Source organism: Hyperolius riggenbachi, chromosome 1 (genome assembly GCF_040937935.1).
Source record: "Hyperolius riggenbachi isolate aHypRig1 chromosome 1, aHypRig1.pri, whole genome shotgun sequence".
Classification (NCBI taxonomy): domain Eukaryota; kingdom Metazoa; phylum Chordata; class Amphibia; order Anura; family Hyperoliidae; genus Hyperolius; species Hyperolius riggenbachi.
In genome coordinates this window covers 20333667-20405755 of record NC_090646.1, presented here as the reverse complement: position 1 = coordinate 20405755, position 72089 = coordinate 20333667, and the positions used below count along the sequence as shown (strand labels likewise).

The window sequence follows — 72089 nt, the reverse complement described above, 5'->3', positions numbered from 1 at the left end:
GTGGCAGCAGAAGGTAATTCTGTGTACCCTGGCAGTGGGAAACACAGACAGACAGCAGCAGCAGCAGCAGGAATGGAGGAGTAATGTGAGCAACTATTGTTTGATGTAATAGCTGGTGGCAGAGTGGCAGCAGAAGGAAATTCTGTGTACCCTGGCAGTGGGAAACACAGACAGACAGCAGCAGCAGCAGGAGGAATGGAGGAGTAGTGTGAGTGTGGCAGCAGGCCAGGCAGGCAGCGTGACATAATAGCCCTGGTACCTAGCGGTGATACCAGGGCTGTAAATAAACACAGCAGGAGGTCCCAGACAGCGGTCGTGCAGCCCACATCGTGTCCAATACACAACTGGGACAACACAGTTTTCAACCCGGGCACCTCAGAAAAATTAAACCTTTTTTTTTTTTTTTTTGGTTTATTTGTTTTGTTTTTACAACAAATTACACAGACAGATATAGCTATTGTTTGACGTAATAGCTGGTGGCAGAGTGGCAGCAGAAGGTAATTCTGTGTACCCTGGCAGTGGGAAACACAGACAGACAGCAGCAGCAGTAGGAGGAATGGAGGAGTAGTGTGAGTGTGGCAGCAGGCCAGGCAGGCAGCGTGACATAATAGCCCTGGTACCTAGCGGTGATACCAGGGCTGTAAATAAACACAGCAGGAGGTCCCAGACAGCGGTCGTGCAGCCCACATCGTGTCCAATTCACAACTGGGACAACACAGTTTTCAACCCGGGCACCTCAGAAAAATTAAACCTTTTTTTTTTTTGGTTTATTTGTTTTGTTTTTACAACAAATTACACAGACAGATATAGCTATTGTTTGATGTAATAGCTGGTGGCAGAGTGGCAGCAGAAGGTAATTCTGTGTACCCTGGCAGTGGGAAACACAGACAGACAGCAGCAGCAGCAGGAGGAATGGAGGAGTAATGTGAGCAACTATTGTTTGACGTAATAGCTGGTGGCAGAGTGGCAGCAGAAGGAAATTCTGTGTACCCTGGCAGTGGGAAACACAGACAGACAGCAGCAGAAGCAGGAGGAATGGAGGAGTAGTGTGAGTGTGGCAGCAGGCCAGGCAGGCAGCGTGACATAATAGCCCTGGTACCTAGCGGTGATACCAGGGCTGCAAATAAACACAGCAGGAGGTCCCAGACAGCGGTCGTGCAGCCCACATCGTGTCCAATACACAACTGGGACAACACAGTTTTCAACCCGGGCACCTCAGAAAAATTAAACCTTTTTTTTTTTTTTGGTTTATTTGCTTTGTTTTTTTATAGAAAATTACACAGACAGATATAGCTATTGTTTGACATAATAGCTGGTGGCAGAGTGGCAGCAGAAGGTAAATCTGTGTACCCTGGCAGTGGGAAACACAGACAGACAGCAGAAGGGCAGTACACAGCAGCCCACCGTAGGTGTAAAATGTGTGGCTGCAGGCGACATAATAGTCAAAGTGAACCAGGCTGGCTTAGTGAGCAGGAGCCAGGAGGTGGTAAAGGGTGGTAAGGCACATTAACGATAGTTCTTCAGTTCATGTCCCCCTCTCGCCGACAACAGGGGCCAGGAACTCGCCTTCCACCCACGCCTGGTTCATCTTGAGAAACGTCAGTCTGTCCACAGACTTGTGAGACAGACGTGAGCGTTTCTCGGTGACCACGCCACCAGCTGCACTGAAGCAGCGCTCGGACAGCATGCTGGAAGGGGGACAGGACAGCACTTCCAGGGCGTACTGCGCCAGCTCGCTCCAGATCTCCAGGCGCTTGACCCAATACTCCATGGGATCAACAGGGGCATCGCTGTCAAGCCCGCTGTAGGACCCCATGTAGTCAGCCACCATTCGGGTCAGGCGCTGGCTGTGACCGGAGGAGGATGCTGCTGCATGCACCTCCTCTCTAGTCACTGCTGCCGGAGCCTCTACAGTCCTGTAGAGCTCGTTGCTGAGAGACAGCAGGTCTGTGGGGCACTTGCTGCTGGATGCAGGCACCTGCTGCTGCCTCTGTGCTGGCTGGACAGTGGGGGTGGAAGGCTGGGGGAAGGCTTCCTCCAAGCGCTCAACAAGGGCCTGCTGCAAGCTCCTTATTTGTTGCGCTGGGTCTCCTCCTGCAGGCGGCAGGAACTGGCTCAACTTCCCCTTGAGGCGTGGGTCCAACATCATGCTGATCCAGATGTCCTCCCTCTACTTCATCTGGATCACCCTGGGGTCCTTGCGCAGGCACGTCAGCATGTGCACTGCCATTGGGAAGAGGCGGGCAACGTGTGCTGGCACATCGGCGGCAGTGCTGTCCTCATCCTCCTCCTCTCCCTCCTCAGCCTCATCCTCTCTCCACCCCCGCACCAACTCAGCTGCACTGTGCTGATCCCCCTCATCAGCAGCCAGGTCAGGGACCTCCACCAAGTCCTCCTCCTCCTCCCCCTCAGAGGTGGACTGTGCAGCTGCATGACGCTCCTGCTGGTCCAAGGCTGCCGCTCCCTGTTCCAGCAAAGCATCGAGGGCCCTGTTCAGCAGACAAACCAGGGGCACCCACTCGCAGACCATAGCATGGTCCCTGCTCACCATGTTAGTGGCCTGCAGAAAGGGAGCCAGCACTAAGCACACCTGCTGCATGTGCCTCCAGTCATCATCGGGGACGATGGACGGGATGTTGCTGGTCCTGTCCCTTCTCTGAGCGGCGGACACAGTGGCCAGGGCAAGGTACTGGTTGACAGCATGCTTCTGTTCAACCAGACGCTCCAACATCGCCAGGGTGGAGTTCCAGCGAGTCGGAACGTCAAGGATCAGCCGATGGCGTGGCAGCTCCAGCTCCTTTTGCATGTCTTCCAGGCTCGCACAGGCTGCAGCCGAGCGCCGGAAGTGACGCACAACGTTCCTTGCCGTTTCCAGCAGTTCGCCTATCCCCTGGTAGGTGCGCAAGAACTTCTGCACCACCAGGTTCAGCACGTGGGCAAGACAGGGGATGTGGGTCAGGTTTCCCCTGTCGATTGCGGCAACCAGATTGGCCCCATTGTCGGCCACCACCTCTCCGACTCTGAGGCCTCTGGGGGTCAGCCAAATCCTCTCCTGCTCCTGGAGTTTGGCCAACACATGGGTTGCCGTCAGTTTGGTCTTCCCAAGGCTGACCAAGTGCAGCAGCGCTTGGCAGTGGCGGGCCTTCACGCTGCTGCTGAGGCGGGGGGTTTGGCCAGGTGTGCCGGAGGATGGCAGAGGATCGGAGGAACCTGCTGCAGTTCCCCTGACCCTGCGGGGTGGCACCACCCACTGTGTTGCTGCTGCTGCTGTGCCCGCTGCTGCTCTCCCATCGTCACCCCCTTCCACCAAGCTGACCCAGTGGACAGTGAAGGACAGGTAGCGGCCTGTCCCGAAGCGGCTGCTCCAGGAGTCCATGGTGACGTGGACCCTTTCACCAACCGCGTGCTCCAGCCCTCGCTTCACATTGGCCATTACAAAGCGGTGCAGTGCAGGAATGGCCTTGCGGGCGAAGAAGTGTCTGCTGGGGAGCTGCCAGTCTGGGGCTGCACAAGCAAGCAGCGCACGCATGTCGCTCCCCTCCTGCACGAGCGTGTACGGCAGGAGTTGGGAGCACATGGCCCGTGCCAGCAAGCCGTTCAGCTGCCGCACGCGACGGCTGCTGGGAGGCAGAGCCCTAACCACCCCCTGGAAGGACTCGCTCAAAAGGCTCTGGCGTGGCCTTTTGCTGGCACGGGAATCAGCAGACACAGCAGAGGAGGCCACTGAGGACTGGCTGCCAGAACAGGCCTCAGTGTCGGCGGCAGGAGTTGCAGAGGGGGGAGGAGCAGTGTGTTTCCGCACTCCTGCTGGTGCTGCTGGAGGATCAGGAGGGCGGGTGGCTGCTGTTGCTGCTGCTGCTGCTGCTGCTGAAGGCTGTGCAGTGATGGGTGTGGTGCCACTGCCAGCACCAGATGCCTTCAGCCTCTGGAACTCCTCATGCTGGTGGAAATGTTTCTCAGCAAGGTGGTTGATGAGCGAGCTGGTGCTGAACTTTAAGGGGTCTGCACCTCTGCTCAACTTCCGCTGACAGTGGTTGCAAGTGGCCTACTTGCTGTACACTGTGGGCATGGTGAAAAACCGCCAGATTGGTGACAAAAACAACCCCCTACGGCCTGGAGCCGCTGCTGCCTGTCTCCCTGTGGTGGTTGGGGTGGGGGCTTGGGTGCAGCTGGTGGTGGTACTGGCAGATGCTGCTGCTGCTGCTGCTGAGCCTGAGACACCAGCAGGCTGTGGGACCTGCCTACTGCTGCCAATGCTTGCAATGATGCGCCTCCTTGCAAGGCCCACAAGCGCATCCTCCTCCTCCTCAGAGCTGCTGATGACGACATCCCCTGGAGCTGGTGGCACCCAGTCTTTGTCTGTCACCGTGTCATCATCATCCTCCCCCTCCTGAAACATGTCCTGCTGGGATGATGACCCCCCAAACTCCTCTCCTGATGCATGGATGGGCTGCTTGACTGTCGCCACAGTCTTGCTGTCCAATCCCTCCTTCCCAAAGTGCCCATCAGCATCTCCTCCTCAAGATCGCCAACAACAGCAGACAATTTACTCATGATGCCTGGGGTCAAAAGACTGCTGAATGACAGGTCGGCGAGTGACGGTGAACTGGCCTCCTCCCCAGGCCCTGCTGGGCGGCTGCTGCGAACAGGGGTGGTGGTGGTGGTGGTGAGGGTGGAGGCTTCGGATGCAGAGCTGATGGCGGGCTGCTCATCCTCCGTCATCAGTTGCACCACAGTGTCTGCATCCTTTTCCTCAATGGGACGTTTCCGACCCGGCTGGAGGCAAATCGGAGCAGGTGCTACACGCTGCTGCTGCTGTGTCTCTGCAGCGTGAGTTGCAGATGCTCCTGCTGGGCGGCGCCCAAGGCGTCCACGGCCAGTGGCTATGGGAGGAATGTTAGCCACTGACGCTGCTGCTGCGGAACTGTGCATGGTGGCGCGGCCGCGGCTTGCCACAATGCTGCTCCCTCTCTGCCCTTCCCCTTGCCCAAACCGCGCTGGCTGCCACTTCCAGACATCTTAGATGTTTTGGGCGTAAACACAAAAGTTTTTTAAAAGGGCGGGTGAAAAGTGGGGTACTTTAATGGAGTGGGTTGGTGGGTGAGGTGACACTAATCACTAAGTGATTAGATTGCTAACTGATTAGTACAGTACAAATACAAAATACAATAATCGGTAATCAGTAAGTGTGAACAGTGAACAGTGAGTGTGTCCCCTAGTACACTAACTAGAAATTACAATAATCAGTAGTAATCACAAGGAAATAGAGTGTGTGTACACTACAGACAGTGCACGCACACACACATGCAGGAGCTAGCCTATGAACAGTGACTGAGTGAGTGTCCCTAGTACAGTAAGTAAGTAGTAACAGTCAGGAAGTACAACTAGAAATTACAATAATCAGTAGTAATCACAAGGAAATAGAGTGTGTGTACACTACAGACAGTGAATGCACGCACGCGCACACACGCGCAGGAGCTAGCCTATAAACAGTGACTGAGTGAGTGTCCCTAGTACAGTAAGTAAGTAGTAACAGTCAGGAAGTACAACTAGAAATTACAACTTAATCAGATTCAGTAATCAGTAGTAATCACAAGGAAATAGAGTGTGTGTACACTACAGACAGTGCACGCGCACACACACGCAGGAGCTAGCCTATGAACAGTGACTGAGTGAGTGTCCCTAGTACAGTAAGTAAGTAAGTAACAGTCAGGAAGTACAACTAGAAATTACAATAATCAGTAGTAATCACAAGGAAATAGAGTGTGTGTACACTACAGACAGTGAGTGCACGCACGCGCACACACGCGCAGGAGCTAGCCTATGAACAGTGACTGAGTGAGTGTCCCTAGTACAGTAAGTAAGTAGTAACAGTCAGGAAGTACAACTAGAAATTACAACTTAATCAGATTCAGTAATCAGTAGTAATCACAAGGAAATAGAGTGTGTGTACACTACAGACAGTGCACGCGCACACACACGCAGGAGCTAGCCTATGAACAGTGACTGAGTGAGTGTCCCTAGTACAGTAAGTAAGTAAGTAACAGTCAGGAAGTACAACTAGAAATTACAATAATCAGTAGTAATCACAAGGAAATAGAGTGTGTGTACACTACAGACAGTGAGTGCACGCACGCGCACACACGCGCAGGAGCTAGCCTATGAACAGTGACTGAGTGAGTGTCCCTAGTACAGTAAGTAAGTAGTAACAGTCAGGAAGTACAACTAGAAATTACAATAATTAATCAGTAATCAGAAGGAAATAGAGTGTGTGTACACTACAGACAGTGCACGCACACACACACGGTCACACGCAGGAGCTATGAACAAACAGTGACAGTGAGTGTCCTAGTTAGTCCTAGTACAGTTATATAACTACAATACAAAATACAATCACTCAGTAGCTAGTAAAGGACAGCAGAAATACTGGTATAGATGAGAAATAAACTAACAGAGGACAGGAGAGAACAGCTGAGCTGCCCACACAGGCAGGCCCTGAGGCCTTAAGTTGTGTAAGCTTGCCTGCAGCAGCTGGCTCTCTAGTAACACACAAGCTACTAACTAAAATACAATGTCTATCTAACTAACAACAATATAGGTGTATATAGGATGTGTATGTGAGCAAAAACGCTAGGTGAATGACCACAATAAAGCTCTTGCTAAGCCAAAGCACAAAGGAGCAGATCTCTCTCTGTACAAAGTCAGGCAAGGACGGAAAAACCGAACATGGCGGCCGCTATTTATAGGGTAGGGGCTGGCCAGGGTCCCCCTCAGTGATTGGCTGCCGTCAGAGGGCCTGGGAGCCCTCTGATTGGCTCTGAGGACATCAATCTGGGCTATGACGCTATTCGAGCTCGGTATTCGAGCTCGAATAGCGCTGTTAGCTCGAATAGCGCGAATAGTGAATGTGCTATTCGAGTTCACTCGAATAGCCCATTCGAATATCTCCAGCTATTCGGAGCTCGAATACCGAGCTTGAATAGCTGAAAAAGAGCTCGAATATTCGAGCTACTCGAATATTCGAGCTCTGTTGAGCACCACTGTAGTATACTATATTTTATTTAAAGAAAATCTGTAACTTCAAAAAGTCCCCTGGGGGGGTACTCACCTCGGGAGGGGGAAGCCTCAGGGTCCCAATGAGGCTTCCCACGCCATCCTCTGTCCCTCGGGGGTCTCGCTGCAGCCCTCTAAACAGTGGGGATGTAAATATTTACCTTCCAGGCTTCTGCGCAGGCGCTGTTGCGGTTTTCAGCTCCGAAGTAGGCGGAAATACCTGATCGCCGTCGGGTCTGCTCTACTGCGCAGTCTCTGGCTCCTGTGCGGTAGAGCGGACCCGACTGAGATCGAGTATTTCCGCCTACTTTGGAGCTGAAAGCTGCAACAGCGCCCCCGCTGGAGCCTGCAAAGGTAAATATTGAACAGGCTGATGGGTCTGTCGGGTGGCTGTTCGGAGGGCTGCAGCGAAACCCCCGAGGGACAGAGACCCTGAGGCTTCCCCCTCCCGAGGTGAGTACCCCACATGGGAACTTTTTGATCTTACAGAGTCTCTTTAATAATATATATATATATATTCTCTTTCAGATTCCAAAGTCTCAGTGCACTGAAAGCTGCCCTCCGGGGTACAGAAAGGCTCCTGGCAACAGTCATTTTATCTGCTGCTACACCTGTATCCCATGTTCTGAGGGAGAGATAGCCAATACAACAGGTGGGGAGTGATATTCATATAAGAGCATCATCTATGTTTTTATGATTATAGGAGAACCAATAGAGGAATGTTGGCACTATCCAAGCTGATCAAATGTATTGTGACAGTGGAAAGCGTAAAATGTAAAGTGCAAAGCGCACACACACAATGTCACAGAGTGAATTATTCATGGCAATGGTGTAGCAATAGGGGTTGCAGAGGATGCAACCACATTGGGGCCCTTGGGCCAGAGGGGCTGCGAGGGGGCCTCCCTCAACCACAGTATTCACTCTTTATTGGTCTTGTGCTGATAATATAACTTCTGTAGATGATTTGAATGGTAGCGATCATTAACACACAGTTTCCCATCCCCTTCTTGCACCTTTTACACTGTGGTTATCCTTGATTGGTTTTGGTGCGCCGTATCAATTGTTATGTATAGAGCGCTTGGGGGGGCCCAATGTAAAACTGCCACCAGGGCCCACAGCTTCATAAGTATGCCCCTGGTTCATGGGTGAAGGGGAAAGCATAAACATTGCTATGATGTTTCACGTCCGACTGGACACTCGTTCTGAGCATGGCATATGGTGGGGGTGCTGGGTGCATGTCATATGCCCCGCCTCCCAGTCTACTTCACCATTCCTATGGAACTAACGTTTCAAAACAGAGTGTCAATAAGGCTAATAAAGGTTTAATTTGATCATTCTCTTCCCCTGCGGGTACAGGAATTTTCTTTGTCCAAAAGAAATACGGCTCCATTAGACCCTACATAGATTCTAGGGAACTCAACTGTATTACCATCAAGAAAATTATATCTTTTGCCACCACAATGCCAGGTTTGTTCCAGAGACTCAGGGCCGGGCCGAGGCAGAGGCGAGAGAGGCTCCAGTCTCAGGGCGCAGTGTAGGAGGGGGCGCACAACTCACTCAGCTATCATTCCCCTATTTTGTTTGAAGCAGAGAGAAATAAGAAAAGCATATATTGTACATGGCAGTGAATGTAAGCCAGATAACTAGAGATCAAGGTGTTTGGGGCTAGAGATGTCCCGAACGGTTCGCCCGCGAACGGTTCCAGGTGAACTTTAGGTGGTTCATGTTTGCCGGCGAAGGCGAACTTTTGCGGAAGTTCAATTCGCCCCATAATGCTCCATTCAGCAGAACTTTGACCCTCTACATCACAGTCAGCAGGCACATTGTCACCAATCAGACTGCACTCACTCCTGGAGCCCCACCCCCAGGGATGAGCAGAAGCTACGCCAGTGCGAATTTACACATCGTAGTTTGCATCTACGCATCATAGTTTGTAGGTGAAGTTGCTGAACTACGCTTACGAATTTACACGTAGCGAAGTACCGCTACGCGTAGCTTACGCTTACTATGCTTAGTTAACATGTGTATTGCGTAGTGAACTACGTATGCATTACTCACATCTATTTTTTCGCGTACGATTGAATGCTTACAAATTTACACAATGGGAAGGGGAATGTACGCATAGAAGAGTTCCCGGGATAAGCATCGAAAGAGGAATTAATGCGTAAAATTTTCTGCATACAGGCATAAGCATCCGCATACACTACACGTAATTGCGTATTTTAACGCGTATTCTACGAAATGCATACAAAGCGAATATTTGATTTCTAAGCCGTAGTTTGGCAAAGCGTAATTGCGTAACACTACGTGTAGTTCCAGCGTAGCGAAGTTGGCTGACTACGACCATCCCTGCCCACCCACCCCCCCCCCCCCCCCTTATAAAAGGCAAGGTTCTCCTTAGTTTTACTCACTCGTCTGCCTACAGTAATTAGTTAAGAGACAGCTGCTGACAGACTCTGATAGGGAGAGTTTAGCTAGGCTCTTGTAGCCTTGTTCCTAGCTAATTGTTATTCCTTATATTACTCTCTCCTCCCTCCTCCCGGGGGAGGAGGGTCTCATCTTCCAGGGAATTGTAGTATTTCAAAAGCCAGCTTACATACCGTGGCTGGGAATTAAACCCAGGCTGGGCTGAGAATTGAACCCAGGTCTCAGTGTGTGGTAGGAAACTCACTTAACCACCATACCACCAACAACACTACATTCTGAAGCCAGCCTAGCTTGTACCATTATGATCAATCCAAGAGAAAAATTAGCTTGCTTAAGGATTTGTAGCATTTCAAAAGCCAACTCACATTGGCTGGGAATTGAACCCAGGTCTCAGTGTGTGGTAGGTAACTCACTTAACCACCATACCACCAACAACACTACGTGATGAAGCTAGCCTAGCATGTACCATTATGATCAATCCAAGAGAAAAATTAGCTTGCTTAAGGATTTGTAGCATTTTAAAAGCCAACTCACATTGGCTGGGAATTGAACCCAGGTCTCAGTGTGTGGTAGGTAACTCACTTAACCACTATACCACCAACAACACTACATGCTGAAGCCAGCCTAGCATGTACCATTATGATCAATCCAAGAGAAAAATTTGCTTTCTTAACGATTTGTAGCATGTCAAAAGCCAACTCACATTGGCTGGGAATAGAACACAGATCTTAGTGTGTGGTAGGTAACTCACTTAACCACTATACCACCAACAACACTACATGCTGAAACCAGCCTAGCATGTACCATTATGATCAATCCAAGAGAAAAATTAGCTTGCTTAAGGATTTGTAGCATGTCAAAAGCCAACTCACATTAGCTGGGAATAGAACCCAGTCCTACCACTCTGTAGGCTGATATCCTAACAATTATAACACCAACACTACATGCTGAAACTTCTTGGAGCAGACTTACTTCCTGCCTCCAAAAGACACACATACATCACCATAAAATCATTCAACAGCAACTGCATGCACAGTCTTTGTGGTACACAGTCTGTGTGACCCAATTGGGTAGTGCGTTTGGCTGTTAACGGCAAGGTTGGTGGTTCAAGCCTACCCAGGCATGACCTGGCCTTTTATGTTCAACAGTTGTCCGAAGAGAACCCCAGATAGCCAGGTAGATTCATCTCTCTCTCTCTCTCTCTCTCTAGTAGGGATGGTCACTTAACCAATTGCGGAATTGTATTTTCCGCAATTTTAGGCGGAAATTGGTCATTCCATTCCGTTTGGTCGGAACGGAATTGCTTTTTCAATCTGGCGGAATTCCAAAATTGCCTGTGAAATTCTGCCGGTATCCGTTGATGGTTTTAAGCTGAAAATTCACTTCAATGGCATCAAGTCCTAGAGAGAGAGAGAGAGAGAGAGAGATCATTTTTCTCTTGGGTATATCACAATGATACATGCTAGGCTGGCTTCAGCATGCAGCATTGCAGTGTGTTGTGTTGGTGGTATAATGGTTAGGATAGCAGCCTACAGAGTGGTAGGCTGGGGTTCGATTCCTAGCCAATGTGAGTTGTCTTTCGACATGCAACAAATCCTAAAGCAAGCTAATTTTTCTCTTGGGTATATCATAATGGTACATGCTAGGCTGGCTTTAGCATGTAGTGTTGTTGATGGTATAGTGGTTAAGTGAGTTACCTACCACACACTCAGACCTGGGTTCTTTTCCCAGCCAATGTGAGTTGGCTTTTGACATGCTACAAATCCTTAAGCAAGCTAATTTTTCTCTTGGATTGATCATAATGGTACATGCTAGGTTGACTTCAGCATGTAGTGTTGTTGGTGGTATAGTGGTTAAGTGAGTTACCTACCACACACTGAGATCTGGGTTCAATTCCCAGCCACGGTATGTAAGCTGGCTTTTGAAACTACAATTCCCTGGAAGATTATTATTATTTATTGAATGTATAAAGCGCCAACATATTACGCAGCGCTGGACAATAAATATATACAATGATACAAGGTTGACAGACATAACAAGGTTATACAACATAGAACAAAGTTATACATGCAAATTGTACAAAATACATGATCATGCAATATTGGCTGGTTAGGTAGGCCCAGTAATACAAGTACAGGCTGTCATAGGACAGGAGTACATGATCCTGTAGATTACACTACGGAATCGAGGACCCTGCCAGAGGCTTACAATCTAAAGGGTTGGGTGGAAACACTAGGTGGGGCTGTTAAATATTCAGTAGAGAGTTACTGTGTGGTAAGAGGTGGGTAGGCCATCATAAAGAGGTGGGTTTTGAGGGCTTGCTTGAATGAGTTGAAATAGAGAGCAAGTCTGATGGGTGATGGAAGGGCGTTCCAGAGGGTGGGGGCAGCTCTTGAGAAATCCTGCAGGCGGGCATGGGAGTGTGAAATGCGTGGGGTGGTGAGGCGAAGGTTGTTGGAGGATCAGAGGGGGCGACCTGTTGTATACCTGTGAACAAGCTCCGAGATGTGTAGGTAGGGCAGGTTTTGTGCACAGATTTATACGCCAGGCATAGAATCTTGAAAGTTATCCTAAAACGGATAGGGAGCCAGTGCCGGGATTCACAAAGGGGAGATGTGAATGCGGAGCAGTGCAAAGAATGGATGAGTCTTGCAGCCGCGTTCATCACTGATTGCAGGGGGGCAGTGCGTTTCAAGGGGAGGCCAGAAAGGAGGAAGTTACAGTAATCAAGGTGGGAGATGATGAGGGCATGGATGAGCAGTTTGGTCGTGTCCGGAGTTAAGAAGGGGCGGATCTTGGAGATATTACGGAGGTGGAAATTGCAGGCTCTGGTGATGTTTTTGATGTGTGGGATGAAGGCGAGTTCAGAGTCCAAGGTGACACTCAGACAGCGGGCCTGGGAGGTAGGATGAATGGTTGTGTTATCGATTGTCAGGTGGAAATCTGGGAGGGGTGCAGCAGCATGGGGGGAGGGAGAGAGGGATTACTGATGTCATAAAGCAGTGTAGGCCTGCAATTGAATATTCAATGAGATTTCTGACCTTAAAAAGTGCTTTGTATTAAATGCAGATTTTTTTTTTTTGGGGGGGACTTTTGATGTGTATTTCACCCAACCATGTCTTCCTCCAAGTATTAGACCCCTTGAAACATCTATTCTATCATTTTTCCAATCAGCAGAAATTTTTCAAAATTTTTAAGTTCACCTCCCCATTGAAGTGTATTGCGGTTCGCGAAAGTTCGAGCGAACTGAACCTTCCGTGACAGTTCGCGAACCGAAAATCGGAGGTTTGCGACATCTCTATTTGGGGCCTTGGAGTGCCTCTTAGTCTAATAGCAATCAGTGTGTGACGGCTGGGGTAGGAGGGATGGAGGGGCGCACTTTGGTGTATCAGCCTTGGGTGCTGGAGGACCTTGTCCCGGCTCTGCAGAGACTGGGTACCGCACAAGTTTTCACCAAACTGGACTTCTCGTAAAAATAGGGGAGAACATTGTGTTCATGTAATATGTTGATACTTTATAAATACAAATAATAATAATAATAATAATGGTCCTAGGGCATCTTGGTGTTCATGTGCTTTATGCCAAACCAGAGAATATTTTTTTTTAGCAGTCTGGCATTTCCTACTTGGATCTTATAACCTCTGCTCAAGGTATCTAGATGGACCCAACCAATCGGGTTTTCAGTAGCTGCCTTTTGGCACATGATACTTTTATTTATGTTTCCCCAAGTACTACACATCTGTTATGACCACCCACTATCTAGACACTTTGGTATGTTATTCCAGGTAATGTATTATGTGTGTGCCAAATTTCATTCAAGTCAAGTAACAAACATCCAACCATCCAAACTTCCAAACATCCAAACTTTCCCATTTATAATACTAGCTGGATGCCCAGCGTTGCCCGGGTATGTATTTCGCTAGTGTTGGCTCTGCCCACTTTTTCTAATCCTAACACACAACAGCTCAATTACTTAATGACCAAGTTTGTGAGCTTTGCGGTCTTTGGCATCAATGATTTGCTTTGAAATGAAATAAATCTAATTGGCTGTGGCTCCACCTCCTTTTCTGAATTTGAACCCCAGTCCAACTGTATCAGGTTCGAGGCTTGTGCCATTAACAGTGCATGAATGGCAGCAATGAAATATTTCCCCTTGAAAATCAATTGGTGAATTTTGATTAGCTTTTGTAGGCTCCACCTACTTTTCTAAATATTAATCCCAGTCACCCAGTGACCAATTGTGCAAAGCTTGAGAACTCTACCATTAACAGTGTAAGAATGGCTGCAGTTTACATTCTGGCAGTGAATGTATTCAAGTTGGCAGTCAATGTATTGTGACAGTGGAAAGCGTAAAAGCCAACTCACATTAGCTGGGAATAGAACCCAGGCCTACCACTCTGTAGGCTGATATCCTAACAATTATAACACCAACACTACATGCTGAAACTTCTTGGAGCAGACTTACTTCCTGCCTCCAAAAGACACACATACATCACCATAAAATCATTCAACAGCAACTGCATGCACAGTCTTTGTGGTACACAGTCTGTGTGACCCAATTGGGTAGTGCGTTTGGCTGTTAACGGCAAGGTTGGTGGTTCAAGCCTACCCAGGCATGACCTGGCCTTTTATGTTCAACAGTTGTCCGAAGAGAACCCCAGATAGCCAGGTAGATTCATCTCTCTCTCTCTCTCTCTCTCTAGTAGGGATGGTCACTTAACCAATTGCGGAATTGTATTTTCCGCAATTTTAGGCGGAAATTGGTCATTCCATTCCGTTTGGTCGGAACGGAATTGCTTTTTCAATCTGGCGGAATTCCAAAATTGCCTGTGAAATTCTGCCGGTATCCGTTGATGGTTTTAAGCTGAAAATTCACTTCAATGGCATCAAGTCCTAGAGAGAGAGAGAGAGAGAGAGAGATCATTTTTCTCTTGGGTATATCACAATGATACATGCTAGGCTGGCTTCAGCATGCAGCATTGCAGTGTGTTGTGTTGGTGGTATAATGGTTAGGATAGCAGCCTACAGAGTGGTAGGCTGGGGTTCGATTCCTAGCCAATGTGAGTTGTCTTTCGACATGCAACAAATCCTAAAGCAAGCTAATTTTTCTCTTGGGTATATCATAATGGTACATGCTAGGCTGGCTTTAGCATGTAGTGTTGTTGATGGTATAGTGGTTAAGTGAGTTACCTACCACACACTCAGACCTGGGTTCTTTTCCCAGCCAATGTGAGTTGGCTTTTGACATGCTACAAATCCTTAAGCAAGCTAATTTTTCTCTTGGATTGATCATAATGGTACATGCTAGGTTGACTTCAGCATGTAGTGTTGTTGGTGGTATAGTGGTTAAGTGAGTTACCTACCACACACTGAGATCTGGGTTCAATTCCCAGCCACGGTATGTAAGCTGGCTTTTGAAACTACAATTCCCTGGAAGATTATTATTATTTATTGAATGTATAAAGCGCCAACATATTACGCAGCGCTGGACAATAAATATATACAATGATACAAGGTTGACAGACATAACAAGGTTATACAACATAGAACAAAGTTATACATGCAAATTGTACAAAATACATGATCATGCAATATTGGCTGGTTAGGTAGGCCCAGTAATACAAGTACAGGCTGTCATAGGACAGGAGTACATGATCCTGTAGATTACACTACGGAATCGAGGACCCTGCCAGAGGCTTACAATCTAAAGGGTTGGGTGGAAACACTAGGTGGGGCTGTTAAATATTCAGTAGAGAGTTACTGTGTGGTAAGAGGTGGGTAGGCCATCATAAAGAGGTGGGTTTTGAGGGCTTGCTTGAATGAGTTGAAATAGAGAGCAAGTCTGATGGGTGATGGAAGGGCGTTCCAGAGGGTGGGGGCAGCTCTTGAGAAATCCTGCAGGCGGGCATGGGAGTGTGAAATGCGTGGGGTGGTGAGGCGAAGGTTGTTGGAGGATCAGAGGGGGCGACCTGTTGTATACCTGTGAACAAGCTCCGAGATGTGTAGGTAGGGCAGGTTTTGTGCACAGATTTATACGCCAGGCATAGAATCTTGAAAGTTATCCTAAAACGGATAGGGAGCCAGTGCCGGGATTCACAAAGGGGAGATGTGAATGCGGAGCAGTGCAAAGAATGGATGAGTCTTGCAGCCGCGTTCATCACTGATTGCAGGGGGGCAGTGCGTTTCAAGGGGAGGCCAGAAAGGAGGAAGTTACAGTAATCAAGGTGGGAGATGATGAGGGCATGGATGAGCAGTTTGGTCGTGTCCGGAGTTAAGAAGGGGCGGATCTTGGAGATATTACGGAGGTGGAAATTGCAGGCTCTGGTGATGTTTTTGATGTGTGGGATGAAGGCGAGTTCAGAGTCCAAGGTGACACTCAGACAGCGGGCCTGGGAGGTAGGATGAATGGTTGTGTTATCGATTGTCAGGTGGAAATCTGGGAGGGGTGCAGCAGCATGGGGGGAGGGAGAGAGGGATTACTGATGTCATAAAGCAGTGTAGGCCTGCAATTGAATATTCAATGAGATTTCTGACCTTAAAAAGTGCTTTGTATTAAATGCAGATTTTTTTTGGGGGGGGGGACTTTTGATGTGTATTTCACCCAACCATGTCTTCCTCCAAGTATTAGACCCCTTGAAACATCTATTCTATCATTTTTCCAATCAGCAGAAATTTTTCAAAATTTTTAAGTTCACCTCCCCATTGAAGTGTATTGCGGTTCGCGAAAGTTCGAGCGAACTGAACCTTCCGTGACAGTTCGCGAACCGAAAATCGGAGGTTTGCGACATCTCTATTTGGGGCCTTGGAGTGCCTCTTAGTCTAATAGCAATCAGTGTGTGACGGCTGGGGTAGGAGGGATGGAGGGGCGCACTTTGGTGTATCAGCCTTGGGTGCTGGAGGACCTTGTCCCGGCTCTGCAGAGACTGGGTACCGCACAAGTTTTCACCAAACTGGACTTCTCGTAAAAATAGGGGAGAACATTGTGTTCATGTAATATGTTGATACTTTATAAATACAAATAATAATAATAATAATAATGGTCCTAGGGCATCTTGGTGTTCATGTGCTTTATGCCAAACCAGAGAATATTTTTTTTTAGCAGTCTGGCATTTCCTACTTGGATCTTATAACCTCTGCTCAAGGTATCTAGATGGACCCAACCAATCGGGTTTTCAGTAGCTGCCTTTTGGCACATGAGACTTTTATTTATGTTTCCCCAAGTACTACACATCTGTTATGACCACCCACTATCTAGACACTTTGGTATGTTATTCCAGGTAATGTATTATGTGTGTGCCAAATTTCATTCAAGTCAAGTAACAAACATCCAACCATCCAAACTTCCAAACATCCAAACTTTCCCATTTATAATACTAGCTGGATGCCCAGCGTTGCCCGGGTATGTATTTCGCTAGTGTTGGCTCTGCCCACTTTTTCTAATCCTAACACACAACAGCTCAATTACTTAATGACCAAGTTTGTGAGCTTTGCGGTCTTTGGCATCAATGATTTGCTTTGAAATGAAATAAATCTAATTGGCTGTGGCTCCACCTCCTTTTCTGAATTTGAACCCCAGTCCAACTGTATCAGGTTCGAGGCTTGTGCCATTAACAGTGCATGAATGGCAGCAATGAAATATTTCCCCTTGAAAATCAATTGGTGAATTTTGATTAGCTTTTGTAGGCTCCACCTACTTTTCTAAATATTAATCCCAGTCACCCAGTGACCAATTGTGCAAAGCTTGAGAACTCTACCATTAACAGTGTAAGAATGGCTGCAGTTTACATTCTGGCAGTGAAATTTATATTTTTCTCCGCCCACTGATGTCCTGACATTTCCTGGGTATGTATTTGGCTGGTGTTGGCTGTGACCACTTTTTCTAACCCTAACACACAATTACTCAGTGACCAAGTTTGTGAAATTTGTGGTCTTTGGCATGAATAAATTGCATTGAACTAAAACAACTCTAATTGGCTGTTTGTGGCCCCACCCCCTTTTCTGAATTTGAACCCCAGTCACCCACTGATCAACTGTACCAGATCTGGGGCTTGTGTCATTAACAGTGCAAGAATGGCAACAATGAAATATTCCCCTTGAGGCCTCTTTCACAGTGCGACGTTAAAGTTGCACGTTAAAACAACAGTGCAAGAATGACAGCAATGCTGTCATTCTTGCACTGTTAATGGCACAAGCCTCAAACCTGGTACAGTCGGTCTTTGGGTGACTGGGGTTCAAATTCAGAAAAGGGGGTGGAGCCACACATAGATTTGTTTCATTTCAATGAAAATTATTGATGACAAAGACTGCAAAACTTACAAACTTGGTCATTAATAATTGTGTGTTAGGGTTAGGAAAAGGGGCCGTAGTGAACACCAGCCAAATACATTACTGGGCAACGCTGGGTCATCAGTGGGTGGAGACAAACACACATTTCACTGGGAAAATGTAAACTACAGCCATTCGTACACTATTAATTGTAGGGTTCTAAAACTTTGCACAGTTTGTCACTGGGTGACTGGGATTAATATTTAGAAAAGTGGGTGGGGCCTACAAAAAACAATCACAATTCACCTATTGATTTTCAAGGTAAATATTTAATTGCTGCCATTTTTGCACTGTTAATGGCACAAGCCTCAAACCTGGTACAGTTGGTCATTGGGTGACTGGGGTTAAATATTTAGAAAAGGGGTGGAGCTAGAAGCAGCCAATCAGATTTGTTTCATTTCAATGCAAATTATTCATGCCAAAGACCACAAATCTCACAAACTTGGTCATTGAGTAATTGTGTGTTAGGGTTAGAAAAAGTAGGCACCACCAACACCAGCCAAGTACATTTATAGGAAATGCCAGGTCATCAGTGGGCGGAGACAAATACAAATTTCACTGGAAAAATGTAAAGTGCAGCCATTCTTACACTGTCGATGGTAGAGTTTTCAAACTTTGCACAGTTGGTCACTGGGTGACTGGGATTAATATTCAGAAAAGTGGGTGGAGCCTACAAAAGCCAATCAAAATTCACCAATTGATTTTCAAGGGGAAATATTTAATTGCTGCCATTCTTGCACTGTTAATGGCACAAGCCTCGAACCTGATACAGTTGGACTGGGGTTTAAATTCAGAAAAGCAGGTGGAGTCACAGCCAATTATATTTATTTCATTTCAAAGCAAATTATTGATGCCAAAGACCGCAAAGCTCACAAACTTGGCCATTACGTAATTGAGTAGTTGTGTGTTAGGATTAGAAAAAGTGGGCAGAGCCAACACTAGCGAAATACATACCCGGGCAATGCTGGGCGACCAGCTAGTATTATAAATAGGAAAGTTTGGATGTTTGGAAGTTTGGATGGTTGGATGTTTGTTACTTGATTTAAATGAAATTTGGCACACACATAGTACATTACCTGGAATAACATATAGTACACTTTTTATTCCCATAACCAAAAAGTGGGTGGAGACAAATACAAATGTCATGGAGCTAATGTAAACTGCAGCCATTCTTACACTGTTAATGGTAGGGTTCTCAAACTCTGCACAGTTGGTCGCTGGGTGACTGGGATTAATATTCAGAAAAGTGGGTGGAGCCAACAAAGCCAATCAAAATTCACCTATTGATTTTCAAGGGGAATATTTACATTGTTGCCATTCTTGAACTGTTGATGGCACAAGCCTCAAACCTGCTACAGTTGGTCATTGGGTGACTGGGGTTCAAATTCAGAAAAGAGAGTGGAGCCACAAACAACCAATCAGAATTGTTTCATTTCAATGCAAATTATTGATGCCAAAGGACTCCAAAGCTCAAAACTAGGTCATTGAGTAGTTGAGTAATTGTGTGTTAGGGTCAGAAATAGTAGGCGGAGCCAACACCAGCCAAATACATAATCGGGCAATGCCATGTCATCAGCTATTATTATTATTATTATTATTTTTTTTTTTTATTATTGTTATTTATTTATAAGCGCCAACATATTCCGTGGCGCTGTACGGTGTAAGAAAACAAACAAGGGATACATAATGATACAGACAATGATATACATGAAAATATGAACACTGATACAAGATACAGCACTGCTGATTACAACTTGATTTAACATGATGACTAAAATGTATAAATGTCTAACAGTGTGCAAGCAATTACATTACTAACATTCCATGACACAAAAGGGTGAGATAGCCCTGCCCTTGCGAGCTTACAATCTAAAGGAATGGGGTGGAAACAAGAGGTGGGGAAGTATACAGTATATGTACAGGCAGTGCGTAATTAGGTTATTTAGTGGGTGCATGGCCTAAGCTAGAGCATATGCTTGTCGGAAAAGGTGGGTTTTGAGAGAGCGTTTAAAGATTTCAAAGGTGGGAGAGTGGCGGATGTGTTGTGGAAGGGCATTCCAGAGGAGGGGTGAGGCACGTGAGAAGTCTTGTACACGTGAATGTGAGGAGGTAATTGTAGAAGAGGATAGAAGAAGCTCGTGTGCAGATCTGAGATTGCGGTTGGGTTGGTATCTGGAGACTAGTGAGGAGATGTACAGGGAAGAGAGATTGTGGAGAGCTTTGTAGGTTAGGGTTAAGAGTTTAAACTGAATCCTCTCATTAATTGGTAGCCAGTGGAGAGCTTGACAGAGAGGGTCAGCAGAGGAAGAGCGAGAGGAGAAATGAATGAGTCGAGCAGCAGAGTTGAGTACAGAATTGAGCGGTGCTAGTCGGTTAGTTGGAAGTCCACCAAGCAATATATTGCAATAGTCCAATCGAGATAAAATAAGAGCATGTACTAACATTTTGGTTGTGTCATGGGAGAGAAAAGGTTGGATACGTGCTATGTTTTTTGCAGTTGGAAATGGCAGAAGCTGGTTAGGGAGTTAATGTGAGGAGTAAATTAGAGAGAAGAATTAAATTACTCCCGCAAGCACCGTGCTTTGGGAACTGATGTTATAGACGTATACGTCGATCTTTGTCTTCTTCTTTCTTGTCCATGGATTATAATGTCTCTGGATTATAGTGTACAATTACATTTTTCTGATTAAGTTAGTTTCACACTGGTGGTAGCTTATAGGTTCTCCAAAATTGCCCATTCTATTACTATGAATGGAACTCCTTCAGCAGCAAAGACTGTCCAGGCATTTATTTATAAATAAGTAAGTTATTTACATAACATCTAGGATCCTGGAACATATAGTCTCAGACTGAGGTATGCAGTTTTCTTCTAGATGTTACTCAAGCATGCCCGCTCCAAATGTGCTTATCCATAGCCGCACTCATAACCGGAAGAAAACTTTTATAGCCGTGTGTTGAATAGGTAAAGAAGAACCCTGTGCTGGAGTGCTGGGCTGTAAGTAGATCCAGGAAGCCTCCAGAGCCACCCAGAAGCTTCCTACTATGTAGAACCTGTAAATTGAGAACTCTATGTATATGACTGTAGCATGATGGATATGCATATTTATTAACTCATCGCTTATTTTAACATAGACAGTGAAAACTGCCAGAGATGTCCTGATGAAGATTGGCCAGATGAGAAGAAAGCAGCGTGTATTCCCAAAACTCTTGATTATCTCTCATATGATCAGGATTTGCTGACGTCTGTATTTGTAACTTTCTCTATACTGGGGTTTCTCATCACTGTCATTTTACTGAAAGTGTTCTCTTCTTTTTGGGACACTCCGGTAGTGAAAGCCAATAATCGGGCTTTGAGCATAATTCTTCTACTCTCCATCTTGCTGAGCATCCTCTCTGTTTTCTTGTTCCTCGGACGTCCTGTGCATATAACCTGCATGCTAAGACAGGTAGCATTTGGGTTCTTCTTCTCCATCACTGTCTCCTGTGTCCTGGCCAAGACCATCACTGTCTGTATTGCTTTCAAGGCCACTAAACCTGGGAGTTCCTGGAGAAAGTTGGTTGGACAAAAGTTGTCTAATTACATTGTACTAATATGTTCTTCTGTCCAAGTTCTGATTTGTGCTATCTGGCTGTCAGTGTCTCCTCCTTATCAGGAGTATGACATGCACTCTTATCCTGGAGTAATCATCATTCAGTGTAATGAGGGGTCAGTTGTTGGATTCTACTCTGTGTTGGGCTATATGGGGTTTCTGGCAGCTGTGAGTTTTCTCCTGGCTTTCATGGTGAGGACATTACCGGACAGCTTTAATGAGGCCAAGTACATCACGTTCAGCATGCTGGTGTTCTGCAGTGTCTGGATTGCCATGATCCCGGCCTATCTGAGCACCAGAGGGAAATACATGGTGGCTGTGGAGATATTTGCAATACTGACCTCCAGTGCTGGAATATTAGGTTGCATATTCTTTCCTAAATTGTACATTATTCTTTTCAAACCAGAGAAAAACACCAGGAAAATTATCTTAAAGCAGCCATAGTTAGGGAAATGAATACATATAGTGAGCAAAATTAATAAATAAAGAACTTCCATAAGAATTGAGTTTAGCTATGTGTCTGTGATTTTTTTATTTTATGTATTTGATTAGAGCATACAACTGTTATAATAATAATACGAATACATAATAACAAAAAACAAAAAGTTAAGCCATCTCCTCCAGTTTTCAGATCCTAAGTGGCTGGTAACTGGTTGCTCACACCTAGTCAACTTAAAGAGGAACTCCAGTGAAAATAATGTAATAAAAAAGTGCTTCATTTTTACAATACTTATGTATAAATGATTTAGTCAGTGTTTTCCCGTTGTAAAATCTTTCCCTGATTTACATTCTGACATTTATCACGTGGTGATATTTTTACTGCTGGCAGGTGATGTAGCTGCTGCTTTCTGTTTTGGCAGTTGGAAACAGCTGTAAACAGCTATTTCCCACAATGCAACAAGGTTCACAGACAGGAAACTGCCAGGAGTACCATGGTCCTCAGAGTTTATTGTGGGAGGGGTTTCACCACAATATCAGCCATACAGAGCCCCCTGATAATCAGTTTGTAAAAGGGAAAAGATTTCTCATGTAAAAGGGGGTATCAGCTACTGATTGGGATGAAGTTCAATTCTTGGTTACGGTTTCTCTTTAAAACACTTCTGCAATCACATGACCATGAAGGGGGAGGAGGATTGCTCTGTCAGTTGAAAGCACATCTTTCTGCTTTAGACAGACTAAGGTCTGGAACCCACTGCAAATCGAAAATTGTTAGCGCAATCACTAGCATTTTTAATTAGCGTTTTGTAAGGGATTTCATGAGCGGGATTTAAAAAAAAACTGTAAGCTTTTTGCCAGTGATTGTGATAGCGATTTGCAATTAGCGATTTTAATTCTGAATGTTCCTTTCAATTTATGTTATTTTTTTTTTTTTTTACAGTTTGCAGTAATTTAAAATCACATACAAATCGCTATATGTAGCGGTTCATGAGCGATATGCTAGCGCATCAATACTTTACATTGAAGCACAAACACTCCCAAAAAAGCTGCATGTCCTGCGATTGCGATTTTGCTAATTGCAATCGCTACTGGGGAATTTGTTACATTTATTTACATTGGCAGAGCACTTAGGGAAATCGCTAGCAATTTAACCACTTAACGACCAGCTAACGCCGATAGGCGGCGCCTGGTCATTAGTGGTATAGCATGGCGGCCTTTCCATGCCAGTTCACGGAGGGTGCCTCTGTGAACAGTGTGCGAGCCGCCGATCGTGGCTCGCACACGTAATGTAATCACGCGAGGAAGAAATCCCCGCTGTTTACATCATACGGCGCCGTAAGGCAGATCTGCGATCCCCGGCCTCTGATTGGATCGCCGGCATATGATAGGCTGAAGCCTATCCTTCAATGCGCAGGACGGATATCCATCCTGCGCAGCTATGGGTAAGAGGGAGAGGGAGGGAACTGCGGAGAGGGCAGAAAACGCTGCGGAGGGGGGCTTTGAGGAGCCCCCCCCCCCCGCTACTCACTAATGGCCGGCGGCGATCAGTCCCCCCCCAGCAGGACATCCCCCTAGTGGGGAAAAAAGGGGGGAAGTCTGATCGCCCGGCCACATTCCTGATTGGTGCTGCGGGCTGTAGAGCACACGCAGCACCGATCATTAGAAATTGCCTTGGTCCTTAAGTGTAAAGCGTCCCCTAAACGATCAAAAAGCACCCTAGTGGGTTTCCAGCCTTAGGGTGTATACACACATGCAATATTAATAAATTGGCCATCTAATGATTGTCCAATCAAAATTATGTGCGCCAATCAAAATAAATGTCTGTGCACAACTTACATGGGGTGGGGTATTTATTGGAATTATATCGAGCCAACAGTGGTGCTCATCACGATCTCTAAATGACAAAACGGTTGTTTTTTTCTGACAGGAAAAGGCATTGGAACTTCCACAAATGCCTATCTCCTGCAGCCCTCAGACCTGCCAATACATGTGGTCATTGATGACGTTTTTCATTGTTTGATGCTGCCACTGGAAACCGCACCCAATCTTTACTTCACAGTGACTTGCTGGCCGTATACCTGTGGTTAGGTGCTGACAATTAGCTAATCTGGTTAATGTGTGTAGGTCTCATCCCATTGTAAAGAGCCTTTATGCTGGATACACAGGATACTTTTTTTTTCCACTTGATTCTCCGCTGGATTCTCTTATCTTCTGCTTGTTGTTCTTATCTTTTTTTCCATTAACTTTTATGCCAGCACCAAGCACACCAGCTGTATTTTTTCCCACTCTGCATTGAGGATAATGTCCGGGAGGTGGGTGGTGCCGGTCCCGAACCCGGTGGCGTCCGCGGTGGCTCTGGCCAGGTATCGGTTGACAGCCTGCCTCTGTTCAACCAGACGCTCTAACATGGCCAGGGTGGAGTTCCATCGTGTTGCAACATCAATAATGAGCCAGTGCCGTGGGAGGTTCAACTCCAGCTGCACGGCTTCCAGGGCCACTGAGGCACTGCCCGAGCGGCGTAAATAACCCACCGTTTTCCGAGCCGCTTTCAAAGGTGGGTCCATCCCCTGGTAGGTGGTCAGAAATTTCTGCACCACCAGGTTCAGGACGTGGGCCAGACAGGGGATGTGGGTGAGGTCTCCCCGGTGAATGGCAGCAACCAGGTTGGCCCCATTGTCGGACACCACCTCTCCGACTCTGAGGCCTCTGGGGGTCAACCAACTCCTCTCCTGCTCTTGGAGTTTGTCCAGGACGTGGTCTGCTGTCAGTCTGTGGTTCCCCAGGCTGACCATCTCCAGCAGTGCTTGGCAGTGGCGAGCCTTCACACTGCTGCTGAAGTGGGGGCGTTTGGCGGTGGTGGGTTTGCCGGAGGGTGGAAACCGACCAGAGGAACCTGCTGCACTTCCCCTGACCCTGCTGCGGGGTGGCACTACCCACTGGATTGCTGCTGTGTCCGATGCTGCTGTCCCCTCCTCACCCCCTTCCACCAAACTGACCCAGTTCATGGTGAATGAAAGGTACAGGCCTGTCCCGAACCGGCTTGACCATGAGTCTATGGTCACATGGACCCGCTCACCCACCGCATGATCCAGCCCACGCTCCACATTGGCCATCGCAAAGCGGTGCAGTGCTGGGATGGCCGTGCGTGAGAAGTAGTGCCGGCTGGGTATTGGCCAATCCGGCGCTGTGCTCTGCACTCTGCAGGAGCGCACACATGTCACTCCCCTCGTGCACAAAGGAATACGGGAGGAGCTGGGAGGACATGGCCCATGCAAGCAGGCCGTTCAGCTGGCGGATGCGATGGCTGCTGGGAGGCTGAGCCCTGAGCACAAAGGACTCGCTCAAAAGGGTCTGTTGGCGTTTTTTGGTTGCACGGGAAGAGGAGGAGGGAGCAGAGGAGACCACTGAGGGGGACTGGCTGCCTGAACAGGCCTCAGTGTCGGCAGGAGTGGCACTGGCAAAGGGGTTCTGGTGGTGCTTTTGGTGGATCCATCTGAAAATGGCGCCTGAGAATAATGGCGCATGGTGTTGCCGCTAATCCGTTTGCCGCTTATCGCTATTTAACGTTAAAGCCTTATTGTTATTTAGCGTTAAAGCCTTAGCGTTATTTAGCGTTAACACACAGAAGAACCCTCTCTGCACCTATCCCTAACCCCTAAACCCCCCTGGTGGTGCCTAACTCTAACCACCCCCTGGTGGTGCCTAACCCTAACCACCCCCTGGTGGTGCCTAACCCTAAGACCCCCCCTGGTGGTGCCTAACCCTAAGACCCCCCTGGTGGTGCCTAACCCTAAGACCCCCCTGGTGGTGCCTAACCCTAAGACCCCCCTGGTGGTGCCTAACCCTAAGACCCCCCTGGTGGTGCCGGAACCCTAAGACTCCCCCAGTGGTGCCTAACCCTAACCTTGACAGTGTTACATTAAATCCATTCACCGTTTTGCAGGTAAATAACGTCTGCAGTTTGGCTTATGAAGGGCGCTATTGATAAATAACGTTACTGTGGGCAATAACGTCTGCTGTTTGGCAAATGTACGGCACTATTGATAAATAACGTTAGTGTGTGCCACTATTGATAAATAACGTTAGTGTGTGCCACTATTGATAAACGTTAGTGTGTGCCACTATTGATAAATAACGTTAGTGTGTGCCGTTTTTCTTCTTTTTTTCCCTGTGCGCCATTATTATGCAGCACTAACGATAAATAGCGATAAGCGTATCTTTTTAATGCGGCGCCATTTTTATGCATAGGCGCTGTGCGCCATTATTCACTGATCCGGCTTTTGGTCTAAACACTGCCAGCGCCAGCTTCCTTCAGCCTCTTGAACTCCTCATGCTTGTGAAGATGTTTGTTGGCCAGGTGGTTGATGAAGCTGGAGGTGCTGTAGTTGGAGGGGTTGCAACCTCTGCTCAGCCTCACCTGGCACACGTTACAAGTGACAAACTTGCTGTCCAATGAGGGCAAAGTGAAAAACTGCCAGATTGGGGATAAAAATTTTCCCTTATGCCCTGAATGGGCTGCTGCTGCCTTTTTTTCCCATGTGGTGGTTGGGGCCTGGGGTTGAGTGGTGCGGCTGGTGATAGCAGCAGAAGATGAAGCAGCAGGTTGTGGGTCCCGCATTCCACGCCCACTGCTGCTCCTGCCAATGTCAGCGATGCTGATCCTCCGTGCCAGACCCACGGATGCATCCTCCTCCTCAGACTCAGAGCTAACAACATCCCCCTCCTGTGGTTGGTAGTCATTGTCCTTCATCTCGTCATCATAATTACTACCAGCATCATACTCCTCCTCCTCAAACAATTGCTAGGATGTTGATGACCCCCCCAACTCCTTTTCTGCTGACACTTCAGGCAAGGAATCCCCCCCAACAATCACCATCACCATCTATGACTCCTCCGCAAACCCCAGTGTGGCCAGAATGTCCTTCTCAAAGTCAGTGGTAACAGCCTTGATTGCGCTCGCGGTGTCTGGACTACAGAGTGCACTGACTGAGGGTAGGCTGCCCGCTGGGGTCGACATGATGACCAACGAGTCCTCATGCACTGCACCGAACAGGAGTGGTGGTGGGGGTGGAGGTGTCTGTTGTAGAGCTGGTGGTGGCCTGCTCATCCACCATCAGCTGCGTCACAGGCTCTGCGTCTTTCTCCTCCAATTTGCGGCACCGACCCTGCTGAAAAAAATGGCCGCTACACGCTGCTGCGCATCTGCAGCATGACTCCCCTATCAGCTGGGCGCCCAGTGCGTCCACTGCCAGTGGCTAGCGGTGGAATGGACACTGGTGCGGCAGAACTGCTGGCGGTGATGGTGCCAGCAATGTTCCCTCTCTTCTTGCCCTTGATGCCCTTCCCCCGAGTGCCAGTGCCAGCAGACATAGTGCACGTTTGTGTGATGATGATGTCACCAGATGGATGTGGGGTACTTGCACTTTATTGAAATCAGTGTTGGACTTTGATGAATCAGCACGGGGGGTGACAGACAACTGAATAGAAGAAGAAAACAGTGTGCACACTAACGGACGGTCTATCTGTCACACACACTGACAATCAGCATCGCAGCAGAAATGCAGTGATCTGTACGTAACACAGACACAGTACTAGGCTCTAACAACTAAGCACTGCATTAATAACTATACAATAACACAGTAATCCCTATGCCCTAAACTATACTGTAGCTAAGGCAATATAGCACAGGCCCGGCTTGTGTGCCTCACAAACAGCACACACACAGACACAGACACCTAACTAGCAGAGCTGCTGCAGGCTGCAGCAGAGACTGTCACAGACACACACACTAACTAAAATCACAATACAACAAACTAGCTAAACAATAATAAAAGAGTGGTATAGTACAGGTGTTAATGTGCAAAAAAGCTGGGTTTAACACAGTACAATGCACTTGCTTTAGCCAAACAGCACTGGAGTGTCTCTCAGTGTGCAGCCACAAAGCAAGGACGAGTTCCCTCAACATGGCCGCCTCTTTATATACAGGGGGGGGGAGGGGGCTGGCCAGAGTTCCCCTCTGTGATCGGTTGCTAGGGATTCTGCTGGGAGCTCAATGACGTCATCTCCTTAGTTACAGCATTCGGATCCGGATATCCGCCGGATATCCGGGTATGCAACCAAATATCCACGGATTGCTATCCGTATTTGCATAGAAATCCGGAATCCGATTCGGATAGCTGAAAAAAGTTCGGATATGCGAGTTACCTGGATATCCGGAATCCGGATGAGCATCCCTGCTCCCGTTGACTCGGCTGCACAGCCGCAGTTCTTTTTGTCTGGTTAGAAAATTAATTAGACTGGTGCCGGCAGCGGGGAACAAAGCATTGGAGGAGGACGGCGCGGGACATTACCGTTGCAGGGGGCCGATAGAAGCCCCAGGTAAGTGTCAGTTTTGTTTTTTAAAAAAGGCAAGAGAACTCTTTCAAAGACACACAAAGATTTTCCATCATGTTTAAACGTAATTGATCAATTAGAGTTAGTGCTCTGAAAATAGCCATACTTTTATTAATATTTTTGTTTAAATCCCAACAGATTCGATCAGAGTGCCCAATTGATTGAATTTAGATCAATTTTAACCTAAGATCGATCAAAAATATTGTTCAGAATAGATTAAAAATCTTTGCCAAGGAGGGAAGCAATGGAAGTCTATCAAGCGGCCAGTAGTGCTGCACTGAACAAAACACTGTGGCTCGATTTTCTATAGGTTTCATGATTGAATTTATAGAGGGTCACTGGGCAGTGTGTGGCAGTCACCATTCCCTCTGATTGGATTCTGAGAGGGATTTATCTCTCTACCGCATCTGGTGGCTGTCTGTAAATGTATGGCTACTAGAGATGACCTGAAATGTTCGGCTGGGGACAGTTCCTGGCATTCACATTGGCAGGCAAACACATGGCACGTTTGACCCGCCTCCCACACATCATCATGGAGCCAAAATTTGACCGCACATCCCAGAGTCAGCAAGCACATGGCAGCCAATCAGCTATGTCTCCCTCCTGGAACCCCCCCCCCCCCCCCCCATAAAAACCCCAGCACAGCAGCCATTTTACACTCTGCCTGTGTGCTGTGTGAGTGTAGGGAGAGAGCTGTGCTGCTGATAGTTAGAGCGGTAGATAGACCTATGTTTTGTGTGTTCATGTAATGTATATGCCAATGCCAATATCATTCTGGCCTCTGCTAAAGTGACTGCAACAAACAATTTTTTCTTTCAAAAATAAATAAAAATTTTTGTACGTAATGGATATGCCATGACAACATCATTCTGGCCTCTGCTACAGTGGCTGCAACAAACATTTTTTTTTTTCAAAAATACAGTAAATTAAATTTTTGTATGTAATGCATATGCCATTACCAATGCAAACATCGTTCTGGCCTCTGCTACAGTGGCTGCAACAAAAATTTTTAAGAAAAATTGTATGTAATGTATATGAGCACTGGCAGGCAGGCAGGCAAGGTTAGGCTGGCAGCCACAGTGAAGACTAATGATCTGCTGTTCAGAGGATACCAGAGCAGAAACAAGACAGAGACATGTCCCTTGCTGTCTTTCTCAGCTGTTCAGGCCGCTAGGTTAGCCAAGTCGCCCATGTCGAACAGTACTGCGCATGCATGGCCAGCATCCTTGATCATGTTCCTGTGGCTGGGAGTGCTATACGAACTATGTAAACTCTCATAGTCATGCATGTGGAGAATGCTTCCAGCCGCGGACTAAAGACACGCACCATCAGGCTGGTGCATGCACAGTAATGCACAACTTGGCTGACCTAATAGGTTAAATAGCTGAGCAAAGAGGATGACCGGGAGGACAGCAAGGAACATACAAGCCTACGGGGGATTGAAGAATGCTGAATGCACTTTGGAATAATGCTGTTTCTTTGGACCATTTTGCAACTGATGACAAATATGTTACAGCCAGAACCTGAAGTCTGGCCACCTTAAGATCTGGGTGGCCAATTTACAAAGTGTTCGGCTACTGCAGCCAATATGCAGACAACCTTATGTGTTTGGACTTTGGCCAGCCAGAACATGAAATGACAGGATCTGGCTAGCCAAGTACTGAAAAGTCTCAATCCAATTCAAGCAATCCAGAAGCAACGGTGAGAACATTGGTGGAGAGGGCTAACTGATCGGAGGTCCCGAGTGAGAAGGAGGAGAAGACAGGTGAACAGAGAGCAGGGAAACACCAGGACACAGAGTGGACAGAGAACAGGGTAGCAGCAGGACAGATAAATTGGAGGGGGCATATAAATGCTCACCACTGTCACTCCAGGAAAGCCTCTTCTTTGGGACTTGGCTCAACCAAAGTCTGATACAATAATCAATGTTTGCATATTGGCCGCATCAGACAGCTACAGTACTTCGCAAATTGGCTGACCAGATCTCAAAGTTTGGGTACTGGCCATAACATATATATATACAGTGCTGCCTATAATTATTCATACCCCTGGCAAATTTTGACTTAAAGTTACTTATATTCAACCAGCAAGTAATTTTTTGATGGGAAATGACATAGGTGTCTTCCAAAAGATAATAAGACGATCGATGTACAAACGGTATTATTGTGGAAAAGAAAAATTCTCAGTTTTTATTTACATTTGAGCAAAAACTGTCCAGTCCAAAATTCTTCATACCCTTCACAAACTGTAACAGTCTGTGGGAAAATCCAAAGTTCTATACCATTCCAAATAGTCCAAGCTGTTCTAAAGCATCCTAATTACCCTGATTAATTGGGAACAGCTGTTTTCATCAATTCAACAGGTGAAAAACAGCAGCTCTCTGCAGTTGGTGTGTGGACAGTCAAGGCTAAGACAAAGGAGCACAGTGAGGACCTGCAGATGCGCATTGTGGCTGCTCACAAGCCAGGAAAGGGCTACAAGGCCATTTCTAAAGGTTTTACCAGCTCCAGTGGCTACAGCGCAAAGTATTATTAAAAAATACAAGATATTCTGAACTGTGGAAAATCTCAGAGGACGTGGTCGGAAGCTAAAAGTGACACCTGTGCTGGCCAGGAGGATAGTGAGTAAGGTGATAAAGAATCCAAGGATCACCACCAAGGCCATCCTAGTGAATCTGGGCTCTGCTGGTGGCCATGTCTCAAGGCAGACAATCCAATGGACACTGCACACTGCTGGGTTCCACTGATGCAGAACAAGGAGGACACCACTTATGCAGATAAAGCACACAAAAGCTTGCTTGGCCTTTGCAAATTCTCATCTGGACAAGGAAGAAGACTTCTGGTCTTCTGTGAAACAAAAATGTAATTGTTTATTCACAGTGATGTTTCCTTCATTTGGCATAAAAAAAAAAGAAGCCTTCAACCCAAAGAACACTATCCCCACTGTCAAACATGGTAGTAGGAGCCTAATGCTTTGGAGTTGTTTTTTTCAGTCAATAGACCAGGGAACCTAATCACAGTAAATGGCACCATGAAAAAAGAGCAATACATGAGGATTAGAGATGGCCCAAATGGTTTGCCCGGTGGGTAGTTTGCACGGATATCAGCTACCCATGCCTGCAGCGGGTAGCGGACACATACCACGGGCAACCCGCCTCCTATACCTCGTCATTGGGCTAAACTTTACCCTCTACATCACAGTCAGCAAACACATGGCAGCCAATCAGGCTGTACTCCCTCCTGGACCCCCACCCCCCTATAAAAAACACTGCAGCGGTGGCCAAAATCTCACTCTGCTGATGCTGCTGTAGTGAGAGCAGGAAGAGACATTTGGAGCTAGGGAACATGTTAGTAAGGCTGTTGTTAGCTTGCTCCTCACTGAATTTTGTTGCTGAAAGCACCCCAAAACAGATCTTTTGAAAGCTAATATTCATCTGATGTGTTTTTTTGTGTGTGACCACAGACAGGCATAGATACAGCCTGGTCACAGCTGGGCCTAGTTGCTGACTGTACTGTGCCAGCCAGGCCCAGCACACTCTGTATTGCCACTGCATATCTTTTCACTGCATTTGTGATTTAACTTACTAAAGCATAGCTGTCTTTGTGGGTGACACTGCATAGATAGAGCCCACAGACAGTTGTCAGGCCAGCTTGGATTTTTAGTCCCACACTGGGAGCACACTGTATTATTACTAGAGTTGTGCCGAACGGTTCGCCTGCGAACGGTTCCATGCGAACTTCCGTGGTTCGCGTTCGCGTCCCGCAGGCGAACTTTTGCTGAAGTTCGGTTCGCCCCATAATGCACCATGAGGGTCAACTTTGACCCTCTACATCACAGTCAGCAGGCCCAGTGTAGCCAATTAGGCTACACTAGCCCCTGGAGCCACTCCCCCCCTACTAAAAGGCAGGCAGCGGCGACCATTACGGTCACTCGTGTGCCTGCATTAGTGAGAGTAGGGCGAGCTGCTGCACACTCTCTCTCATAGGGAAAGATTAGTTAGGCTTAGCTTGTCCCTGGCTGCATACCTGTTCTGTGAACCCACCACTGCATACCTGTACTGTGAACCCACCACTGCATACCTGTTCTGTGAACCCACCACTGCATACCTGTTCTGTGAACCCACCACTGCATACCTGTTCTGTGAACCCACCACTGCATACCTGTTCTGTGAACCCACCACTGCATACCTGTTCTGTGAACCCACCACTGCATACCTGTTCTGTGAACCCACCACTGCATACCTGTTCTGTGAACCCACCACTGCATACCTGTTCTGTTCAGTGAACCCGCCACTGTATACCTGTTCTGTTCAGTGAACCTGCCACTGCATACCTGTTCTGTTCAGTGAACCCGCCACTGTATACCTGTTCTGTTCAGTGAACCCGCCACTGCATACCTGTTCTGTTTAGTGAACCCGCCACTGTATACCTGTTCTGTTCAGTGAACCCGCCACTGTATACCTGTTCTGTTCAGTGAACAGTTTGGTGTGTCAGTGTGAAGCAGTACCTTAATTACACTACCTGATTGATGTATACACATGCAAGATGCTTTAAAGCACTTTAGGCCTGTCATTTAGCATTCAATATGATTTCTGCCCTTAAAACGCTGCTTTGCGTCAAATCCAGATTTTTCCCGGGGACTTTTGGCGTGTATCCCACTCTGCCATGCCCCCCTCCAGGTGTTAGACCCCTTGAAACATCTTTTCCATCACTTTTGTGGCCAGCATAATTTTTTTTTTCAAAGTTCGCATCCCCATTGAAGTCTATTGCGGTTCGCAAACTTTAACGCGAACCGAACCTTTCGCGAAAGTTCGCGAACCCGGTTCGCGAACCTAAAATCGGAGGTTCGGCCCAACTCTAATTATTACCATACCATTGCATATCTCTTCACTGCATTTGTGATTTAACTTGCTAAAGCATAGCTGTCTTTGTGGGTGACATTGCATAGATAGAGCCCACAGACAGTTGCCAGGCCAGCTGGGATTTGTAGTCCCACCACTGGCAGCACACTGTATTACCATACAATTGCATATCTTTTCACTGAAATTGTGATTTAACTTACTAAAACATAGCTGTCTTTGTGGGTGACACTGCATAGGTAGAGCCCACAGACAGTTGTCAGGCCAGCTGGGATTTGTAGTCCCATCATTGGCAGCACACTCTTTTATACCAGTGCATACCTTTCCTCTGTACCTGTGTGACAGCACACTCTATTATATAAGTGCATACCTTCCCATTGTATCTGTGTGACAGCACACTCTATTATATCAGTGCATAACTTTCCTCTGTACCTGTGTGACAGCACACTCTATTTTACCAGTACATACCTTCTGTAATGATCTGCTCTGCTGTCTGCACAGACAGACAGCTTTTTGACCATTTGTTAGGTCTGAGTGCTGCAGGTCCCTGGAAAAGAGACCTGTCTCCACTCTGCAAGCTGCAGAGTTGCTGTTCTGGTGAGGAATTTGCATCCAATTGTCATGCAAATTGCTTATCTGCTTCCTATGATGGCTTGCAGTATAAATACCATTTCCTCCCAGAATTCCTTGCTGGTCATGATGGTTTGTTCCTGCTAACTTACCTGGAGTCTCAGCCCTTTGCTTACTGTTTGCTAATATTGCTATCATAGAGTAGTTCCTAGGGAGTGCCCTAGCATTCCTGTTAGCATAGTCAGGTTGTTTGTTACCTGTATTGCTTTGTACTGTCTATCTGTCGCGATTGTCTTGTTGCCAGCGGCGGTCGACAGGAAATCGTTCTGTCTGTTGGGATCGCATTCGCCCTAGCGGTAGAGGTGGTGGTTCCTTCTGTATTCTGCCTTAGGAGTGTAGCCAGAGCAGCGGTTGCTACTGGCTGCTCCATCTGTCTGTCTGTCTGGAACGAACGCTTGCTGTCGTCTCGGTGAGGTAACCGTTTAGCAAGCGTTCGCGTTCTCTTTTATTTTCATGTTTCTTTGGTTAGTCAGGGTTGGTACGCTTTGTCGCTATTGCGCTTCTCGTGTGGTGACCGTGCCGTGCATGCGCTTTGTCGCTATTGCGCCTAACGTGTGGTGACCGCGTGTAGTTAGTCCTGTCTGCTCCTGTATGTTGGATTCAGTTTATCAGTTCTTCCTTTGCTCTGTCTTACTCAGTCTGGTGTCGCTATTAGCAATCACCATTCTGCGATTGCGTTCCCACTTGCTCTTCGCTGTTGTGTGTTCACCGTCGCCGGGTGGCGACTAGATTGGTGGACACACATACATTCTGTCTCTGTGCTCACCCTCTCTCTCTAAGGGCTATCTTGCCCTGCATTGCTTCACCTTGTACTATTTCCATCTGGCATCTGTGGCAGTGCAGAGGGGTTATTCCTCTGCACTCTACAGCTCCATCTGCCGGTGGGAATTTCCCTCTACAGGTGCATAGCACTATAGCTGGGTTCTGTTATTTTATACGTTTGTAGAGGATTTCCACAGTGTTTGCGCGCTTTTTGTGCGCTGACCACGGAAATAATTCCCCAATCGTTACAGTATGACCAGCCAAACTGAAATTCCCAGGGTAGAGGGAATTTCCGATTTGTACGATTTTTCTCAGGTTTCATTACCCCAAGCAAAAGCATATGTGGATCCTATAATAGGCAGAATTATACACTATATTAAAGCCGTAAGAAAATCTATGCATGTTCCTGATCCCAACCCGTATGATTGTTTCCTTGATAGAGGGTTGTTTGAGCCTCCATTCGCTCCGTGGGAGATTGGGGCTTTGATTGAGGAGTTCGAGTTTGATTGGAAGGCGTTTTGCGATTTTTACATCGCAGAAAGTGAAGAGATTCTGAATGCTTGTATCGATTCTGTGTACACTTTGATTGAATCTGATGAGTGTGACGAGTGTGTTGTGGATCTGGTGATTTGTGTGTGGCAGACGATTTTGGATGAATTGCACACACATCAACCAATTGACTCCAATAAAGAGACACCGTTATCGGATGATTGTTCCTGCCTTTCAGGGGTAAAGCAAGTGAGTTTAGACACTGTGCGATCTGAAATGAATGAAACTATGATGTCCACTCGCACTGACATTTGTGAGTCCCTTTCTTGCTCTGAAGAAAGTACTGACTCCCCACCCTGCTATCTTAGAGTAGTTCCTTGGGAGTGCCCTAGCAATCCTGTTAGCATAGTCAGGTTGTTTGTTACCTGTATTGCTTTGTATTGTCTATCTGTTGCGATTGTCTTGTCGCCAGCGGCAGTCGACAGGAAATCGTTCTGTCTGTTGGGATCGCATTCGCCCTAGCGGTAGAGGCGGTGATTCCTTTTGTACTCTGTCTGGGAGTGTAGCCAGAGCAGCGGTTGCTACTGGTTGCTCCATCTGTCTGTCTGTTTGGATCACATTCGCCCTAGCGGTAGAGGCGGTGGTTCCTTCTTTATTCTGCCTTAGGAGTGTAGCCAGAGCAGCGGTTGCTACTGGCTGCTCCATCTGTCTGTCTGTCTGGAACGAACGCTTGTTGTCGTCTCGGTGAGGTAGCCGTTTAGCAAGCATTCGCGTTCTCTTTTGTTTTCATGTTTCTTTGGTTAGTCAGGGTTGGTACGCTTTGTCGCTATTGCGCTTCTCGTGTGGCGACCGTGCCGTGCACGCGCTTTGTCGCTATTGTGCCTAACGTGTGGTTACCGCGTGTAGTTAGTCCTGTCTGCTCCTGTGTGTTGGATTCAGTTTGTTATCAGTTCTTCCTTTGCTCTGTCTTACTCAGTCTGGTGTCGCTATTAGCAATCACCATTCTGCGATTGCATTCCCACTTGGTCTTCGTTGTTGTGTGTTCACCATCACCGGGTGGCGACTAGATTGGTGGACACACATACATTCTGTTTCTGTGCTCACTCTCTCTCTCTAAGGGCTATCTTGCCCTGCATTGCTTCACCTCATACAATTTCCATCTGGCATCTGTGGCAGTGAAGAGGGGTTATTCCTCTGCACTCCACAGCTTCATCTGCCAATGGGAATTTACCTCTACAGGTGCATAGCACTATAGCTGGGTTCTGTTATTTTATACTATTGTGGAGGATTTCCGCAGTGTCGGCGCGCATCTTGTGTGCTGACCACGGAAATAATTCCCCAATCGTTACACCTTCCCATTGTATCTGTGTGACAGCACACTCTATTATACCAGTACATACCTTTCCTCTGTACCTGTGTGACAGCACACTCTATTATACCAGTGCATACCTTTCCACTGTATCTGTGATTGAACGTAATATACCATAGCTCCCTTTCTTTATTGCTGTTCTTTATTGCTGAAACCACCTCAAAACAAAAACCCTTTTGAGGGCTCATATTCTATGCGTTTGTGTGTGTGTGTGTGTGCGTGCGTGCGTGTGTGTGTGTGTGTGTGTGTGTGTGTGTGTGTGTGTGTGTGTGTGTGTGTGTCTGTGTGTGTGTGTGTGTGTGTGTGTGTGTGTCTGTGTGTGTGTCTGTGTGTGTGTGTGTGTGTGTGTGTGTGTGTGTGTGTGTGTGTGTGTGTGTGTGTGACAGACACTGCATACAGGGCAGGCCACAGTCATTGCTGGACCTTGCAGTTCTACTATCATCTTCTATCTATTACAAGCCAGCACACTGGCTATCATCATAAACTGTGCTTAGCTTCCAACTGTATCTGTTATTTGTAAGGCTTGGTGGTGTATTCTCCACAGTCAGCATGCAACGCATGAGCTGGCGTGGAGGAGGTACACACACTAGCACCAGGAAACAGGCTATCCCTAGTATAGTGGAGGGGAGGACTGACTCCAATAGGAGATTGTGGCGCACAGAGCCGGTGCAGATCTGACAGCCACAAACAATGCTTTCGTTATAACGTCTCAGCGCAAAGTAGCGCTGAACGCATAAACCAGAACTGAGGAGATCAGGACAGGTAGACAGAATGAACGCTTGCTAGTTAGCGGCTACTTAGCGACAGCAAGCGTCCAAAACCAGACAGACTGGAATGAGGCAGCCAATGCGCTGCGGCGATGGCGTGCCTCACAAAGACAGGACAGGACAGTCAGAAAATAGCAGGATTAAGATAGATGAACGTAACACAGATAAATATACAATAAGTATGTTTTCCTAGCGTATTACAATTACAGCTATCAATGAAACTATTTGTAACTTCTGACTAACATATGTATATATCGGCAATGAACCGATATATGACATAAGCAGGAACGCTGACTAGGACTGGAGTAATACAGGGAACAGGACTCAGAAGGATTCGCTATCTCTTCGCAGAGATGAACGCAATCCACAAACAGTAACAGAACAGGATTCAGAAGGATTCGTTATCTCTTCGCAGAGATGAACGCAATCCACAAACAGGAACAGAACAGGATTCAGAAGGATTCGTTATCTCTTCGCAGAGATGAACGCAATCCACAAACAGGACCAGGAACAGGATAACTAGCTCAGCACGGGAGTTCACGGTACGCGCAAACTACCAAAACGTGCTGGAAAACTGACTAACTGAACACAGGAAATAAACAGTTCGTGTACGTATATATCAGCAACACTGATATATCAACGTAACACAAATACAAGGAAAATAATAAACGTGCTGGTATGCATATATATTGGCAATGAACCAATATATGATGCAAAGACCAGCAAAGTATCTTTAACAAGAAACACGATCGGGGGCTAAAGCGACAGCAAGACAGGCTTAAGCTGAAGCTATGAAAACCCAAGGAAACCCTGCAGGAAGCAGATCTTTATACTGAGGTCATCCAATGGGAGCAGACATGCAGATTCCCACACAGGTGAATGATAATCAGTCACAAGCTGACAGCAGGGAAAGACAGACAAAGCTATGCAGTTTGCATGGAAATAGATCAGAACTGCCTGAGCTGCAGCACTACTACTTCCAGCAACAGCTGCTGCAGCAGCGATCATCACAGTACCCCCGCCCTTAAAAGCGGATTCCAGACGCTTTTCAAAACTGAAATTCCCAACAAAACAGTCTGACTGATAATTCATGATGACCGGGACAGCCCGGCAAGACCGAATTCCAGAATCAGTCCCCACAAGACTGGACCCATCAGAACCAGAACCTACAGAACCATGCCCATCAGTACTACAAGCCCCAATGTGACACCCATCAGAACCATGACTTCCAGAAGAAAGCCCTCCGAAATTCCCTGAGCGATACCCACCGCCTTCCAGGAACCGTTCAGAAACGCCAAAGCCTTTGCAATGCCCACCGGTACTGTCTTTACCAACACAAAACCCACTGTTGAACCAGTCCAAGGCACCAGGACAAGTTTTCTCAGAGACCTCCCAGAACACCTTGAAGCTCCAAAGAGATCCCCATAGGTCAGAACGCCCCTTAGGCTCACATGGAGAACTATCAAGAACCCCTATGGAACCTAGGGCAATTCCCGAGTCAGGGCCACAAGGACAAACATCAATATCAGGGCTTTCAGGGACCAGAATCTCTGGGCATGCAGGCAGACTGGCAACATCAGAACATGTTCCCACTAAGGAAGCATCAGAGCACGCTAACACCTTAGACACACTTGGGCATTCTGGCACACCAAGAACATCTGGGCACACTGGCACAAGAGAAACCTCTGGGCACGTCAAGGAACTGTGAGCCTCAGGGTCAGCCAAGACGGGACCAAAACCAGGACCGGCCAAAAAAAAATCATCATGACTAGACTTCGCAACTACTGGATTTTTACACGAGAATGCAGGATCAGACTTAGATGTCGCTGATTCCAGCAAAGTCAGTAACAAATCAGATTCAGGGGCACTAACAAGACAGGACAAATCTTCTGATGTATGCACTGAACCAGATAGGGACTCCACAACTACCTCTGGACTGGACAGAGACTCATCTAATACACTGGATTGGAGCTCATGAGGCGCTGCAGAACAGGTCAGTATTGCAGCAGCCCCCACTGGACTAGGCAAAACTGAGGAATTCCCTGGACAGGAAGGGGACTCTGGAACCTCTGCCACAGCGGCTAGAGAACCAGAATCTTTCAGGATACAAGGCAGGGTTTCAGGAATGCTTACTAAATCAGACTGAAATTCTGAGACTTCTGTTATTTTGACCAGAGAATCAGAATTATTCATGTTACAGGGCAAGACTTCTGAAACATGCAGAGGACAGGGCTGGAGTTCCTCGGCTGTTACAACACTGGAGAGGGACTCAACAACATTGGTTAAATCAGACTGTGTACAGGGCAAGGTATCTGACACACTTGCTGACGAGGACAATATTTCAATGGCTTCTGCTTTGCTGGGCAGAAATTCATCAAGTTTTATTAGAGCAGACTGTAATTCCAAAACAGCTGCTAGACAAGTGAATATTACTGCAACACCAACTGAGGTAAGCAGTGCCTCAGACCCTTCTGCTAGAGGGTTTGAAATATCCAAAGTACTGGGTGAAGCATAAGACTCTGCGACCACAGCTTCACTGGACAGGATCACTGAACAGTCCATATTGCAGGGCAAAACCATGGAAGCACCTGCTGGACAGCATAATGATTCTGTGACCTGAGTTTCATTGGAGAGATCTACAGCACAATTCATGGTACAGGGCAAATTTATTGGAACATTTTCTGAACAAGGTAATAATTCTGCGATTTCAGGTTCACAGAGCAGATGCTCTGAGCTATTCACGAAACTAGAGCGAGGTGTAGAAACAGGAAGATCAAGACACAATGTTTGCGCATCTGAATCACCATTCAATTGTAAAATTGGAAAATTCAGATGCTGGGGTTCTGAGATTTCTGGACAGGATTGCTGGGACTCGGAAACTGATGTAGTGCATCTATTGGCATCTGCTGGATCAGACAGGAGTTGAACTTTATTAACACGGGTAATTTCTGCAGAAGTGTTTGCAGAGACAGGCAAGATTTTTCTGGTGTCTGTTTCACTGAACAAAGACTCATGAGTACTGGCTAGGCTGGACTCAGAAGTCAGCAGGACCTCTGGATTCTCTGCTGAGAAATTTGTGCAGGGCAAAGTTAAGAAAGTATCAGTGGCTTCTGTTTTACTGGGAAGTAACACTGAGTTATCCATGGTACAGGGTGGAGTTACAGGAACATTCACAAGACATGGCAGGGACTCAGTAACTGGAGAAGTGGGACAGTCTCCAATTGACAGTGTGTCTTCCCTGGTATCAACTGATTGAATCGCATAAAAATCATCCAAAATCATTTTCCACACATCGATCAATGGAGCCACAAAGTCATACCCACACACACCAGTTTTTATTAGGTTATAGGCAGACTTAATGCATGCATTCAATACTAATTCACCTTTTGCACTGTAAAATTGACAAAATGAACTTGAATCATTCTTCCATTCATTGACCAGAGCTTCCATCTCTCCTTTCTCAAATGGAGGATTCCAAGCATACTTAACAGGCAGATCACAGTTTGCAGATATGATTGTGGCAGGGACATATATTGGGTTAATTAGCAGGTGATTGGCAGATTCCTTATTCTTAAGAATCTCTAATACCTGTAGCAAGTGTTTAACTGTAGTGTATGCAAACTTTCCTTGCTTCACAAATAAGTTGATTTGTTCAATACTCTGTAATATCTCCTCATAATCATACTCAGATAATTCTTTTAAACAAAAATCTTTATTTTCCCTAGCCAGTGATGAAAGTTCATTAGTAGTTTCATAAGTCCATTTAACTCCCCTGAAAGACAATTGCATTTCATTATCTGTTAATGGCAGAATCTCATTATAGGTCTCAGTCGCTAAGGATAACGACTCTGCAGATTGGACACGTTTTTTTAGAACGTTTGCGTTTTGCCTTTGACCTTGCGGTTTTTGATGATTTATTCAAAGCTGCAGGAAAATTATCAGTAACACTTTCTGCTTGCTGCTCATTCTTGCAAGCATTTGAAGGAGCAGCTGATTGGCCTGCTGCCAGGAGTTCATTTAGAGGAAAAGGCAATGGATCTATGCGCAACCAGTTATGGATCACAAACGCTAGAAATTCCAGTGGTCTCTCATTCAAATCGGAATGATTGAGAACATCACATGCCCACTGAAGCAATTGCCCTTTAAACAAAATATAAACTGGAGTGCCCAGGTTGAAACAGGAGTCGCTTGAAGATCGGGATTGGCCAGGAACCTGGCACATTCAGAGAAAAACTCATTTTCTGTTTCAGAGCTAAGTTCTTCAAATTTCTTAAAGGAACAGGAACCATAATTAACAGTGTCATACTTTCTGGGAATCCCCCCCACAATGGGGATTGGTAATGGGGTTTTCATAATGTAAGGCTTGGTGGTGTATTCTCCACAGTCAGCATGCAACGCATGAGCTGGCGTGGAGGAGGTACACACACTAGCACCAGGAAACAGGCTATCCCTAGTATAGTGGAGGGGAGGACTGACTCCAATAGGAGATTGTGGCGCACAGAGCCGGTGCAGATCTGACAGCCACAAACAATGCTTTCGTTATAACGTCTCAGCGCAAAGTAGCGCTGAACGCATAAACCAGAACTGAGGAGATCAGGACAGGTAGACAGAATGAACGCTTGCTAGCTAGCGGCTACTTAGCGACAGCAAGCGTCCAAAACCAGACAGACTGGAATGAGGCAGCCAATGCGATGCGGCGATGGCGTGCCTCACAAAGACAGGACAGGACAGTCAGAAAATAGCAGGATTAAGATAGATGAACGTAACACAGATAAATATACAATAAGTATGTTTTCCTAGCGTATTACAATTACAGCTATCAATGAAACTATTTGTAACTTCTGACTAACATATGTATATATCGGCAATGAACCGATATATGACATAAGCAGGAACGCTGACTAGGACTGGAGTAATACAGGGAACAGGACTCAGAAGGATTCGCTATCTCTTCGCAGAGATGAACGCAATCCACAAACAGGAACAGAACAGGATTCAGAAGGATTCGTTATCTCTTCGCAGAGATGAACGCAATCCACAAACAGGAACAGAACAGGATTCAGAAGGATTCGTTATCTCTTCGCAGAGATGAACGCAATCCACAAACAGGACCAGGAACAGGATAACTAGCTCAGCACGGGTGTTCACGGTACGCGCAAACTACCAAAACGTGCTGGAAAGCTGACTAACTGAACACAGGATATAAACAGTTCGTGTACGTATACATCAGCGACACTGATGTATCACGTAACACAAATACAAGGAAAATAATAAACGTGCTGGTATGCATATATATTGGCAATGAACCAATATATGATGCAAAGACCAGCAAAGTATCTTTATAACAAGAAACACGATCGGGGGCTAAAGCGACAGCAAGACAGGCCTAAGCGGAAGCTATGAAAACCCAAGGAAACCCTGCAGGAAGCAGATCTTTATACTGAGGTCATCCAATGGGAGCAGACATGCAGATTCCCACACAGGTGAATGATAATCAGTCACAAGCTGACAGCAGGGAAAGACAGACAAAGCTATGCAGCTTGCATGGAAATAGATCAGAACTGCCTGAGCTGCAGCACTACTTCCAGCAACAGCTGCTGCAGCAGCGATCATCACATTATTGATATCTGTGTGGGTTACACACACTGCATACAGGCCACAGTCAGTTGCTGGCTCTTGTAGTTCTACTATTCTCTTCTAACTATTGCAAGCAAGCAAGCCAGCACAATGCCTATCATAAGTAGTGCAACTGTATTTGTGATTGAAAGTACTATATAGGATATCTCTCTGCGTGTATTGAAGTACACAGTCCAGTGATATACGCACACAAACACAGCTGTTGTGCATTCGACACTGATTGAGTGCCTCTTTGTGAATACACACACTGTCTACCACTATTGAATATTGTTAGTACTACTGCATAACCCCCCCCCCCCTCCCAATATGGAAAAAAATAACAGGCAGAGGCAGAGGAAGAGGCAGGCCACTCTGCAGGTCTGTTCGAGGTCATGCTGATGTGATTTTGTGTGGCCCTCAACCAAAGTACAGCGGTTGTAAGGCACGTACCCTCAACCCACAACATTCTGTGGAGATGGTTGACTATTTAACACAGAACACCACATCTTCCTCGGCTTCCGCATTGAACTGTGACACATCTTCCTCCTCCTGCTCTGATGCAGGCAGACCACTTAACACTCAGCCAGCAGCCACCACCACTACTACTAGCACCACAGCTGCTCCACATCAGATGTCACAGGAGTTATTCTCAAATCATTGTGGGGAATTATCTGATTCATAATCATTATTGTTACAAGATGAAGGCACTGAGGATCTTACACCAGCTCATATGTCTGAGTTAGGCATCACTATGGATGCAAGGTGTGAGGATGATGAAGTACCTGTTGTTGGTGCAGTTTTGGAGGTGTCTGATACAAGCGAAGGTGTGGAGGAGGATGATGATGATGATCCTCGCATGGATGTCACGTGGGTTCCCTATAGACAAGATGAACAGGGGGACAGTTCAGAGGGGGAGTCAGAGAGGAGGAGACAAGTTGCTGTAAGAAGCAGGGGGAGCTTGTCGCAAAAAGCTCATGGTAGTGTCCGGCGGCATGTAACGCTACCTAGGGACAGCCAGCCAACATGAGCTTCAACGTCAGCTGCTGCCGCCACCACAATGCCGCCAACCCACAGCTCACCAGGGTGAAGTTATTTTTGAGTCTCTGCCTCAGATTACAGCAATGCCATCTGTACTATCTGCCACCAAAATTGAGTCGTGGAAAAAGCAACTACCACCTAGGAACATCAGTCTTGCGAAGGCACTTGATCAACAAGCACAAACACCAATGGGATGAGCTCATGAGGAAAAGCAGCACGCAAATGCAAAGCCACCCTCCGCCTCCTCTTTCTCCTCCAGGTGCAGTATCTTTAGCCGAATTATCCTCTGCTGCCCTTGCACCTTCATAGCCACCCTCCTCCACTCCGCCTCTCACCTTGAGCAGTTCCTGCTCCTCTGCCCACAGCAGCCAGGTATCCATTAAACTTACGAGGCCAAATATCGAAAATTTGGTCATTACCTGTTTGATATTAGAATCCATAGGTGATTTCCTCTGCTCCCTCTGTCCCATTCCGCCTCCAATGCATTTTTTACATAGCCCCCAGGCTGCGACCCGACCCCACAGCACGGGTCGTCTCGTATGCCACAATCAAGATGGCCGCCGCCAAGATCCGCGCCTGCGCAGTACGCATGGCGGAGAGTGCGGCTGCGCAGCTCTCCGCCCTCGCCATGAGCGCACCCGCTGCCACGCTAGGAGGATGCTGACATCGAGTACGCGGCTGGGCGAGGGCGGAGAGCTGCGCAGCCGCACTCTCCGCCATGCGTACTGTGCAGGCGCGGATCTTGGCGGCGGCCATCTTGATTGTGGCATACGAGACGACCCGTGCTGTGGGGTCGGGTCGCAGCCTGGGGGCTATGTAAAAAATGCATTGGAGGCGGAATGGGACAGAGGGAGCAGAGGAAATCACCTATGGATTCTAATATCAAACAGGTAATGACCAAAATTTCGATATTTGGCCTCGTAAGTCCTTTAAGGAAATTTTTGAGCAGAGGAAGCTAATGTCTGCCAGTCACCCCCTTGCCCGGCATCTGATAGCTGGCTTGGTGGAACTGTTAGCCCACTATCTGTTACCATACAAGCTGGTGGACTCAGTGGCCTTCCAAAAATTTGTGGTGATTGGGACACCGCAATGGAAGATATTAGGTCGCAATTATTTCTCAAAAAAGTTGATACCCAAACTGTACCGTGATGTTTAAAAAAGGGAAATGGTGTCATCTCTGGTACAAAGCGTTGGGTCAAGGGTCCATCTGACCAAGGATGTCTGGTCTGAAAAGCACGGTTAGGGCAGGTAAATTATGGCACATTAGGTCAACCTGGTGACCACTAGCAAGCATGGAGTACCTCGCTGTGCAGCAGACTTGATGGTGACACCTCCAAGGCTTGCAGACAGGCCTGCTGCCACCTCCTCTCCTTCTCCTACTATTCCTGCTACATCCTCTGCTCTGTCATCCTCCTCCTCCTCAGCTGAGTGCTACTCTACTGCTACGTTCTCCTTTCAAACTGCACACCTCCAGCTTCCCAGGGTCTATTCCGCATGCCAGGTACGACGGTGTCACACCATCTTGGACATGTCAAAGCTGAGAGTCACACTGGAGCAGCACTCCTGGCCACTCTGAAGTAACAGGTGGATCAGTGGCTGACCTCGCACCAACTGGAGATCGGCAACGCGGTGTGTGACAACGGCAGCAATCTCATTTCGGCTTTGAATTTGGGCAGGTTGAGATGTGCCCTGCATGGCACATGTGCTGAATCTTATAATGCAAAGATTTGTGTGTAAGTTCCCAGGCTTACAGGAGGTCCCGAGGCAGTCCAGGAAGGTGTGTTGGCATTTCAGGTGTTCCTACACGGCCATGGTGTGCTTGTTCGATATGCAGCGCAGAAAGAACTTGCCAGTGAAGCGCTTGATTTGTGATGGCCCGACTTGCTGGAATTCAATGCTCCTCACATTTGACCGCCTGCTACAACAGGAGAAAGCCGTCAATGAGTATCTGTACAACTATGGTGAAAGGTCAGGCTCTGGGGAGCTGGGGATTTTCTGGCCGAAGTACTGGACATTCATGCGTAATGCCTCCAGGCTCATGCATCCATTTGAGGAGGTGAAAAATCTGGTGAGTTACAGTGAAGGTGCCATCAGCGACCTGATCCCATATGCTTTCTTCCTTGAGCCTGCCATGCATAGAGTGGTGGATCAAGCTGTAGAGGATCATGAACAGGAAGAGGAGGAAGAGTTGTTTGAAACATCACCAGAACCAGCTTTGTCATCAACACCTGCGGCATCACAGAGGAGGGGGGGGGGGGAGGAGGAGTCATCTGGGCAAGAGGAGTCAGAGGAGGAAGGTGGCTTTGAGGAGGAGGCAAAAAAACAACCACAGCAGGTGTTGCAGGGGGCTTCTGCTGCTCACCTTTCCCTTGGTATTGTTCATGGCTGGGGGTAGGAAGAAAGCTTACCTGATATCACTGAGGAAGAGCAAGAAGAGATGACTAGTAGATCGGCATCCAACTTTGTGCAGATGGGGTCTTTCATGCTGTTCAGCGTGTTGAGGGACCCTCGTATAAAAAAACTCTAGGGGAATGACCTGTACTGGGTGGCAATGATACTAGACCCTCGGCATAAGAACAAAGTGGCAGAGATGTTTCCAAATTACGAGAAAGCACAAAGGATGCAGTACTTGCAGAACAAGCTGGCAAGTATGCTTTACACTGCGTTTAAGGGTGATGTTGCAGCACAATGGAAAACAGGTGCCAGTAATCCTCTTCCTCCTACTTCTCCCATGTCCATGCAGACAAGGACAGGACGCTCTAGCAATCAGATGGGGATGTCGGACATGCAGACTTTCTTTAGTCCAACGCCTCACTTCAGCCCTTCGGGATCCACCCTGCAACAACGCCTTGACCGGCAGGTAGTCGACTACCTGGCCTTGAGTGTGGATGTAGACACTGTGAGCAGCGATGAACCCCTGGACTATTGGGTGCACAGGCTTGACTTGTGGCCAGAGCTGTCACAATTTGCCATTGAACTTCTGGCTTTCCCCGCCTCAAGTGTCCTATCAGAAAGGACCTTCAGTGCAGCTGGAGGCATTGTCACATAGAAAAGAAGTCACCTAGGTCAAAAAAGTGTTCAGCACCTCACCTTTATTAAAATGAATGAGGCATGGATCCCAGAGGGCTACTGCCTGCCCGAAGGCTAAGTCAGTCCCCACACAGCATATCTGCCTGCCTGCCTGCCGCTGCAGCCTGCCCGAAGACTAAGTCAGTCCCCACACAGCATCTCTGCCTGCCGACTGCTTGACTGCCTCCTCCGCCACCACCTGCTAGCAGTGGCTGCTACCAAAAAGGATAATAATTTTTCTGGTGCATGTACATGCCTAATTTTTCTGGCTGCACTGTGGCTGCTACAACAAAAACAAAAGGCATGTACATGGGCCAATTCCCCTTTGTGATCATTACCTTGCCGTGGTGAAGGGGCTTGCGTATCACAATGAAGCAATGACCTATGAGTGTGTTTGGGAGCACAAGATAATAAGGTCGTTGCTTCATTGTGGACAGACCAAATTCGATCAGCTGGACAGTCACTGTTGTTCTGTCATTGAGCTACCTCAGCCTGACGACCATATGGACTTGAAAACCGCCATTACCTGCACTCTCACCAGCATGTGCACCAGCACGGGCATCACTACACAAACAGCTGTTTGCAGTGTGTTACACAGTGAGTTTGGTCTGTCAGTGTGAACCAATACACTACTTACACTACCTGATTCATGTACACACGCGCAAGGTGTTTTAAAGCACTTTATGCCTCCAATTTAGCAATGCAATGTAATTTCTGCCCTTTAGGGATTATAACCCGGCTCTGTGTCAAATCCGTAATTTTCCCAGGGACTTTTGGGATGTATCCCACTCCGCCATGCCCCCCTCCAGGTGTTAGACCCCTTGAAACATCTTTGCCATCACTTGTGTGGCTAGAAACAGTGTTTGTAGTTTTTAAAGTCCGTCTGCCCATTTAAGTCTATTGCGGTGCATCCGCATTCACGTAAGTTCGCGTCTGCGGTCCGCAAACCATCATCTCTAATGAGGATTCTCAACAAAAACATCAGGCAGTCTGCAGAGAAACTTGGCCTTGGCCACCAATGGACATTTCAGCATGACTATGACCCAAAACACACAGCAAAAGTGGTGAAGAAATGGTTAGCAGACAACAACAATAATGTTTTGGAGTGGCCAAGCCAGAGTCCCAACTTGAATCCAATTGAGAATCTGTGAAGGGAGCTAAAGATCAGAGTGATGGCAAGAAGACCCTGCAACCTGAAAGATTTGGAGCTCATTGCTAAAAATGAATGGGCAAAAATACCCATGGAGACATGCAAAAAGCTGATCAGCAATTATAGGAAGCGTTTGATTGATGTGATAGCCAATAAAGGCTTTTCTATTGATTATTGAGAAGGGTATGAATAATTTTGAATTGGACACTTTTTGCTTGAATGTAAATAAAAGCAGAGAAATGTTTTTTTTTCCACAATACTGCCTCTTGTACATCGTACACCTATGTCATTTCCCATCAAAAAATTACTTGCTGGTTGGATAAAAGTAATTTGGCAGGGGTATGAGTAATTATGGGCAGCACTGTAAGTAGATATCAAAGGACAGTAAGGAGTAAGTGAGCAGCATTTACTGAATGTCTAGTAAGGGATTGTTTTTACGTGCTCATTCTACCCATTATTGTTATACAAAACTGCACATTTTCTGCCGAAAAGCTGAAGAGTGAGGATTTGTGGCCTGGCAGAAAGGCAAAAATAAAGTAAATGTATTTTTGATATAATTTTGTGTTTGAAAATGTTATTATACCTAGACCATTGCATGACACATTTTGGTTAGTTACAGACAGGCAAATAAAAAACGCTACAGGTTAATGACACAATCTGGACATGGCCATGGACTCTCGCTCCCCAGGTGAAATGAAAGTTACAAAGAGCTAAACACAATAATGAGAGTAACAGGGATAACGTTTTTACCAGTGCAATAGAAAAATGATTTGATTCCCATTTAATCCTTTCCAATTCTATTTCAAACTATGGGTAAGCTTTTTACTGCATAGTTCCATTGTCTGACGTTGGCATAGGAAAACCTTTTTTTTTAACTGGAGGTAATCTTTAAAGGGAACCTGAACTGAGAAGGATATGGATTTTTCCTTTTAAAATAATACCAGTTGCCTGACTCTCCTGCTGATCCTGTGTCTCTAATACTTTAAGCCACAGCCCCTAAACAAGCATGCAGATCAGGTGCTCTGACTGAAGTCAGACTGGATTAGCTGCATGCTTGTTTCAGGTGTGTGATTCAGCCACTACTGCAGCCAAAGAGATCAGCAGGACTGACAGGCAACTGGTATTGTTTAAAAGGTAACATCCATATCACTCTCAGTTAAGGTTCCCTTTAAGCATCCAAAAGTACAATTTAGCTTACGCAAATTTTTTTGAGAAAATATTACTTATTTTCGTGAGTTACACATGTTCATGAAAATTAAGGATTAATTTAAAATATGTTTTCTTATAGCCACAGATTTTGATGAATGTGTCCAAAAAATATTTGTGTGTCCCTAAATTTCATTTTTATCTGTAAGAAAATGTAACACTGTTGGGTAAATTGGGCCAATATGAAAATGTTGATATTTATTCATAACTAGTGAACTTAACTATAGAGCTTTATGCAGTAGATTTATTATCCTACAATATGTTTTCCCCTGATGTTCAGTTTAGGCTTGAAAAGCATAATATAACATTTTGGGAAGAAAATGCAACCTAATATTCCAGCGCTGGAGGTCAGTATGGCAAATATCTCCACAGCCACCATGTATTTCCCTCTGGTGCTCAGATAGGCCGGGATCATGGCAATCCAGACACTGCAGAACACCAGCATGCTGAACGTGATGTACTTGGCCTCATTAAAGCTGTCCGGTAATGTCCTCACCATGAAAGCCAAAACTAAGCTCACGGCTGCCAGAAACCCCATATAACCTAACATAGAGTAGAAGCCAATCACTGACCCCTCATTACACTGAATTATTATTATTACAGGGTAAGAGTACATGTCATACTCCTGATAAGGGGGGGAAACTGACAGCCAAACAATACAAATCAGAGCTTGTACAGAGGAACAGGTGACAAATAAGGAATTGGAAACCTTGACTTTGATCCATTTTCTCCAGTAACTTCCCGGTTTGGTGGCTTTAAAAGCAATGCAGACAGTGACAGTCTTGGCCAGAACACAGGAGACTGAGATGGTGAAGAAGACCCCAAATGACACCTGTCTCAGCATGCAGGTTATATCCACAGGACGTCCGAGGTACAAGAAGACAGAGAGGAAGCTCAGCAGGATGGAGGTCAAGAGAATGATGCTCACAGTCCGGTTATTGGCCTTCACAACTGGAGTGTCCCAGTAATAAATAAAATTCCCTAAAGTAAAAATTGTCATGCATGAAAATATTAAGGTCGCCAATGAAAATATTAAAGGCAGAACATCATTTTCATAAGATAGAAAATCAAAGGTTCTGGGGACACATCTCACTTTCTGCTCATTAGGCCACTCTTCATCGGGACATCTGAAGCAGCTTTCACTGTCTGAAATGAGGAAGGCAAAAAATAACTTCTGTCCAACATTATTCAAATTATACAATATTAAAACTCTAAAAGTAATCTTTAACCCCTCCTGCTTCCACCACAGTATATCTTCATTCTCTGTCCCAATGGTTTTGTTTTCTTAGTCTGCATTTAATGAGCACAGCATGTAAGGAAAGCCCACTCTGGTATCCAATCTCCACACCCCCCTAAAAGAAAAGTGACATGATATCTAGAAGTGATGAAGGTATGCTGGTAAAAATCATCTTATGTCTACTTTATTCCACAGATCCAATCCCCGCTCTTCTTTATCCCATACTGCACTACAGCTGGCTATTCCAGTTGCATATACCAGTCTCAGCCTGATGATGTCATGAATCTGAGATCTGAGATCTTTGGTGGGGAAGCCACTAGACCACCAAAGAAAGCTGTAATGAAGAGGAGGAAGCACTAAACCAAGAGGGAAAATAGGGGCCACTACAAGGGGGCAAAGTTCATGGCTAACTACATGGGATTACAGATGCCACAGTGCAGGGGTCTCTAAAGGGAGCACATTACAGGGGCCACTATTAGGAGGTAAATGCACAGGAGACACAATAGGCTCGATTCACAAAGCGGTGCTAACCCAGTTAGAGACTTTAGGCGTGATAACCATTGCACCACGCTGGTGAAAAGCCAGTTTAGGCATGATAAGTTTAGGAGTGATAAGTTTAGGCATGATAAGTTTAGGCATGATAAGTTTAGATAAGTTTAGATTGCGCGCAAAGTCCCGCACGCAAAGCAGCGCCATTAAACTCTATGCGAAGGGCACCAGACTTTGCTAGCGCAAAACTTTTGATCAACTGTGCACTGCGGTGCTAACCCAATTGGTGCTTAAACTTTTCACGCCTAAACTTATCACACCTAAACTTATCACACCTAAACTTATCACACCTAAACTGAGTTTAGGTGTGATAAAGGGCTTTTCACCAGCGTGCTAACTGTTAGCAGCGCTTTGTGAATCAGGCCCTATAAGATGGACACAACATAGGAGCCACTTTAAGGGGCACACAGGACAAGGATTATTATAAGGAAAAAAAAACAACAAAGTGGGCAGAATATACTGTATGAAGGCAGTATGGGAGGGGGGCACTATAAGGGGGGGCACTATAAGGGTCCTAGAATTTATGAGTACTTTAATGGATGCACCTAAAAGGGAGACATGCGATGGGGACATTTAATAGGGGTACAATGATAAGGTGGGGATGTGCTGGAACTAGTTCAATAAAAATACAGGCTACCAACAACCATGTTTGAGATCACACCCCCTACATGATAAAATGGCCAAATACCAACCCCATTAACCATTTTTTGTCCATTAAAATACTTTAAGCTCAACACACTGTAAAACGAACCCCCCTCCCCTTCGATCCATGCTTATGCTTTACACTAACAGATAACCAGTGTGGCGTTCTGCTGCATGATAGCCAAACCACCTCCCTCTATAACTTGCCCCTGCAGATATCTGACACTATTTGCATTTCAGCTACATGAACTCTGTGTACCGCCACACACCACTATCTTCACTCGTAACTGGAGATAACTGGATCTCCATGCACTGTCTGGTTCCTACTGCTGGTGTAAGTTGAAATTCGGCTACTGTATATAATTGCTGAATTCTGACATCCCCAGTGTACAAATTGTACACTGGGCACCGGTATGGCCACAATTATTGCATTCTATGGCAGTGCCCAATTTACCGGTCAGGTGCGGACGGCCACATCCCCTTCTTCATCATTCGTAACCTCTCAGATTATTACATACATCACAGCTGGAGGTGCCTTTGATGGTGGACCACAATATAAGCCAAGTCTGGCTTTCGTGGAAGATGTCATCATAGACATAGGGCTTGATTCACTAACCGGCGCTAAGCCTTATGTGTGAATCTTACCTGAGGTTAGTGTGCCTTATCTGAGGTTAGTGTGCCTTATCGGAGGTTAGTGTGCCTTATCGGAGGTTAGTGTGCCTTATCGGAGGTTAGTGTGCCTAATCTGAGTTAGTGTGCCTTATCTGAGGTAAGTGTGCCTTATCTGAGGTTAGTGTGCCTTATCTGAGGTTAGTATGCCTTATCTGAGTTAGTGTGCCTTATCTGAGGTTAGTATGCCTTATCTGAGGTTAGTGTGCCTTATCTGAGTTAGTGGGCCTTATCTGAGGTTAGTGTGCCTTATTTGAGTTAGTGTGCCTTATCTGAGAGTTAGTGTGCCTTATCTGAGGTTAGTGTGCCTTATCTGAGTTAGTGTGCCTTATCTGAGGTTAGTATGCCTTATCTGAGTTAGTGTGCCTTATCTGAGGTTAGTGTGCCTTATCTGAGGTTAGTGTGCCTTATCTGAGGTTAGTGTGCCTTATCTGAGGTTAGTGTGCCTTATCTGAGGTTAGTGTGCCTTATCTGAGTTAGTGTGCCTAATCTGAGGTTATGTGCCTTATCTGAACTTAGTGCCCCTTAAGTAGCTTTGTGCACACTAAAAGATGCACAAAGCTGAATCGCGCACTGCACAATAACATCGCACCAGCTATACTATACATGATGCGACCTTAAGGTCGCATAGGATGCAACCTAAATGGTGCATCAGTGCACCATTATCGTCGCATTCTATGCGACCTTATGGTCGCATCATATACAGTATCGCGGGTGTGATGTTATCATCGCACCACGCGCAAAGATTGACGCATTACGCTGTGCGCACTGTGCGCAGTGCAACGCACAATGTAGCTTTGTGCATCTTTTAGGGCTTGATTCACTAACCGGCACAGTGTGAAAAGCCCTTTTTGGCTACTTTGCGCGCGGCCCCGTGCACTGCGCGCGCAGCGCGGTGCGCCAATCTTAGTGCGCGGTACAACAATAACGTTGCACCCGCTGTCCCTTAAAAGTTGCACCCGGTGTGACGAAAATGGCTCATCGGGTGCCTCCGAAGTGGCGTATCATAGCGCAGCTTAGCGGGCAACCGATACATCATTTTCATAGCATCAGGTGCGACTTTTAAAGGCCAGCAATGCACACTGTTACCCGCACTGTGCGCTGCACGCGCAGTGAGCGGGATTGTTTCAACTGTGTGGGCGCAAACCACCTAACGCCGTGGTTTGCGCCCACTAACACTTAGGGCACACTAACCGGCTTAGCGCCGGTTAGTGAATCAAGCCCTTAGTGTGCACAAAGCTACTTAACCCTCCTGGCGGTTTATTAAAAACCGCCAGGGGGCAGCGCTGCCGTTTTTTTTTTTTAATTTTTTTTTTAAAATCATGTAGCGAGCCTAGGGCTCGCTACATGATAGTCGCTGCTCAGCGGCATCCCCCCAGCCCCTCCGATCGCCTCTGGCGATAGGCGATCAGGAAATCCCGTTCAAAGAACGGGATTTCCTGGAGGGCTTCCCCCGTCGCCATGGCGATGGGGCGGGATGACGTCACCGACGTCATGGACATCGTGACGTCTAAGGGAGACCTGATCCACCCCTTAGCGCTGCCTGGCGCTGATAGGCCAGGCAGCGCAGGGGTCTGGGGGGGCTCTGCGGCGGCGTGGATAGCGGCGAATCGGCGCGGGGCGGTGGCGATTGGTGTGCTGACGCTGCTAGCAAAGTGCTAGCTGTGTTCAGCAAAAAAAAAAATTACGCAGATCGGCCCAGCAGGGCCTGAGAAAACCTCCTGCGCGGCTTACCCCGAACTAGGTTCGGGGTTACCGCCAGGAAGGTTAAGGGGCACTAAGTTCAGATAAGGCACACTAACCTCAGATAAGGCACACTAACTCAGATAAGGCACACTAACTCAGATAAGGCACACTAACCTAAGATAAGGCACACTAACCTCAGATAAGGCACACTAACCTCAGATAAGGCACAATACCCTCAGATAAGGCACACTCATTTAGATAAGGCACACTAACCTCAGATAAGGCACACTCATTTAGATAAGGCACACTAACCTCAGATAAGGCACACTAACCTCAGATAAGGCATACTAACCTCAGATAAGGCACACTAACCTCAGATAAGGCACACTAACCTCAGATAAGGCACACTAACCTCAGATAAGGCATACTAACCTCAGATAAGGCACACTAACCTCAGATAAGGCACACTAACCTCAGATAAGGCACACTAACCTCAGATAAGGTTAGCGCTGTAGTTTGTGCCCACTAAGTGATAAGGCACACTAACCAGCTTAGTGCCGGTTAGTGAATCAAGGCCATATAGTATAAAGTAAAAACTGCCACCTCCTCTTCAATTTGTAAACTTTATTGCTTGAAAAACAATGACAATCCAACATTGTGGGGCCATGCAGGAGCTCTTTGTCAAGGCAACATGCTTAAGGCCACAATCACAATTGCAGTAGACTGATCACAGACAGGGCTGGCCTTTCCTCTGAGCGACCTGAGTGATCACTCGGGCCACCACAATATTTACCTGAGGAGAGGTGAACCACAGTGAAGCTCTGCCCCGGATAGTTGTAAAGCCACACCCCCAAATAGCCACAAAGCTCTGCCCCATCCTACTGTATGTCAAACAGTGATTATTACCTGTAGAGGTGAGTTACATCACCCCTCCACTGCACACTGCAGTAGGGGGATCCATTTCTCTCACCACATAAAATGGGGGCTCTCTGGCTACCTATACTGGTAGAGCAACATTTTTTTTTAACATCCTTGTGAGTTCAACTGTTCGCAGGAGCAGATAACCAGCTGAGTTGCAGAAGGATGGAAAGAACTGTTATTGGACTTGGTTTGATGAGTGTTGAAAGGTATATTCACTACTACCTATCTGTCTTTATAGGTCATTCCCACCTGTGACATTGGACATCTCGCCCTCAGAGCACGGGATGCAGTCATAGCAACAGACATAAATTCCACCATCCTGAGTTTTCCTGTAGCCAGGAGGACATCTGTCATTGCAACGAGATTTTGGCATCTTTTACATGCAGTAAAGTAAGAAAAAAACAAACAAAACAAGGCCTCATTATAAAGGAAGTTATCACATTTTTTCTCTGATTTTGGTGAAACAATTACTCCTGGCACTGAATGATTTGGGCAGATTGGTCATTTAAGCCCACAACTCTTCTGATACCTATGGCCATAGATAAATAACTAATATTTATCAGAATCCAAAAAGTCAGAGACTAATAGGGGATGTGGGGACAAATTATAATAATGTTTTAATAGATGTGGAAAAAAAAATTCCATGCTATGCCATTCAGAGAAAAAACAACACAATATTCTAGTGAAAATGTCTACTTTTGAGAAGATATTTAAATTAAAATTCATATACATTTTTTTTTATTTTATGACATGCTCACAAAATATTTCCTCTGCCAAAAATGTGGATTTTGAGACAACAAAAATGTGTTAATGTTACAAACTCATCCTTGGTTATGTGAGGTGAGTGAAATGGTTTAAAGGGAAGGTTCAGGGATTGTTTAAAAAAAATAAAAATCCGCATCCACTTACCCGGGGCTTCCTCCAGCCCGTGGCAGGCAGGAGGTGCCCTCAGCACCGCTCCGCAGGCTGCCGGTGGTCTCTGGAGGCCGACCCGACCTGGCCAGGCCGGCGGCCAGGTCGGGCTCCTTCCACGTTCCAAAATGCGCCTCACGGCGGCGCGCTGACGTCATCGGATGTCCTCCGGGCTTTACTGCGCAGGCTCAGAACTACTGAGCCTGCGCAGTAAAGCCCGGAGGACGTCCGATGAAGTCAGCGCACCGCCGTGAGGCGCATTTTGGAATGCGGAAGGAGCCCGACCTGGCCGCCGGCCCGGCCAGGTCGGGTCGGCCACCGGAGACCACCGGCAGCCTGCGGAGCGGCGCCGAGGGCACCTCCTGCCTGCCACGGGCTGGAGGAAGCCCCAGGTAAGTGGATGCGGATTTTTTTTTTTTAAACAGTCCCTGAACCTTCCCTTTAAGTGACTTGCTAGAGATAGGTTAATTTTTACAATAAGGACTAGGGGATAGTTTCAGTTTAGGTTAAAGATCAATTGCCAATAGTTTGGGGCCAGTAGTGATTAAAGAATCAACCCGACTTGGAAATATACAAAGCTGAAAAAGATGTGATGGTAGGGAAACTAAATGTGATACTCACTGATCAATAAGCTGTAAAATGTTTTAACTACTTTCACCTCCTGGATGTAGAGGCCATGTGTGCTCCCATGCACTCCCGCAGCCGATCACACGCGTGCACGCGCGCCCCCGGCCCACGGTTCGTTAGCCAGGGAATCAGTGAATTGGGCCATGCTGCCCAATCACTGATTCCTCTCCCCCGCAGAAAAAGCAACAGCTTCTCTCGGAAGCTTCGCTTTTTCTGCTTCCTACATCCCCCTATGTCCCTCTAAGCATACATGTTACGCTTAGAGTGACGTCATTGTAAACAAACTCATGGCTGCCATCTTGTGGCCAAAAAGTAAAACTACATCTTAATGTAAAAATATACATATATTTACAAAATATATTACAATAATAAAAAAAACATAAATATTTACCTAAGGGTCTAAACTTTTTAAATATCTATGTAAAGATGAAATATTTCTATTTTTTTTATTTTTTTAATTATAAGCTTGTAAATAGTGATGGATGCAAAATGGAAGAAATGCACTTTTATTTCCAAATAAAATATTGTCGCCATACATTGTGATAGGGACATAATTTAAATGATGTAATAACCTGGACAAATGGGCAAATACAATACGTGGGTTTTAATTGTGGAGGCATGTATTATTTTAAAACTATAATGGCCGAAAACTACGAAATAATGAATTTTTTCCGTTTTTTTTCTTATTCTTCCTGTTAAAATGCATTTACAGTAAAAGTGGCTCTTAGCAAAATGTACTCCCCAAAGAAAGCCTAATTGGTGGTGGGAAAAACGAGATATAGATCAGTTCATTGTGATAAGTAGTGATAAAGTTATAGGCTAATGAATGGGAGGTGAACATTGCTCGGATGCATAAAGTGAAAACGACTGAGGGCTGAAGTGGTTAAAATAAGATGGACTGTAGCACTGTTACCCCCTGGTCCAAATGGCAGTGTGGACCTCACATGTATCGCACCCTCCTAGGTGCTTCTTCGGAGATCCGAATACATGTGAGGTCCACACTGCCATTTGGACCAGGGGGTAACAGTGCTACAGTTGGTAAGACAGCTCTCTATTTTTCCTAGACGATATATTGGTTGTTACAGTCACTTGTCATTTATATTACAAGAGATTGTCAGTTAGGATATTGACCAGAATTGTAGATCTATGTTTTGCAAATTGATTGTGACAGCTGTACTATGGTATGGATTATTGTTATTTGGGCATACTCACCTATCTGAGCCTGATATATTATTATATATAGACATATTTATGTATTTTGAATCTCTTTACCCCTGTACCATCTTGGCAGTACATCTGGTTTTATATTTTTGGGATACGTCCTTGAATAAATCATCATTTTATTTCATTGGTGTTCATATTTGTCATGATATGGTAATCATGGATTGCTTTTTTGTTTAATAGAATCTTAACATTTAACCACTTGAGGACCCACCCTTCCCCCCCCCCTTAAGGACCAGCGCTGTTTTAGCAGATCTGTGCTGGGTGGGCTGTGCAGCCCCAGCACAGATCAAACACCAGGCAAAGCGACCAGATCGCCCCCTTTTTTTCCCCACTAGGGGGATGACGTGCTGGGGGGGTCTGATCGCTCCTGCCTGCCTGGGTGTTGCGGGGGGGGGCACCTCAAAGCCCCCCTCCGCGGCGAGATTCCCCCTCCTCCCTCTCCTCCCTCCCTTCCCCGGAGATCCGAGGCTGCACAGGAACGGATCTGTCCTGTGCAGCCTCTAACAGGCTCCTGCCTGTCATGTGACAGCGATCCCCGGCCGCTGATTGGCCGGGGATCGCTGATCTGGTACAACGCTGCTACTGTTAGCAGCATTGAACAAATGTAAACAAAGCAGATTATTTCCGCTTGTGTTTACATTTAGCCTGCGAGCCGCGATCGGCGGCCCGCAGGCTATTCACGAAGCCCCCCGCCCGCGGCTGCTTCCTGATTAATTAGCCTGCAGCCGGCCACGCAGAACTGCGTCGCTGGTCCTGCAGCTGCCACTTTGCCGACGCGCGGTATAAGTGCGCGGTCGGCAAGTGGTTAAAACACATACAAATAAGAAAGACATTTCTCCCAGAGTAAAATGAGCCATAAATTACTTCTCTCTTATGTTGCTGTCACTCACAATGGGTAGTAGACATCTAACATTACCGACAGGTTTTGGGCTAGTCCATCTCTCCATAGGGGATTCTCAGCTTGGCTTTTATTCTTTATAAAGACATTCCCTGAAAAAGATTTATACAAAGATGCTGGCCAGCCTCCCTGCTAGCAGCACACTATTTTAGCAGTTGGATGGAGCAACTGCCATTCCCTAAGTGCTTTTAAAAATAAAGAAAACCCTGAGAACCTCCCTATGAGTAGATGGACTAATCCAAAATCTGTCGGTAATGATAGATTTCTACTTCTTATTGTAAGTGACAGGAACATAGGAGAAAATTAATTTATGGCTCATTTTACTCTGGGAGAAACGTACTTCTCATTTGTATATGTTTTAAATTTTAAGATTTTCGCGACAGTTCTTCTTTAAATAACAACCATAAATGCTATCAATAGAAAATAATAGAGGCAAACTTTTAGAGAACAATTGAAACTTGTAACTGTCCTGATCTGATTTTGTACCTTGCCTCCGTTCCAGATCACATCCTCTGGTTTGACATTCAGTGGTTCTTTTACATTTTTTGTACCATAAAAGACAGCCAGTGGTTTCACAAAAAATGTATAATTGTTCCGATTTTTATTTATGATCAAGTTTCCCAAAATCAACTCTGATGGTATTTCCATTTTCCCTCTGATGACGGTCGCTGGTCCTATTAGGTCCAGGTAATTAAATCCTGACGCATAGCTCTTCAGCTTCACAGGGAAGATCGACATTAGTGTTATTAAAAGCAGTTTCAATCAATTCTAATTCGTAATCTATCACTATCATCATTATAATAAGCGAGGAACGGAATTTTAAAAATATGTTTACCGGACACAAAAGATGACACATTTTGTGGGCCTCACCTGCTTCTTCAGGCCAATATAACAGTCAGGGGCGTAACTAAAAATCCCTGGGCCCCCCTGCAAAACTTTGGATTGGGCCGTCCAATACCCCCTCGCTTTCTGTACAGGTAAACCTGAAAACCAGTGTTATTCAATTGGCTAGTGCACACTTGAGGGCTCGTTTCCACTATTGCGTTGCGAAATCGCTGCGGCAAAATTCGCATGCAGATGCGAATTTTGCATGCGTGTGCATGCGAATTTTCGTGCGAATTCGCATGCGAATTTGCACGGATGATGATGCATGCGAATTTAACCATGGCAATGCCGGTGTGCTTTTCCATTGATTTCATGCGAATTCACATGCGAATTCGCATGAAAATTCGCATACCATAACAGCATGCGAATTTCCTATTAAATACATTAGCGGCGATTCGCATGCATTCCACTCTCAGGCGAATTCGTTGGCTCTTTTGTGCGTTTTTTCACCGCTGAAAAAAACGCACCTCAACAACGCTACAGTGGAAACAGGCCCATCCACTTGCATTACATGTGCGAATCTGCATGCGTTGGACGCATGCAGATTCGCGATAGTGGAAACGAGCCCTGAATGTGTTCCCCCATGCAGATAAAAACAGACAGCAGTGAAGCACTGCAGGCATTTTCTCTATCAATTACATTTGCTTCTGTGATTAGATGTGCATGTTTTCACATACACACACACATCATGGTGTGCAGGAAATGCATACAGAAAACCAACAGGTGAGTGCTCCCAGCCTCAGCTTATTACACTCACTCTGTCCATCTCTGATGTAGCAGAACTGGCAATGCAGCCTCCTCCAGCATCACTACAGTACACAGCACTTGGGGAGGGGTAGAGAGGTTGGGGGCTGGGCGCTGTACACAAGACCTGCTGAACACTGAATAGGGGCTTTCTACAAATCTTTGCCGTCAAAACTCTGTATGATTCTTTATCAGTGGCTGAGCAGATGCAGTCATTAGAACAATTGTGCAGAAAGTTTTTTCTCTCCTGGCCCTTAGTTATCAGTCCCTCAGGACAGGGAAAATAAACTTCTCCCTCCATGGGGCCACCTGTGGCTTCTGGGCCCCACTGCGGATACATCCCTTGCAGGGTCTATTGTTATGCCCCTGATAGCAATGTCTTTTCTAGGGAAACATGCTGGACTATGAGTAGCTGTATTAGATCTCTGATACAGGCTGTCCTAGTCCAGCATGTTTCTCTGGAAATACACTGACCTGAAGAAGTGGGCAAGGCCCATGAAATGCTTCCTCATTTGTTTCCAATAAATATATGTTTAAAATGTAATTCCTCACCAAAGGTAGGACCACTTATTGTTTCATATAGCTTACAAGAGCCATATAAACCCTGGGCTGTGCAGTTATTAATAGCTCGGCCAGGGCTGACCGCTATTTAGCGCTTGCCTATTTTTGCTATGGGGTCATGACAGGGAAGCATGTGACCGGACTGTAACTGCAGAAAAGTGGTGGAGCCACAGCCAATCAGATTTATTTTATTTCAATGCAAATTATTGATGTCAAAGACTGCAGAGCTCACAAACTTGGTCATTGAGTAATTGTGTAATTGTGTGTTAGTGTTAGTAAAAGTGAGCGGAGCCAACACCAGCCAAATACATACTCGGGCAACGCCGGGCCACCAGCTAATAATTGGTATAAGAGTGAAACTTTATTACACTGCATTTTTTTCCTCAAACTTAGCGTACCCATGGTACAGCACCCAAGAGAATTATCAGCTTCACTGAAGCACTCCCATGTTTGAGTATAGTTTGCAGCATAGTTTGAATTTTGTTTTTTTACTAATTTATTCATAGTACCTGTCACATTTAGAATATGTACAAAATTACACAAAAAAGGAAAAAATATATATATCTTCATATTAGTAGTCCCCCCCCCCCCCCATTCTTCGAAAGGCGCAGTAGTCCATATAAGTACCAACATAAAACATTCATAAACTTCATACACCATACAACATTATAAAAGCTATCCTCTCTCCCATTTACTCCCAAAAACCAGCTATCCTCCAGACTCATCCAACTCCTCCTAACATCCCTCCACTCCCCTCTACCCCTCAGGAACGGGGACCCAGAGAGCCCATCCCTTGTATTTTTCATCTACCCCCTACTATACATTAAAGTGACTACCCACATTACCCTTCAATCTCTCTAGCAAGTCGAGGCTGGGAGAGTGAAAGACCAGGTAGAGCGAAATAACTATGTGCAAGAGCCTCATTTCTCGAGGGCAGAGCCCATACGATCCGATTAGGAGCCGCCCCCACTCACCCCCGACTGGGTCCACCTAAGCGGGCCAGACTGGAACCACCCACACAAAATCACAATCATCATTGCAATTACAGAAATTAGGCAACACTTCACAAAATCATAATTAGCACATTGCGATCATCACTAATAATCATTATCATAATCACCATCACCTTTATCATCATTATTATGTACTAGCTGGATGCCCGGGGTTGCCCGGCTATGTATTTGGCTGGTGTTGGCCCCGACTCCTTTTCCTAACCCTAAAACACAATTACTTAATTACTTAATGACCAAGTTTGTGAGCTTTGCGATCTTTGGCATCAATAATTTGCATTGAAATAAAATAAATCTGATTGGCTGTGGCTCCACCCCTTTTCTGAATTTGAACCCAAATCACCCAATGGCCAACTGTACCAGGTTTGAGGCTTGTGTCATTAACAGTGCAAGAATGGCAGAAATTACATATTCCCCTTAAAAATCAATAGATGGATTTTGATTGGCTTTTGTACACTCCACCCACCTTTCTGAATATTAATCTCAGTTACCCAGTGACCAACTGTGCAAAGTTTGAGAACCCTACCATTAACAGTGTAAGAATGGCTGCAGTTTACATTTTCCCAATAAAATTTGTATTTTTCTCCACCCACTGATTTCCTGACATTGTTTGGGTATGTATTTGGCTGGTGTTGGCTCCGCCTACTTTTTCTAACCCTAACACACAATTACTTCAATGACCAAGTTTGTGCGCTTTGCGGTCTTTGGCATCAACAATTTGCACTGAGATTAAACAAATCTGATTGGCTGTTTGTGGCTCCACCCCTTTGTCTAAATTTGAACCCCAGTCACCCAATGACCAACTGTACCAGGTTTAAGGCTTGTGCCATTAACTGTGCAAGAATGGCAGCAATTACATATTCCCCTTGAAAATCAATAGGTGAATTTTGATCATCTTTTGTAGGCTCCACCCACTTTTCTGAATATTAATCCCAGTCACAAATTGTGCAAAGTTTGAGAACCCTACCATTAACAGTGTAAGAATGGCTGCAATTTACATTTTCTCAGTGAAATATGTATTTGTCTCTGCCTACTGATGATGCGGTATTGGCCGATTATGTATTTGGCTGGTGTTGGCTGCGCCCCCTTTTCCTAACCCTAACACACAATTACTCAGTTACTCAATGACCAAGTTTGTGAGCTTTGCGGTCATTGGCATCAATAACCTGCATTCAAATTAAACAAATTAGATTGGCTGTTTGTGGCTCCACCCCCTTTTATCAATTTAAACCCCAGTCACCCAATGATCAACTGTACCAGGTTTGAGGCTTGTGCCATTAACAGTGCAAGAATGGCAGCAATGTACGTATTCCCTGAAAAATCAATAGGTAATTTTTAATTGGCTTTTGTAGGCTCCACCTACTTTTTTGAATATTAATCCCAGTCACCCAGTAATTAACTGTGCAAAGTTTGAGAACCCTACAATTAATAGTGTAAGAATGGCTGCAGTTTACATTTTCCCAGTAAAATTTGTATTTATCTCCACCCACTTAAGACCCCGTGTTGTGCGCTTATGTATTTGGCTGGTGTTGGCTGTGCCCACTTTTCTAACCCTAACACACAATTACTCAATTACCAAGTTTATGAGCTTTGCTGTGTTTGGCATCAATAATTTGCATTGGAATGAAACAGATCTTATTGGCTGTTTGTGGCTCCACACCCCTTTCTCAAATTGAGCCCCAGTCACCCAATGACCAACTGTACCAGGTTTGAGGCTTGTGCCAATAACAGTGCAAGAATGGCAGCAATGTAAATATTCCCTTGAAAATCAATAGGTGAATTATGATTGGCTTTTATAGACTCCACCCACCTTTCTGAATATTAATCCCAGTCACCCAACAACCAACTGTGCAAAGTTTAAGAACCCTACCATTAACAGGGTAAGAATGGCTGCAGTTTATATTTTCCAGTGAAATTTGTATTTGTCTCCGCCCCCTTTTTGGTTATGGGAATAAAACGTATCCTATACTTTATTCCAGGTAATGTACTATGTGTGTGCCAAATTTCATTCAAATCCGTTCAGCCATTTTTGCGTGATCGAGTAACAAACATCCAAACATCCAAACATCCGAACATCCAAACATCCGAACTTTCCCATTTATTATATTAGTAGGATGACTGCAGTAGGAAATCTGTGGCAGGAATTTTTGAATGAGGCGTGGTGGGGAACTTAATGTACCAGGCTCATTTACTTTGTGAACAATCTTAGTTTCTCAGATTCAGTTATAGGATAATAACATTATTAATATTATTAACTGTATTTATAAATCACCAACACATTATTATTATTATTATTATTATTATTATTATTATTATTAACTGTATTTATAAAGCGTCAACGCAGAACTGGACAATAAATAGGGATACATACATTGTAACAAGGGGTGACAGCCAGGAAGCAAATGGTTATACAGCATAGCATAAGATTATATATACAATCAGGGTATAAAATGCTTTCTACAGAGACCCGGCAAATCAAGTCTGAGTTAGTCCATGAGAAGGGTGTCATTGCTGGGGTAGCAAAATTAAGAAAGACACACTAAGGGGGTGGGGGTGGGAGGGCGGGTCTGCCAAAGGCTTACAATCTAAAGGGTGGAGGTAATAACAGTAGGTAATAATAATAATACACATAAACTCTCTTACAATTTTATTTAGTCCAGATGTTCCCGATGTTTTTCGCAGTAAGTCCATTTTGTGTAAAGCATTAGCCAAAACATATACTGACATGAATGAATAGGGTGGCTTTGAGTCCGCAGACTGCAAAAGTGCTGACATTAATTTATGTTCTTCTGTACACTTGGCTCTGGAAAATCCATACACATATTTAAAAAACATATTTTTTTTTGGATTTGGTGAAAGACAGTTAAATACTTCAAGTTGGATGTCTTCTTTTAATGGGTCAGAAGGTAAAGCAGATACTGTAACATTATTTAACAGAGAATTCAAGTCAAGGATGTATTTTTGGGGCCAGGAAAAAATTAAGCTGCAGTTAACAGGTTGAATAAAGTTAAGGAACATAAATCTTATATTGGCCCATGACTCGTGGAGAATTAATGTGAGGTTTTTATGTGCATAGTGCAGCTCATGTAAAAAATGAACAAGGTTTGCTAAAAAAATTCCACACATAATTACAACCTCGGCTCTAGATTTCCTAAAAATTTTCATTTTCTCTTTATTTTGTTCTTCGTGACGTGTAAGTTGAATGACGTACTCGATGCAGATCCCATGCTGGGCCATCATCTTACTCAGTTCCCTCAGTTCCACATCACCACTGCCATCACTTGGCGTCACCATTCCAACCCAGTTCCACCCAAAATGCAATAAGCATTTTATAACTGCTCTATAATGAATCCACTCATTGGGTGTTATAACGTGTAACGTTGGGAACATGTTCTTGTCCTTCAACAGAGGGTCAGTCACTTGATAATTGATCTGTGAATAGCATGTTGAAAATTAACCAATGATACTTTCTTTGGGAAAAAAAAAAAAAGAAAACTAGCTAAATAAATTAGAAAACCTGAGCCGAATAACTGAAAAGTGGAACACTTGGAATGTACAAATGCTGTAAGCCTCAGAAACTGAACTCCCATGCCTTTCTGCATATCAGGCACCATGAATGGCTTTCCTGAAATAACCATGGAATTGGAATGCACCTTTTTCTTTTCACAAATGGGCAGTACACTGTTGTTCTGTTGTTTTTATGGATTTATTGTTTTGTTGTAATGTGTGGGATTAAATGTTTAAAGCGGAATATAAACCTGCATTTCAACTTTGCTCTAAAACATTATTTACAGTATATTATATGCAACCAGCATTTTTTTTTACTAGACCAGCATTGGAAGGGTTACACAGGGCTTTAAAGTTCCTGGAGATTTCTGCAGACGCATCCGAAGCTGACATAGATACATTTTGTTTACATAAATGTATCTAAGTGTGGCATGTGACTCACTGTCTCTGACTGAGAAGGAGCTGGAGAACAGCCAAAGAGTGTGTAACATTTCTCAATAGATACATTTAACTAAATAGAATGTAACAATCTGAACTTCTGCATATCTCTCCACGGAACTTTAAACCTCTGTGTTTAACCCTTCCAATGCTGGTCTAGTAAAAAAAAATGCTGGTTGCATATAATATGCTGTAAATAATGTTTTAGAGCAAAGTTGAAATGCAGGGTTATATTCCGCTTTAACATTAGAATAAAGCCCTATCTGTTCTGAAAAAAAGAAACAATACCAAGATAGTCCATTTCAGAAAAAGTAGAGTAGAGTTATATAAGCTGTGGAAATGTAACAGTCCCAAAGGCAAAAAAAAAAAGAAAATGCTCCGGTACTGAAAGCTGCTTTCACTGAAGGTAGTGGAGAGGTTAAAAGGAAGTAAAGATGGCGGCCTTCATATTTTTCCAACTTAAATTACAATATATTAACAAAAAACATAGTATTTTCACAATGTGGTGAAAACAAAAAGGATTTTCCCATGAGAAAATTCATAAAAATGTTTAAAAAATCACTCCTTTTTACGCAAAAAAATCACACCTTTTAATGCAAAAAAAAAAAAAAAATTAAACGCACATGACATGTATTACAGAATTATTTTTCATTTATATAATTAGTTTTTTACTAACAAAAATAATTAAAATGATGCATACAGAATATAACAAATCATCATACAGTACATAATCAAATAATATAATAATAATAATAGAAAAAAAACTTTCCTTCTTCCTCAGAGAGCAATAATTATTTATACTCATCAGTATTCATAAATTCACACCATCCTGACTATTTTATATAATAGCTCTCCCATCTATCCAACTGTAACGCAATCTGTTCCTCCGCATCTTTCCCGGATAACCCTCCCTATCCAACCACTAATAGAAGGAGAATCTGGATGCCGCCAAAATGCTGCAATTATACTCTGGGCAGTTAGGGGCAGCTAAGTAACACACAAGAGAGATGGTGCTCTGGCAATAAGAACCACAAATTTACGTTCAGTCAGACAAAGGGATGCGCCATGGGGGCCAGCTATGCCCCAAGCCTAGCAAATTTGTTCATGGCGAAATGGGAACAATCTATATTGGAAAAGGGGGGGCCAGTAAGAATATGGCAACGTTTTATTGATGATTTGTTTTTTGTGTGGGGAGGGGGGACTGAGAGTCTGCAGGATTTCTTGGTGCAGCTTAATGACAATAACATGAGTATTTCCCTCACCATGCAGTATAGTGATAGGAGCATGCAGTTCCTGGATCTGGAGATCATGCGAGAGGGTAACAAAATGGGTACAAAGAGTTACTTTAAGGAAACCGTTAGGAACGGGTACATAAGTATAGATAGTTGTCATCATCCTACATGGATCAGGGGGATCCCCAAAGGGCAATTCATGAGAATGAAGCGAAATTGCACAAATATTGGAGATTATTACCAACAGGCTGAGATATTAAAAGAAAGATTTGTGGAGAAGGGTTACTCAGAAGGGGCCCTGGTAGGAGAGATTAGAAGAATAGGAGATCTGGATAGAAATATGCTGTTAAGGGACAAAGAGGAGATAGACAGTGGAGGTGAGTATGATATTGCATTTATTACAGGTTATAATACCCAGTACAGGCAGTTACAAAAAATAATTACAAGGCACTGGGATATACTAGGAACTGACCTCACATTGAGAGGTATTATACCCAATAGGCCAAAGTTCATTTATAGGAAGGCCCAAAACTTGAAACAAATCCTTGCACCTAGCTGTGTGGACCCTAAGAAAGTTCAGACCATGCAGGGATGGCAAACGGCTGGTTTTTTTCCATGCCGAGGGTGCAAAGCCTGCAGGGAAGCAAAAGGCATTAAGACCAATAAAGTGGTATCTTTCAGAAACGGAAAACATTTTAATATCAGGGAATTTATTACGTGCAATGACAGACATGTGGTTTACCTTGCTTGGTGCGATTGCGGATGGCAATATATCGAGAGAACTACCAGGACCCTAAAGGAGAGAATGGGGGAGCACATCCGCAATATCCGGAGGGGGGTACCCTAATCACAGTCTCTCAGCACATTTTGGCACACATCATGATTGTGACCCAAAAGGGTCTATCCTTTTGTGCCCTGCAAAAAATAATACCTCACTGGAGGGGTGTAATAAATTAAAAAGGGTATCACAGGAGGAGACAAAATGGATTTACAATATGGGGACTCTCAGACCTGAGGGTTTAAACATAGACATAGATCTGGTGTGCTTTTTGGGTGACTAAGGGTTGTAAGGGTGGGGGGTAGGATGATTTGGGAGACTGTATGGGATCAATCCATTGCACACCGGCTGGGGTAGTTGTGTCGGTAGGGGGGTGCGATGTGTGCGCATGCGCCCGGGTCCCCTTGAGGACATAACCCGACAGTTGATGTGAGCTGTGTATGTAGTAGGTGATACCTACCAAATCTTGGAGGTGGAGGAGGCACACGTGCATTGTAGGAACACATTGTGCACAGTTGTAATGGTGGTTTATGAGGGGGGAGACACTGAAAGTAGGGGCATGGGGGAGTGGGGGAAGGGGGGGATAGGAAATAAAAGGGGGGGTTCTCCTTTAGATACTGATAGAGTATAAAGGAGAAAAACTGATGGTATATGGTGTAGAGAGGATAGTGAAGGTTGGTCCATTATGATAATATACATAGCGCTGGTAGGAGTTGAGCTGTTAATAAACAGAGTTTTTAATGTATTATGTGAAATATAACTGTGTGGGCATGCCTGCTGGATGGCTTGGCTGGAAGGCTCTGGCGGAGATACGGAGGGTGGGAGGATTACCATTGCCACACGCGTGCCCTAAACAGTATACTGATAGGTGCGTGGGGAGGGGGCGGGCTGAGGGAGGAGGAGGCCGCTATATCTGATCCACTCTATGCATTGGACTCCGAGCCCCTGATGAGTCGCGAAGTGACGAAATCGATAGGGCAGAGTCCAATGCGGAAGCAGATTGTGCACGGAGCAGCGTGGTAAGGAGGCGAACAGGTACCCCGGCGTCCAACGAATGCGCAGCGGAGGAGTGTCAGGGATCAGCTGAAAGCCTGCCAGCCCGGCCACCTATGCGGGGGAGAGCCCGTGTCAAAATTACTCATACCTTTTAACCTACATGGAGATTGTAAGTGCAATAGCTTTTTATTATTAAAACTATTTTAGCAGTATTACGCTATGTGGAGCATTTTTTATTGAGGTGCATAAGAAGTTATATCGGGATTGCAAAAGAGCATTGGGATTGAGAGCAAAGAGCATTGTGATCGAGAGGTGGGGGACGACCCGGGAACGGTCCTGAGGCGCATATAGACCATTGGTTGGTCTACTACAGCGGTGAGTGGCACACAAAGGGTGTTGGTGGTGGTCCACTCACATGCAATTGAAATTGGATATGCAGCAGATCATGTGTTATACACAGAAGAAGATGTTCTGAAAATCCTAGATGTTTATGGACATTTTATAATTTTAGGGCTCATGTACATGGACTTTTGACTGAACGTAAATGTGTGGTTCTTATTGCCAGAGCACCATCTCTCTTGTGTTTTAATTATGTGTATTGTGAAGAGAGGGCGAACTGGCTGACTGCTTAACCCTTGCTGTGAGCGCTGACCTCTTGTGATTTAATATGAGCAGCTAAGGAATAACTGACTTTTTATACCTGAAAATGGATATACCAGTACAATGTAATAGAACTTCTAAAGGATCACTCTTAATTTGATATATATTAAATGTATTTATATAGATTAAAATTTCCTCCCAAAAAGATCATAATCGGGGACAAATCCAAAAAATATGCACCATAGTTCCCTTTTCCCCACACCCCCTAACACCTATCTTCAGCTCCAGGAAACATTAAGGCCAACCTAGCAGGAGTCCTATCCTATACCATGTAGATAATATCTAATTATTCTCCTTCGCCCTAGCACTAGAGATGGTCCAAACAGTTCGCCGGTGAACTTGTTCGCGTGAATCCCAGTGGTTCACCTTTGCCGCGAAACGCAATTTTTTTTCAAAAAAGTTTGTATTCACATTTTTCCCATAGACTTTAATGTCGCAGTATTTAACATTTAATAGCTGAGCCCCATTACATGCTATAAACTCCAAATTTGCAGGGTATGTAAATAGGGACAGTGGGTATAAGAGGAAAAACATTTTTTCAAAAAGACCTTATAGTTTTTGACCGGTAAAGTTGGTGGCAGTTGGAACATTTCCCACACTCAGTATGAGGTCTTTAAAATTGTATTTCTCAAAAAGTATAAGGTCTTTTTGAAAAAAAAAAACATTTCCTCTTGTAGTCACTGATGTTGACCCCTTGAAACATCTTTTCCATCACTTTTGTGGCCAGAAACAGTGTTTGTAGTTTTTAAAGTTCGCCTGCCTATTGAAGTCTATTGCGGTTCGCATGGTTCGCGCAAACTTTTGCGGAAGTTCGCGGTCGAGGTTTGCGAAACCCAAAATCGGAGGTTCGAGCCATCTCTACCTAGCACAAACAGAAGTTGCATGAGATAACACACAAATCTTTGAATTCTGCTGCTCATCAATTGAGATGCTCAAATTCTCCTACCATTTCTGAAAATATTTCGGAAAGTTATTACCCACTCCCTTCAATAATATTTTATAGAACAAAGAGACCCTACGAAATGACTAGGACTCTCCTCCCTCACAAACAACTTCTCAAAATTTGAGAGATCTCCTCCCATTCAAACTTTACTTCTAATTGAAAAAAATAAAACTCTCCAATTGTCTATACCTCCAAAAATCTAATGAGAACTGACCACAATCCTCTTGCAAAGTCCCAAAGATTTCAACACTCTCCACTCTAATACCGGACCCAACCTCAAACCACCCTCTCTGTCCCAAGAACAGAATTATTTTTTAAGGCATTTGCTCCAGAGTCAAATTTAATAGGAAAACAATAACCGCAATTTCACTCATCACTACTCATAGCTTAACCCCCCTTTTCCCTGAACAAAAGGTACAAATGTACCTATATGTTAAACCTAACCCATATTTATTTTACAGTATTTTATTATACATTTTTTAGTCGGTGTTTACCAGGGATGCTCAAAACTGAATTCGGATTTTACCCTGCTAATTAGAATCAGCTGTGCGGGCTGGGCGGGGGTCAATCTTACTTCTCTGATGTCTCCGGTCCGTTCCTCGGCGCCTCCCACGATGCGGTCCAATCTGGCGTCACGTGACTATACACTTCCTCCTTCAACCCGGAAGGAGGAAGTGTTTGTACTCACGTGACGCCGGATTGGACCGCATCGTGGGAGGCGCTGAGGGACGGACCAAAGAAGACGTCAGAGAGGTAAGATTGACCCCCCCCCCCCCCCGCCCAGACCGCACAGCTGATTCTAATTAGCAGGGTGAAATCCGGATAGCTACTATCCGGGTTTCACCCAAATTCGGTTTTGAGCATCCCTGGTGTTTACACATTGTAAAATCTTTACTCACTGTGATTTACATTTCGAAATGTATCATAGGTGTAAACACTTTTAATTAGTTAACAATTTTATTCTAAATGCATTTTAATGGGAATAATAAGAAAAAAATGGAAAAAAAATCATTATATCAGCCATTTTAGTTTTAAAATAATACGTGCTACTGTTATTAAAACCCACATATTATATTTGCCCGTGTGTCCCGCTTATTTTGCCGTTTGAATTATGTATGTCAACAGAATTGTATTTGGAAATAAAGGTATATTTTTTCAGTTTGCATTTAGCACCAATTACAATCTCTTATTTGCAAAAATAGCAATAATATATCCTTGTGGCATATACCTGTATAATAACCACTTCAACCTACAGTCCATTTTACCCTTAACCTCCTTAGCGTTCTGGACGAGCTGAGCTCGTCCAGAGGCGCCGGAGGGTGCCGCTCAGGCCCTGCTGGGCCGATTTTCACCAAATAAAAAGGAGCACACGCAGCCGACACTTTGCCAGCCGTGTGTGCTACCTGATCGCAACCGCAGCGCGGCAATGTGCTGCTTGCAGCGGCAAAAGAGGGTCCCCCAGCCGCCCCGAGCCAAGCGCAGCCAGACAAAACAGTTCCGGCCAGCGCTAAGGGCTGGATCGGAGGTGGCTGACGTCAGGACGTCGGCTGACGTCCATGACGTCACTCCACTCGTCGCCATGGCGACGAGGAAAGCAAAACAAGAAGGGCCACTCATCGCGGAATTAGGAGCACCCTCTAGTGGGCTTTTATGCAGCCAACTTTCAGTTGGCTGCATGAAATCGTTTTTTTTTATAAAAAAAAAACGTCCGGTCGCCAGCCTGGCGATCTTAATAGAACGCCAGGCAGGTTAAAGGGAACCTTAACTTAGAAGGATAGGTATTTTTACTT

General features: G+C 45.5%; 1 protein-coding gene across 1 annotated transcript; it reads right to left on the bottom strand.

Annotated features, from left to right (window-relative positions):
• Positions 1-49427: 49427 nt before the first annotated feature.
• On the bottom strand, positions 49428-65039 carry LOC137518066 (vomeronasal type-2 receptor 26-like). Its single transcript, XM_068235762.1, has 4 exons — positions 64878-65039; positions 59032-59262; positions 55134-55257; positions 49428-50326 (listed from the first exon to the last, which is right to left on the bottom strand). Exons 1-4 carry the CDS (start codon positions 65037-65039, stop codon positions 49428-49430), a joined length of 1416 nt encoding a protein of 471 aa, XP_068091863.1.
• Positions 65040-72089: the final 7050 nt, after the last annotated feature.

Bases quoted from the DNA above. Each gene is read 5' to 3' on its own strand.
- LOC137518066 (XM_068235762.1), bottom strand. From the start codon at position 65,039: ATGGTGACGCCAAGTGATGGCAGTGGTGATGTGGAACTGAGGGAACTG. The intron at 59,263-64,877 runs GTAATTATGTGT...TTCCCTGTGAAG, and splicing joins GGAAATCTAGAGCCGAGGTT to CTGAAGAGCTATGCGTCAGG. The intron at 50,327-55,133 runs GTGGGAATGACC...TCCTCATTTCAG, and splicing joins CGAGATGTCCAATGTCACAG to ACAGTGAAAGCTGCTTCAGA.